Below are 72,089 nucleotides of genomic sequence, written 5' to 3' on the forward strand. Positions count from 1 at the left end.
TTTTGGAATGGACTGGTTGGGCCGAATGGCCTGGTTGCACACGATGGCGATTCTATTCAGGTTATTGTCCAGCCCTGTCAACCATCCCTGTCTCTTAAACCTTGCCTTATCCCCAATATTCTCCTTAACACTGTAATCTCCTCCAGACTCTAAAACACTCCTTGCCGATGTAAGCTTCTCCAGTCCTTTCAAAGATCGATATGTCTGTCACCTCGTCCTGCTTTTCGAACCCTCCCTATAACTATTCCCATTTGGTACAGCACTCCCAATCATTGTTCCCTCTTGAAACTCCCATAAACATTTGTATCTCTGAAAACTCATCTGGACTGTCTCAATTTCCCTTTGACAGTTACATGCTGCGACCTGCTCTATTTCAGTGAAGTAATTAAGTCTTGGTAACACTCACTGTTATAATCTCCCTCCAGCCTTACAGCACCGAGGATCTGTAGAAGGTCTTTTCAACCCGACAGCCATCTCTGTCTCTGTAATCTCCTCCACTCCCCATAATACATTCTCTCTGAGCTCCTCTGTAGTCCATGAAACACTCCCTAACACTGTCTGTATCAGTGTAACCTTCTCCAAACACACAACCTTCCCTATCTGTGTAAATCCCTACACCAGTCCCTGTCCCTCTAAGCTCCGTCTAACAATACAACCCTCCATGTCTGTGTATTCACCTTCAGTCCCTACTCACCTCCCTATCTGTGTAACCTTCTCCATGCATTTTTGCTTCAGTCTCTTCAACTGTCCCTGTCAGTGTAACCTCTTCCAGACGTGAAAACTCTCCTCTTTTTGACTTACTCAGACCCCACACCCCTCACTATCTATAACCTACTCCTGTCTGAGAAACCTACCTCTGCAAATTGCTCCAACTCTTCAACTCTCCATAAGCTCCTGCAGCTCTTACATCCCTCCCTATCTACCAAATCTCTTCCATTCCCTAAACACCAACAGTCTGTGGAGACCCGACCACCATCCCTATCAGTGTAATCCTCTCAGGTCTCTGCAGTATTCCTGATCTGTCGAACTCACTCCGTGCCTGTGCCTCTCCCAATCCAGTCCCTACAAAACCCACTATCTATTGAACACCCTCCTGTCACTATCACCCCCATGTCAATGTAGGCTCCTCCTGTGTCTGCATCATCTACCCATCTCCATAACCTTGTCCAGCTCTTACACCACTATCTGCTTAAACAACACCTTCCTCTACAACTTCCTCCTGTTTGTGCTATGCTCCCTTATCTGTGAAACTGTTTCTGACCAAAATTGTTATCCCAGTCTCTGAAAAGAAATCCAGATTCCACAGCCTCCATAACCCCCAGAACCTAATCCTTCCTATGTCTATAAACATCTCTGTTTGTTCTTCCAGTCGATACAAACATCTTTATCTCCGTAATCTGCTCAGCTCCCTAAAACACTCCCTGTCGGTGATCAAGTCCTGTCCTACAAACATCCTTATCCCTGTAAACTTCTCCATCCCTCCCAACATTCCCAACTCCATGAACCCCTGTCAGTCCTACAGCTCTCCACATTTCTGTAACCTCCTGTGGGTCTATGGTCCTCCCTCCCTGTGAAACCACCTCCAGTCCCCACGTCCCTCCCAATCTGGGTCCTCTGCTCCAGATCAGACCATTGCTGTCTCTGTAAACACCTCCACTCCTGACAACTCTTCCCATTTGTGTAACTTCGTTCAGACCCCATACTCTCCAGCTTCCTGAATCCTCTTCCTGCCATTGCAACCAAAACCACATGTTTATGTAATATCCACCAGTGCTTACACCCTCCCCAACTCAGTAACCACTTACAGCCCTAACAAAGCACCTAAACTGTGAAACCTCTCATTTCCCTACAATCCTCCCTCCCTCCCTCCCTCCTCAAATGCCTTCACCAACATGAAACCTCACAATTACTGTCCCCCCCTCGCTCCTTTTAGCATTGCAACCCTCCTAATGTCTGCAAAATCCTCCAGTCCTGATATTCCTCCCTATCTCTGTAACCCCCGCCACCCTCCAGTGTCCTTCTGGGGAACATGGCAGAGGATGGAAGATTTGTAAAGTCCGAGCCATGTTACGGAGGTAGAATTCTGGGAATTACAGATTTGGTCGAATGTCTGTGGTGTGCAGATTATTGGCGAGGACTCTAAAGACAGGATTTATGACTACTTGGAAAACCATATTTAAATTAGTGACAGTCAGCATGGGTTTGTGAGGGGTCAGGTCATGCCTCATAAACCTTATTGAATTCTTTGAGGATATGGCAGAATAGGTTGATGGCTCATTCAGAAAAGAAGGAAAATTGGGATACAGGGAAATCTGTCTGTCTGGATACAGGATTGGATGGCCCAGAGAAGACAGAGGGTGGCAGCTGATGGACAGTATTGAGCCTAGAGCTCAGTGACCAGTGGGGTTCTGTAACAATCAGCTCTGGGACTCTACTCTTTGTGATTTTTATAAATGACTTGGATGTGGATGTTGGAGAGTGGGTTAGTAAGTTTGCCAATCACATGAAGTTTGGTGGAGTGGTGGGGAATGTGGAGAGCTGTTGTAGGTTGCAATGGGACATTGACAGGACACAGACCTGGGCTGGAAGTGGCAGATGGAGTTCAATCTGGAAAAGTGTGAAGTGATTCATTCTGGAAGGTCGAATTTGAATACAGAATACAGGTGGAAAGGCGGAATACTTGGCTGTGTGGAGGAACAGAGAGATCATGGGGTCCGTGTCCATAGATCCCTCAAAATCACCACGCACGTTGGTAGGGTTGTGAAAAAGGCATATGTTGTTTTGGGTCCCCTTAGAAGGGGATTGACTGTAAGAGCCGTGAGGTTTTACTGCATCTTTATAGCATCCTGGTGAGACCACACTTGGAATATTATGTTCAGTTCTGGTCCCCTGTTTACAGGAAGGCTGTGCAAGTTTTAGAGAGTGTACACAGGAGATTTACCAAGATGCTGACTGTAATGGAGGGCAGTTGTTACGAAGAAAGGTTGAGGGAGCTAAGCCTTTTTCATTGGAGAAGGGGGCGGGGCGACTTTGTGGAGGTTAGCAAGATTATAAGAGGCACAGAGTGAGTGAATAGTCAGAGACTTTTCCTCCTATGGAATAAATGGCTATTACAAGGGGGTGTAATTTTAAGGTGAATGGAGGATAGATAAGAGGATAGAGAATGGGAGGTGGTTGGAATGCACTGATAATGGTGGGAGTAAAATTAGACACATCCGGGACATTTAATAGACTCTTGGACATTCACATGTGTAAGAGTGAAATGAAGGGTATGTAGTTTAATTTGATCTTACAGTTGGATAAAAGGTTGGCATGAAATATGCCAAAGATACAAAGATAGGTGGAGTTGTGGACAGTGAGGAAGGCTGTTGTCGGCTGCAGAGGGACTTAGATATGATGCAGAGCTGGGCTGAGGAGTGGCAGATGGAGTTCAACCCTGCCAAGTGTGAGGTTGTCCATTTTGGAAGAACAAATAAGAATGCGGAATACAGGGTTAATGATAGGGTTCTTGGTCAGGTGGAGGAACAGAGGGATCTTGGGGTCTATGTACATAGATCTTTGAAGGTTGCCACTCAGGTGGATAGAGTTTGTAAGAAGGCCTATGGAGTATTATCGTTCATTAGCAGAGGGATTGAATTCAAGAGTCGTGAAGTGATGTTGCAGCTGTACAGGACTTTGGTTAGGCCACAGTTGGAGTACTGTGTGCAGTTCTGGTCGCCTCACTTTAGGAAAGATGTGGAAGCTTTGGAGAGGGTGCAGAGAAGATTTACCAGGATGTTGCCTGGAATGGAGAGTAGATCGTACAAGGATAGGTTGAGAGTTCTCGGCCTTTTCTCGTTGGAACGGCGAAGGATGAGGGGTGACTTGATAGAGGTTTATAAGATGATCAGAGGAATAGATAGAGTAGACAGTCAGAAACTTTTTCCCCGGGTACAACAGAGTGTTACAAGGGGACATAAATTTAAGGTGAAGGGTGGAAGGTATAGGGGAAATGTCAGGGGTGGGTTCTTCACCCAGAGAGTGGTGGGGGCATGGAATGCGCTGCCCGTGGGAGTGGTAGAGTCAGAATCATTGGCGACCTTTAAGCAGCATTTGGATAGGTACATGGATGGGTGCTTAATCTAGGATAGAAGTTCGGCACAACATCGTGGGCCGAAGGGCCTGTTCTGTGCTGTATTGTTCTATGTTCTATGTTCTATGTTCTATGTTCTATGAAATCATGGCCGAAGGGTCTTGGGCTGAACTGTTCTGTGCTCTGTCTGGTAAACTGGGTAATAAGCTCAGATCAGTGTAAAAGGATATGTCATTCAGGAGGAGCTAGTCACCTGGATACAAAATTGGGCTTGATGGTAGGAGACAGAGGGTGATGGGAGACATGTTGTTTTTCTGACTGGAGACATGTGACCAGCGGTGGAGTGGGTCCCCTGTTGTTTGTCATTTGGACAAATGGTTTGGATGGAAATATTGGTTTCCTGGTAAGTAATTGTTTTGGGTGACACTGAAATTGGTGGTAAACTGGACAGTGGAGAAGGTTATCTATGATACAACAGGATGGACAGTACTGCTGGGATAGTGGGCTGAAGAATAGCAGATGGAGTTTAATTAGATAAAGGTGAGGTGTTCCATTTTGGTGAAACAATCCAGGGTGGGACTTGTACAGTTAATGTTCGGGCCCTGGGTAGTGTTATCAGTCAGAGACCCAGGGATGCAGGTACACAGTTCTTTGAATGTGGTGTCACAGGTAGAAAGGCTGGTGAAGCAAGCATTTGGGATGGTTACCTTCATTGGGGAGAGCATTAAGAGTAAGAGTTGGGATGTCATGTTGTGGCTGTAAAAGACATTGGTGGGGCCACCATAAAAACATTGTTGATCAGTGGGCAGAACTCATCTAGTTCACTAACCTCCTTTAGGGAAGGACATTAAATATTCTAACTTGGTCTGGCCGACATGTGACTCCAGACCCACAACAATATGGCTGACTCTGAGCTACCCTCTCAGTAATTAGCAGTGGGGTCAAAGAACGTTGTTCCAGGCAGTGACACTTACATCCCATGAATGAATATATAAAAATACCTATGTCCCTCCCTATCTCTGCAAACCCCTCCAGCTGCAGCAATCCGTCCTGGCTTTGTCACACCCTGACCACTCTCTGTAACAATCTCACCACCTCCAGCACCTTCACCTCTCCCTGTTCCTATCGTGTCAATGAACCCTGACCGTGGTTCCCCTTCCCCCAGCCCCCCTCCTGCGAGCAGACCCATTGCAATCCATTAACATTTACTCCTAAAGCACACTCTCACTTCAGGATTTTAAGTACTTTTTGGTGATCTTCTCAGCCTCATAATCTCGTATGATCCCTTTTGTCCTGAGTGAGGGATCAGTGGGAATTTCTTGCTGAGGTTTTTACTGTTTCAATGGAATGTCCTTTTGTTGAGTATTTTGCACTGTCCCTTCAAATGTTTTCCACTGTTCATTTACAGGCACATACTTCAGTCTGTTTAGCCTGTTTACCTTGGTCAGTTCTCCTCTCCAACTCATGTCATTGGCTATTTTTGTTTTTAGTTGTAGCTTGTCCTTTCTGTGAGTCACTTTAAAACTTTATATTTCTTTAAACTGCACTTTATCACAATTTCCCAGAGGATCTCTCCAGGTGACATTACTCATTCACTAAGTTTCATTACACGGTCGCTCTGCGATAGTTATGTCCCTTAACAGTTGCACAATGTGTTTTTCAAAGAAACACTGAAAAAAAATTAACCGAACTCCTCTTCCAATATCAATGTTGACCGTGTGATTGTCCCAGATTATACAAATATTGAAGATTTCCAAAATTATCACAATGCCTTTGTTAAAAAATTCCAATGAGTTCCTGTTTAATGCAGTGATGAGCAATGAAATGCTGTTTGGTGGCTAAAACTGTTCTGCTGCTTATGTCCTTGGCAAGGAGTAGCCAGAATGTACATTCAGACTGACTCTACTTCATGATCTGAGGACAAATGCTTTCTCTGTAATGCCTTTGTTATACATTATTGTTAGTGTTGCCCATTTTGCCTGAGTTTGCACAAGATTACGAACCACTGAATATTTTTGTTCACCCTGTATCCATGTCTCCCTGGTGTCTAAATCTCTTTTATCTCTTTATCACAAATCCATCGACCTTATTGCAGCAACGTTGTCCGTTCAAAAAAAAACATAATATACTCTCTTCCACAATTTTCTGTCACAAGTCTATTTTCTGATGTACAATTTTAGTTAAACTCTGTCCCATCCTGTTCCTTTCTGCTTGTTTTCAGCCACATTCCCATGCTGTTCCATTGCTTCACCTTTTCCCTTTGGATTAGGAAAGCTCCTTTCACCTGCATCCTCTCTGTCAGTTTAATGCCCTGTCCATAAACCTACCGACATGATTGGCCAGGACACTGGTCCCAGCACAGTTCCAGGGGGACCATCCTCATAGATTTTTTTTTAAATCAGGTATGGGAAGTGTGAGTCTCTGACTGACCAGCCTTTCTTGCCCAGTCCCAGAAGCCCTTGAACTGAGTAACTTGCTCGGCCATTTCAGAGGGTAATTGAGAGGCAAACCCTTTGCTGTGGGGATGTCGTGCAGACCACGTGAGGATGGGCAGATGTCCTTCTCAAAAGGACAAGGGTTTGGATTTGTCGTACATCAGTAATGGTTTCATATATATTTGTGGACTGTTAATTATTATTTTTAAAATTATTGATTTCACTTGTCTCCTTTTCAGATGGTGGGATTCAATCCTGCCTCCCCTGAACATTAGCTGAGGTTTTGGATGCATTCACTCACAATAATACCACGAGGCCATTACTTCACCTGCTCACTGGGTGCTCATCCCTGAGCACTGATACCAGGGCATCATGAAGCTAAACCCATTCTTCCAACACAATTGTGTGATCCTGACATCTTCCAGCAATCTGGGACTATTACTTAATTTCGCTCCATTTTCCAGATCTCTGTGGAACTCAGTGCCATTCTCCATGTGTAACCCTCACTGCATCTGTTTAATTTCCCATTCTGTCTATTTCTCTGTCTCCTGTGGGTATTCAGGAAAGTCCTGACTCAATAGCCTTCCCAGCTGCTGGGTGGGTCGTCCATCACCTCATTGAACACAGTTGGTCTGCCAGAGAGAGACAAAGGGAAAGGAGATCTGGAGCCTTCAATAAATTCTGTAGTGAGGTAAGGTCACCCACAGTGCACAGAGCAAAGAACAATGAGACGGCTCCAAACATCTGTGAACACAACATGACATAGATACAGTGCTGGAGGGGAGTACAGTACACACACACACCCCAGGCTCAATCCCCACCCCAATGTAAGTTCTGTTATATTAAAACTCACTACTCTGCAACAGTGTATCTATGGCATGTCTTGTGGTCCAGTGTCTTCAATAATTTTTAATTCCTATAACAGATCCTATCGCTGTAACCTCTCCCCTTTCCGATCGTCCCTCCACATATTTTAAATGTACTGCATTCCAGACTACCATCCCTATCCCTGTAACTTGGTTCAGTGTCTCCAACATGCCTTATCTCGGTAGTCTCCTCCTTCAATAATGTAAAAACAAGGACTGCAGATGCTGGAAACCAGAGTCTAGATTAGAGTGGTGATGGAAAAGCACAGCAGGTCAGGCAGCATCCGAGGAGCAGGAAAATCGGTGTTTCGGACAAAAGCCCTTCATCAGGAACAGAGGCCATGAGCCTGCAGAGTGGGGAGATAAATGAGAGGGGGATGGGGAGAAAGTAGCATAGAGTCCAATAGGTGAATGGGGTGGGGATGGGGGTGATAGGTCAGAGAGGAGGATGGGGGAAGGTAGCAAAGAGTACAATAGGTGAATGGGGGTTGGGATGGGGGTGATAGGTCAGAGCCGAGGGTGGAATGGATAGGTGGGAAGGGAGATAGGCCGTTAGGACAGGTCATGAGGGCGGTGCTGAGCTGGAAGGCTGGAGGTGGGGTGAGATGGGGGAAGGGGAAATAAGGAAACTGGTGAAGTCCACATTGATGCCCTGGGGTTGAAGTGTTCTGAGGCGGAAGGTGAGGCGTTCTTCCTCCAGGCGTCGGGTGGTGAGGATGTGGGGGTGGAGGAAGCCCAGGACCTGCATGTCCTTGGCAGAGTGGAAGGGGGAGTTGAAATGTTGGGTCACAGGGCGGTGGGGTTGATTGGTGCGGGTGTACCAGAGATATTCCCTAAAGTGCTCTGCTAGGAAGCGTCCAGTCACCCCAATGTAGAGGGGACCGCATCTGGAGCAACGGATACAATAAATGATATTGGTGGATGTGCAGGTAAAACTTTGGATGTGGAAGGCTCCTTTGGGGCCTTGGATGGTCGTGAGGGGAGAGGTGTGGGCGCAGGTTTTGCAATTCCTGCAGTGGCAGGGGAAGGTGCCAGAAAGGGAGGGTGGGTTGTTGGGGGGCATGGAACTGACCAGGCAGTCATGCAGGGAATGGTCTTTGCGGAAAGTGGAGAGGGGTGGGGAGGGAAATATATCCCTGGTAGTGGGGTCTTTTTGGAGGTGGTGGAAATGGCGGCGGATAATTTGGTTTATGCAAAGGTTGGTAGGGTGGAAGGTGAGCACCAGGGGCGTTCTGTCCTTGTTTCGGTTGGAGGGGTGGGGTTTGAAGGCAGAATTGCGGGATGTGGACGAGATGCTTTGGAGGGCATCTTTTACCATGTGGGAAGGGAAATTCCGATCTCTAAAGAAGGAGGCCATCTGGTGTGTTCTGTGGTGGAACTCGCCCTCCTGGGAGCAGGTACGGCAGAGGATTTGGGAATAGTGGTTAGGAATTTTGTAGGCGGTAGGGTGGGAAGATATGTAATCTCGGTACCTGTGGGAGTCAGTAGGTTTGTAAAAAATGTCAGTATCAAGTCAATTGTCATTAATGGGGATGGAGAGGTCCAGGAAGGGGAGGGAAATATCAGAGATGGTCCAGGTAAATTTAAGGTCAGGGTGGAAAGTGTTTGTGAAGTTGATGAATTGTTCAAACTCCTCGAGGGAGCACGAGGTGGTGCCAATGCAGTCATCAATGTTGCAGAGGAAGACGTGGGGAGTGGTCCTGGTGTAACTACAGAAGATGGTCTGTTCTACATAGCCAACAAAGAGACAGGTATAGCTGGGACACTTACGGTGCCCATGGCTACCCCTTTGGTCTGGAGGAAGTGGGAGGATTTGAAGGAAAAATTGTTAAGGGTGAGGACAAGTTCAGCTAAACGAATGAGAGTGTCGGTGGAAGGGTACTGTTGTGGCTTGGAGGTCCTGGTTATGGTGGATGGAGATGTAGAGGGATTGGATATCCATTGTGAAGATGAGGCATTGGGGGCTGGGGAAACGGAAGTCTTGGAGGAGTGGAGGTTGTGAGTGGTGTCTCGAACGAATGTGGGTAGTTCTTGGATTTTGGGATAGGACAATGTTGAGGTAGGCAGACATGAGTTCGGTGGGGTAGGAGAATGCTGAGAGAATGGGTCGGCCAGGGTGGCCTGGCTTGTGGATCTTGGGAAGGAGGTAGAACCGGGCAGTGGGGGATCCCGGACAATGAGTTTGGAAGCTGTGGCTGGGAGATCTCCTCCTGAGGTGATGAGGTTCTTTATGCTCTGGGAGATGACGGTTTGGTGATTAGAGGTGGGTCATGGTAGAGGGGGTGTTCAGAGGAGGTGTCTTCAAGTTGACATCATGGCTTCAGCAGTATGGAGGTCAGTGCACCAGACTAGCACAGCACCCCCTGCTGGTTTGATGGTGAGGTCGGTATTGGAGCAGAGGAAGTGGAGGGCTGCACATTGTGAGGGTGAGAGGTTGGAGTGGGGGAGGGGGTTGATAGGTTGAGGCGGTTAATGTCTCGGTGGAAGTTGGAAATGAAGAAATCGAAGGCAGGTAATAGGCCAGCGCGGGGTGTCCAGGTGAATAGAGTGTATTGGAGGGCAGCAAAGGGGCCCTCAGAAAATAGGCGGGAGTCTTCATTGTAAAAGTAAGCTCTGAGGCGGAGGTGGTGGAAGAAGCGTTCGATGTCACGGAGTGTATTAAATTCATTCATGTGTGGACGGAGGGGGATAGAGGTGAGGCCTTTGCTGAGGACTGATCATTCGTCCTCAGTGAGGGGGAGGTCAGGGGGAATGGTGAAAACTCGGCAGGACTGCGAGCTGGGACCAGGCGTAGGTGTGGAGCTGGGGGAGGCGACGGAGCCTGTAACTGGAGTGGGTGTGGTGTTAGGGGGAATGGAGATGGAGTCATGAGTAGGGGTGGGGTTCCCCTCAGGGTTCTGGGGGCAGGGATTGTGACGGTGGGACTTGGGGGTGGTGTCAGCAGAATGCAGATGAGTGGTGTTGGTTGGGGCGGAAGTGGTGGCAAACACGGCAGTGGGTGGGCGTGGAAGTCACTGAGTGTGTGACATCAGCGATGATGTGAGGGGCGGAAGTGATGCCACTTGTGGTGTATAAGGAATTGTGAGGGGCGGAACTGGCATTTACTTTATTTTAACCAATAATTTCCTGTCACAAATCTGTTTGACAATGTCGTATTTTAAATAAACTCAGTCCCTGACTGTTTCTTTTGGTCTTCATTCACATCTCCACGGTGTTCCAATATTTCAACCTTTCTCTTTGGACTTGGGAATTTCCATTCACCTCAGACCCTGTCCCCCTCCTCATCTGTGTCCATTTATAGCACACTGCATAATCTCGTAACAGAGGAGCCTATCCCAATAAAATAGCTCAGTCCTCCCTGAGTACTGGTAGTAGTGCTCACTGGTCAGGACCACTTCTGATGATACCATTGTATGATCCTGATACATTCCTGCACTCTGCTGATATCACTGTCTCTCTCCATGTGGTATCTCACACTGTGTGGGTCTAATTGCTGCCTCTGTCAGTGTCTCTCACTCTTGCAGCTACTCCAGATCCTGAGCCAACAGCATTCTCCACTCCAGAGGGAAGCAACTGCACAGGCCATGCATGGAGACTGGGAATTTCCAGATCTCTGTGGGACTCAGTGCCATTCTCCATGTGTAACCTTCATTGCATTAGTCTAATTTCCCATTCTGTCCACTTCTCTGTCTCCTGTAGGTATTCCTGATGTCCCTGACTCAGCAGAATTCCCAATTCCTGTCTCGTCCATCACCACATTGAAGACAGTTGTTCAGCCAGAGAGAGATGGAGAGTGAGATCTGGAGCCTTCAGTAAATCCTGCAGCCGGTAAGATCACTCACAGTAAACAGCACAGGGTGGAGTTAGTGGACTTTAATTCAGATACTGAGGGGATGATGTTGGAACAATGCTGGGCAAGGAACATGAGAAAATTCTCAGGCTTCATTATCACCATCTTGTCTATAAATTCATCTGTTCCACAGAACCCTCCCTATGTCTGTCAGTTTCTCCATTTTCTGTTTCATCGATACCACTTCCCCTATCTCTATCAGCCCCTACAATCCTGCTTATCCCTGTAAGCTCCTCATATCAGTAAAACTCTCCAAGTTTCTGCCTTTGCCTTTAATCCCGGGTTCTGTCACATCTCTCCTTAACTGAAGAAAAACAACTCTTCAGTTCCTTAAGCCATCCTGGTCAGTGTAGTCCTTTCCAGACCTGAAACACCTCCCTGTCTTTGTGACTTTTTTGAACTCCTACTACCTTCATGATCTCTGTGACCTTCCCGTCACAACAACAAAAAAGCTCTGTACCTTAGTAACCTCCTCCAGCTGTTAGACTCCTCCTTGTCTCTGGGCACAAAGCAGAGTGACCCTGCTTCTCTCATAAATTAGTTTCTGCATTTCTAATGATGACTATGAACTCTTCCTGTCTCTAAAATGCACTCAGTCTCTGTAAACTCTGCTGGTCCCGATTGATGTAATTTCCTTCGGTAACTACAAACCTTTATAGCTTTCGTCTCTTCCAGACGCGACCACACAGTTTATTTTTATAACCTCTATGAGCGATAGAGTCGTAGAGATGTACAGCACAGAAACAGACCCTACGGTCCAACCCGTCCATGCCGACCAGATATCCCAACCCAATCTCGTCCCACCTGCCAGCACCCGGCCCATATTCCTCCAAACCCTTCCCATTCATACACCCATCCAAATGCCTCTTAAATGTTGCAATTGTACCATCCTCCACCACATCCTCTGGCAGCTCGTTCCATACACGTACCACCCTCTGCGTGAAAAAGTTGCTCCTTAGGTCTCTTTTATATCTTTCCCCTCTCACCCTAAACCTATGCCCTCTAGTTCTGGACTCCCTGACACAAGAGAAAAGACTTTGTCTATTTATCCTATCCTATCCATGCCCCTCATAATTTTGTAAACCTTTGTAAGGTCACCCCTCAGCCTCCGACGCTCCAGGGAAAACCACCCCAGCCTGTTCAGCCTCTCCCTGTAGCTCAAAACCTCCAACCCTGGCAACATCCTTGTAAATCTTTTCTGAACCCTTTCAAGTTTTACAACATCTTTCCGATAGGAAGGAGACCAGAATTGCATACAATATTCCAACAGTGGCCAAACCAATGTACTGTACAGCCACAACATGACCTCCCATCTCCTGTACTTAATACTCCTACCAATAAAGGAAAGCATACCAAATGCCGCCTTCACTATCCTATCTACCTGTGACTCTACTTTCAAGGAGCTATGGACTTGCATTCCAAGGTCTCTTTGGTCAGCAATACTCCCTAGGACCTTACCATTACGTGGTAAAGTCCTGCTAAGACTTGCTTTCCCAAAATGCCACACATCGCATTTATCTCAAATAAACTCCATCTGCCAGTTAGCACATTGGCCCATCTGGTCCAGATCTTGTTGTCACCCTCTTCACTGTCCACTACACCTCCAATTTTGGTGTCATCTGTAAACTTACTAACTGTACCTCTTATGCTCGCATCCAAATCATTAATGTAAATGAAAAAAGTAGAGGGCCCAGCACTGATTCTTGTGGCACTCCACTGGTCACAGGCCTCCAGTCTGAAAAACAACCCTCCACCACCACTCTCTGTCTTCTACCTTTGAGCCAGTTCTGTATCCAAATGGCTACTTTTCCCTGTATTCCATGAGTTCTAACCTTGCTAATCAGTCTCCCATGGGGAACCTTGTCGAATGCCTCACTGAAGTCCATATAGATCACATCTATCATCTGCTCTCCTCAATATTCTTTGTTACTTCTTCAAAAAACTCAATCAAGTTTATGAGACATGATTTCCCACGCACAAAGCCATGTCGACTATTCCTAATCAGTCCTTGCCTTTCCAAATACATATGCATTTTGTCCCTCAGGATTCCCTCCAACAACTTGCCCCCCACTGAGTTCAGGCTCACCGCTCTATCATTCCCTGGCTTGACCTTATCACCCTTCTTAAACAGTGGCACCACGTTTGCCAACCCCCAGTCTTCTGGCACCTCACCTGTGATTATTGATGATACAAATTTCTCAGCAAGAGGCCCAGTAATGAGTTCTCTAGCTTCCTACAGAGTTCTCGGGTACACTTGATCAGTTCCTGGGGGTTTATTCACCTTTTACCATTTCAAGACATCCAGCACTTCCTTCTCTGTATACCTGGATGTTTTGCAAGATGTCACCATCGATTTCCCTACAGTCTATATCTTCCATATGCATTTCCACAGTAAATACTGATGCAAAATATTCATTTAGTATATCCCCCATTTTCTGCGGCTCCACACAAAGGCCGCCTTACTGATCTTTGTGGGGCCCTATTCTCTCCCTAGTTACCCTTTTATCCTTAATATATTTGTAAAATCCCTTTGCATTCTTCTTAATTCTATTTGTCAGACCTATCTCATGTCCCCTTTTTGCCCTCCTGATTTCCCTCTTAAGTATATTCCTACTTCCTTTATACTCTTCTAAGGATTCACTCGATCTATCCTGTCTATACCTGACATATGCTTCCTGCTTTTTCTGAACCAAACAATCAATTTCTTTAGTCATCCAGAATTCGCAATATTTACCAGCCTTCCCTTTCATCCTGACAGGAATATACGTTCTCTGGATTCTCATTATCTCATTTCTGAAGGCTTCTCATTTTTCAGCTGTCCCTTTCGCTGCGAACATCTGCCTCCAATCAGCTTTCAAAAGACCTTGCCTAATACCGTCAAAATTGGCCTTTCTCCAATTTAGAACATCAACTTTTAGATCTGGTCTATCCTTTTCCATCATGATTTTAAAACAAATAGAATTATGGTCGCTGTCCCCAAAGTGCTCCCCCACTGACACCTCAGTCACCTGCCCTGCCTTATTTCCCAAGAGTAGGTCAAGTTTTGCACCTTCTCTAGTCGGTGCATCCACAAACTGAATCAGAAAATTGTTTTGTACACACTTAAGAAATTCCTCTTCATCTAAACCTTTAACACTATGGCAGTCCCAGTCGATGTTTGGAAAGTGAAATACCCCAACCGTACCTACCCTATTATTCTTACAGATAGCTGAGATCTCCTTACAATTTTGTTTGACAATTTCCTTTTGACTTTTGGGGGGTCTGTAATCCAATCCTAATAAACTGATCATCCCTTTCTTATTTCTCAGTTCCACCCAAATAACTTCCCTGGTTGTATTTCTGGGAATATCCTTCCTCAACACAGCTGTAATGCTATCCCTTATCAAAAATGCCACTCCCCTCCTCTCTTGCCTCCCTTTCTATCCTTCCTGTAGCATTTGTAACGTGGAACATTAAGCTGCCAGTTCTGCCCATCCCTGAGCCATGTTTTTGTAATTGCTATGAGATCCCAGTCCCATGTGCCTAACCATGCCCTGAGTTAATCTGCCTTCCCTGTTAGGCCCCTTGCATTGAAATAAATGCAGCTTGATTTATTAGTCCTACCTTGTCCCTACCTGTCCTGAATGTTTGACTCACTTCTGTTCTCAGCTGTACCCGTCTCAGATCAAACTCCCAAATCCTCCCTGTGATTGTTATCACGTCCCATCCCTGCATTCCTCCAAATCCCTGTAAAGTCCTCCCATTCCTAAAACCCGCCCTGTATATGTCACCTGTCCCAGCTTCCACAACCCTCCCTATCTCTGTAAGACACCCCCCCCCCCACACACCCCCCGTCCCAGTTACTACAGCCCACTGTATCACTAAATGCCAGTAGTCACTATAATATCAGAGTAAGGTGTGAAAGCAGGAATACAGTACTGGGTTAAATGATCAGTCGTGATCATATTGAATGGTGGGACCCACTCTGGTCAAATGGCCGATACCTGGTCTTCTTTCCTGTGCTTCTCTATAAACTTACTATCTATATAACCTCCTTCAGTCCCCACAGCCCTCCCTATCTCCATAAACTCCTTCAGTCCCCACGACTCTTCCTATCTATGTAACCTGAATCATTCCCCACAAACCTCCCTAACTCCATAACCTCCAAAAGGCCCCACGACCCTCCCTATCTCCATAATCTCATTCTGACCCAACGACCCTCCCGTTCAGAGTAACCTCCTTCAATCCCCATGATCCTCCTGATCTGTGCAACCTCCTTCAGACCCAACAGCCCTGCAGATCTCTTTGGCCCCTTTCAGGCCCCACATCACTCCCTATCTCCATAATGTCCTTCAGTCACCACTGCACTCTCTGTGTCCATAATCTCATACAGTCCCTACATCACTCCCTATCTCCATAATGTCCTTCAGGCCCCACGACCCTCCTTATTTCCAAAACATCTATTACCTGTTGAACCTGTAAGCTACCTTTGTCAGATTGATAAACATGAACTCCCATAACCCTTTCTGCTGCCAGTCTGAAACCAAATCGTGTTAACCTGACAGTAGGTCGTGAGCTGAAACATGTTTGAAAGTATATCTCAGTGAACAATAACTGGACCCTTAGAAACACTTTTCATAAAAAGAGAATGTGTTTTTTAACCTGTTGGATTTTATTTTTATTGGTGTGAATATAAATGGCAGAATAGATACGGGTGTAGGAGCGGCTGTACCGAGGATATGGTTTATTTGAATTTTCAGAAACCTTTACACAAGTTTCACTAAAGGCTAAAGAGTAACTTGGTAGAGAATAGGGCACCTTAACTGTCAGGAGGTGCGTGATATATTAGACAAAATAGTGTTGTTAGCATTTACTGTGGAGAAAGACAGGGAAGCTCAGGAACTTGGGGAAATAAATAGTGATGTCTCGAAAAAGATCCTCAACAGAGAAGAAAAAGTGCTGGAATCTTAAAACAAATAAAGGTAGATCAATCCTCAGTAGCTCATTAGGTCTATCCTTGAATATTCATTGGAAGTTAGGGAAGAGATTGCAGTGAGCCCAACAGAGATATTTATATTATCAACAGACACAATGAGTTACCGGAAGACTGGAGGGTGGCTAATGCTGTACCATCACTTAAGGTCTGCAGGGAAAAGCCAGGAAATCATAACCCAGTGAGCCAATGCTGGGTAAGTTGTTGGAGGAGATTCTGAGAGAAAGGAGCTACATATATTTGGAAAGGCAAGGGCTGATTAGAGATAGTCAGCATGGCTTTCTGAGTGGGAAACCGTGTTTCACAAACCGGATTGACTCTTTGATGAGTTGACCAAGCAATAGATGAAGGCAGAGCAGTCAGCGTTGTCTACATGAACTTCAGCAAAGCATTTGACAAGGTTCCAAGGGATGTCGAACATCAAGAGGAAGAAGGAAGCGAACTTAAGTTTGAGGAACCAAGGATCAGAAGCTCTAGAGAGTTATATGGGACAGCACGTTGGCTCAATGGTTAGCACTGCTGCCTCACAGCACTCGGGATGCGATTTCAATTCCAGCCCCATGCAACTGTCTGTGTGGAGTTTGCACATTCTCCCCATGTCTGCGTGAGTTTCCGACAGGTGCGCCGGTTTCCACCCACAGCCCAAAGATGTGCAGGTTAGGTGAATCAGCCATGCGTTGTTCAAGAAAGGGAATAGAGGTAATCCTGGGAATCACAGACCTGTCAGTCTTCTGTCTGTGATGTGCAGATTATTGGAGATGACTCTGAGATACAGGATTTATGATTCCTTGGAAAACCATAGTTTGATTAGAGGAAGTCATCATGATTTTGTAAGGGACAGGTCATGCCTCACAAATCTTATTGAATCCTTTGAGAATGTGACAAAACACATTTATGGCTCATTGAGAAAGTAGAGAGCATGGGATACAGGGAAACCTGCCTGTCTGGATACAGAATTCCTGGCCCATAGAAGACAGAGGGTGATGACAGATGGAAAGCATTCAGCCTGGAACTCAGTGACCAGTGGTTTTCTGCAGGGAGAGGTCAAAAACTCTCTGCTCTTTGTGATTTCATGTACGACTTGGATGTGTGAGTGGAAGAGTGGGTAAGAAAGTTTGATAATGATTTGATAATGACACGAAGGTTGGTGGAGTGGTGAATAGTGTGGATGTCTGCTTGAGGTTGCAATGAGACATTGACAGGATGTAGAGCTGGGCTGAGAAGTGGCAGATGAAGTCAAATCGGGAAAAGTGTGAAGTGATGCATTCTGGAAGGTGAGACTTGAATGCAGAATACAGGGGTAAAGGCAGAATACTGAATAGTGTGGAGGAACAGATGGATCTTGGATTTCATGACCAGAGATCCATCAAATTTGCCACCAAGCTGAGAGTGTTGTTAAGAAAGAATATGTTGTATTGGCTTTCATTAGCTGGGAGATTGAGTTTTAAAGGCATGAGGTTATGCTGCAGCTCTATACAGCCCTGTTTCGATCCCAATTAGAATATTGTGTTCAGTTTTGATCCCTTCATTACAGGAAGGATGTGGAAGCTTTAGAGAGGGTAAAGAGGAGATTTACCAGGATTCTGCCTGGACTGGAGAGCATGTCTGATGAAGAAAGGTTGAGGGAGCTAAGGCTTTTCTCATTGGAGTGAAGAAGAGTGTGGTATGACTTGGTAGAGGTGAACAAGATGGTGTGAGGCAAAGATAGAGTGAGCAGTGAGAGACCTCTTTATCCCATGGCAAACATGGTACAAGGGGGCATAATTGTAAGGTGATTGGAGGATGGGTAAGGGGAGATCTCAGATGGAGGTTCTTTACACAGAGAGTAGTGGGTGATTGGAACGGGACACTTTAACAGACTCCTGGATGGGCAAAATGAAGGTTATCTAAATTAGTTTGAACTTACAGTCGTGTAAAAGTTGGGCATGGCACCATGGACGATGGGTCTTGTGCTGTACTGTTCTGTGTTCTATGTTCTGTACGGTAAACTGGGTAATAAGCTCAGATCAATGTAAAAGGATATGGTATTCGGGAGGAGCTAGTCAACTGGATACAAAATTGGGCTTGATAGTAGGAGACAGAGGGTGATGGTAGACATGTTGCCTTTCTGACTGGAGACTTGTGACCAGCGGTGGAGTGGGCCCACTGTTGTTTGTCATTTGGATAAATGGTTTGGATGGGAACATTGGTTTTGTGTTAAGTGAGTTTTTTGAGTGACACTGGAATTGGTGGGAAAGTGGACAGTGAAGAAAGTTATCTATGATACAACAGGATGTACAGTACTGCTGGGATAGTGGGCTGAAGAATAGCAGATGGAGTTTAATTAGATAAATGTGAGGTGTTCCATTTTGGTGAAACAAACCAGGGCGGGACTTGTACAGTTAATGTTCGGGCCCTGGGTAGTGTTGTCAGTCAGAGACCCAGGGATGCAGGTAGACAGTTCTTTGTAAGTGGTGTCACAGGTAGATAGGCTGTTGAAGCAGGCGTTTGGGATGGTTATCTTCTTTGGGCAGAGCATTGAAAGTAGAAGTTGGGATGTCACGTTGTGGCTGTACAGGACATTAATGAGGCCACCATAAAATCATTGTTGACCAGTAGGAAGTACTCATCTGGTTCACTAACGTCCTTTAGAGAAGACCATCTGACATTCTAACCTGGTCTGACCTGCACATCAGACCAGACCCACAGCAATATGGCTGACTCTGTGCTATACTCTGGGAAATTAGCAGTGGGGCAAAGAATGTTGGTCCAATCAGTGACACCCTCATCCCATGAATGAATAAATAAAAAATACATATGTCCCTTCCTACCTCTGCAAACCCCTCCAGCTGCAGCAATCCGTCCTGGCTTTGTAACACCGTTCAGACCCTGACCCCTCTCTGTAACACTCTCACCACCTCCAGCACCTTCAGCTCTCCCAGTTCCTTTTGTGACATAAAGCCTTGACAATTATTCCCTCTTCCATCTGACCTCCTCCTGCGAGCAGATCCTTTGCAATCCCTTTTAAACTTACTCCTAAAACATTCTCCCACTTCAGGATTTTAAGTACTTTTTGGTGATCCTCCAAGCCCGATAATCTAATATGATCCTTTTTACTTGAGTGAGGGACCGATGGGGATTTCTTGCTGAGGATTTGTCCGTTTCAATGGAATGTCCTTTTGTTGATGTTTTAAATTGCTCCTTCAAAAGTTTTCCACTGTTCATTTGGAGGCACATATTTCAGTCTGTTTAGCCTGTTTACCTTAGTCAGTTCTCCTCTCAAACTCATGTCATTGGCTATTTTTGTTTCTAGTTGTAGCTTGTCCTTTCTGTGATTCACTTTAAAACTTTATATTTCTTTAAACTGCACTTCTTCACAATTTCCATGAGGATCTCTCCAGGTGACATTACTCATTCACTAAGTTTCATCACACAACGGTCGCTCTGAGATAGTTACCTCCCTCGGCAGTTGCACAATTTGTTATTCAAAGAAACACTGGAAAAAAAAATCTCTGAACTCTTCCAATGTCATTGTTGTCAGTGTGACTGTCCCAGATTATGTGAATATTGAAGTTTCCCAAAATTATCACAATGTGTTTGTTAAAAAATTCCAATGAGTTTCTGGTTAATGCAGTGATGAGCAACGGAATGCTGTTCGGTGGCTAAAACTGTTCTGCTGCTTGTGACCTTGGCAAGTAGTAGCCAGGATTTACATTCAGACTGACTCTACTTCATGATCTGAGGCCAAATGCTTTTTCTGTGATGCCTTTTTTACCCATTATTGTTTTTGTTACCCATTTTGCCTGAGTTTCTGCAAGGTTGTGATCCATTGAATAGTTATGTCCAACTTTTGTTCACCCTGTAAACACGTCTCTCTGGTGTCTAAATCTTTTTTATCCCAGTGTCAGACATCCATCTACCTCATTGATAAGACTTCGTCCATTCAAAAAAAATCATAATTTACTCTTTCCCACAATTTCCTGTCACAAATCTATTCACCGATGTACAGTTTTAGTTAAACTCTGTCCCATCGTGTTCCTTTCTGATTGCCTTCAGACACATTCTCATGTTGCTCCCATACTTCACCTTTTCTCTCTGGATTTGGAAAGCTCCTTTCACCTGAACCCTGTCCCTACATCCTCTCTGTCAGTTTAAAGCCCTGTCCATAAACCTACTGACATGATTGGCCAGGACACTGGTCCCAGCATGGTTCCAGTGGGACCATCCTATTGGATTTTTTCATAAATCAGGTATGGGATGTGGGTGTCTCTGGCAGACCAGCCTTTATTGCCCAGCCCTATCTGCCCATGAGCTGAGTAGCTTGCTCGGCCATTTTGGTGGGCAATTGAGAGGCAAACACTTTGCTGTGGGGATGTCGTGCAGACCACGTGAGGATGATCAGGTCTCGTTGTCGAAAGGGCAAGTGGGCGGCTCGGTGGCTCAGTGATTAGCACTCCTGCCTCACAACAGCAGGGTCCCCGGTTCGATTCCAGCAATGGGCGACTGTGTGGAGTTTGCACCTTCTCCCTGTGTCTGCGTGAATTGCCCCCGGATGCTCGGGTTTCCTCCCACATTCCAAAGACGCGCAGGTCGGCGAATTGGCCATGCTACATTGCCCACAGTGTTAGGTGTATTAGGTCGAGGGTGATGGGTCTGAGTGGGTTACTCTTTGGAGGGATGGTGTGGACTAGTTGGGTCGAAAGGCCTGTTTCCACACTGTAGGGAATCTAATCTCAGGGATTGTGATTTTTGTACATCAGCAATGGTTTCATATTTGTTTATCGATTGTTCATTGCTATTTTTAAAATTATTGATTTTTAAATTCCACCATATCTTATGATGGGATTCAAAACTGTCTCCACTGAACATTAGCTGAGGTTTTGGATAAATGCCCTAACAATAATGTTACTAGGCCATCACTTCACCTGCTCACTGGTTGCTCATCCCTGAGCACTGATACGTGAAGCCAAACCCATTCTTCCAACATGATTGTGTGATCCTGAAGTCTTCCAGCACTCTGGTGATATCACTCAGTCTCTCTCCATGTGGTATCCCTCACTGTCTGGGTCTAATTGCTGCCTCTGTCAGTGCCTCCCGCTCTTGCAGCTACTCTACATCCTGAGCTAACAGAATTCTCCACTCCAGAGAGACGCAACAGCACAGGCCAAGGATGGAGTTTGGGATTTTCCAGATATCTGTGGGGCTCATTTCCATTCTCCTTGTGTAACCCTCACTGCATCAGTCTAATTTCCCATTCTGTCTACCGCTATGTCTCCTGTAGGTAGTCAGGAAGTTGCTGACTCAATAGACTTCCCAACTGCTGTGTGTCTCATCCATCACCTCATTGTCTCTCTGGCTGACCAACCATCTTCAAAGGGAAGGGAGATCTGGAGCCTTCAATAACTCCTGCCGTGAGGTAAGATCACTCCCAGTGCACAGAGCAGAGAGCAATGAGAGGGCTCCAAACATCGCTAACAAGACATGATATAGATACAGTGCTGGATGGGGAGCACAGTATAGACACACCCCATGCTCAATCACCATGTCTACTTTAACTTATGTTGCACTGAGACAGCATCCGGAGTTCATAGTTATCAATCCAGTCCTGTGCTGTCTGAGTGAGCATCAGTACAACTGAGGGGAGAGTAGGCCTCCGACAAGAGGTTGGGAATGCTGCCTGGGATCTTTCTGTTCTGTGTTCTCCCTCCAACACTGTACTAAGACTCACTACTCTGCAACACTGTATCTGTGGCATGGCTTGTGCACAAGTGTCTTCAGTCATTTTTAACTCCTACAATAGTCCCTGTCCCTGGATCCTCCTCTCTTCCCGATAGTCCCTCCACATATTTGAAATGTACTGCATTCCAGACTACCATACCCATCACTGTAACTTGCTTCAGTGTCTACAACATGCCTTATTTTGTTACACTAATCCTCTTTAGCTGGATACAGAGTAATACAGCACGGAAACAGAACCTGTGGTCCAACTCCTCAATGCTGCCCATGTTACCTAAACTGAATGAGTCTCATTTGCCTGCCTTTGGCCCTTATCTCTTCAAACCTTCTCCTCTCCATGTACCTGCCCAGATGTCTTTTCCATGCTGTACAATTGTTCTTGTTTCTCCCATGTGCCTGAGGCAGTCTGTTCCGTCTCTGCACCATCCTCTGTGGATAATGTTCCCCCTCAGCTCCCTCTTTAAATCCTTGCACTCTCACCTCCCGTTTATACTCTCTAGTTTTGGACTCACCTACCCTTGGTTATTCAACATTCTTAGGGTCACCCCGTGGCCTCCTCTGCCCAAGGGAAATATTTAGGACAATGTTACAAATATCTCCAATGTATGTAACAAAGTGCTGGCCAATGTCGGCAAATGTGTCAAATGTCGCTTTCCCCACCCTGTCCACCTGTGATGCCATTTCCGAGGAACAATGTAACTTGCACTCCCTGGTCTCTCTATCTCTGTTCAAAAACCCTGGCCAGAGCCCTTCCATTAACTGTGTTCGTCCTCCCTGGTTTGTCTTAACAAAATCCTGAATTAAACTCCATCTTTCCTTCCTTGGTCCACTGGCCCAGTTGGTCAGTATCCCCTTTGATAACCGTATTTACTGCCCACTACACCATTCATTTGATCATCAACAAACTTTCACACAATCATTCCTATATTTTCAACCAAATCGTTTATGTAGATGATGCACATCAGTGGACCCAGCCCTGATCCTTTCTTCAATAATGGAATCAAACCATATTCTTGTCATAGAGTCATACAACATGGAAACTGACCCTTCAGTTGATACCCACCATAATCTAAAACTAAACTCTTCCCAGCTGCCTGTTGCTGGCCCGTATCACTCCAACACTTCCCTATTCACCTGTTTATTCAAATATCTTTTAAATGTTGTCATTGTACCCACATCAACCCCTTTCTCAGGATGTTCATTCCACACTCAAACCACCCTCTGTGTAGCAAATTGCCCCATATCTTTTTTTGAACATCTCTCTCCTCTAACCTTAAAAATGTGCCCCCTCCTCTTGAGACTCCCCCATCCTGAGGAAAAGGCAACTACCATTAAATTGATCTATATACCTCATTTTATTTCATAAACCTTTATAGCATCATGTCTCAACCTCCAGGCTCCAGTGAAAAAAGACACAGCCTATCCAGCCATTTTTCTGAACTCAAGCCTTCCATACCCAGCAATCTCCTGGTAAATCTCTTCTGAACCCCCTGCAGCTTATTATTATCCTCCCTGTTAACTGGGCGACCAGAACTGGACAGAGTATTGCAGGACAGGCCTCGGAAATGTCTGTACAATCTCAACATGACGTCCCAAATCCTCCACTCAATGGACTGAGCAATAGTCAGGCATGCAAAGCACTGTTTTATCCATCCTGTGATGCAAACTTCAAGGATTATGTACTTGAACCCAAAGGTCCCTCTGCTCTAAAACATGAATCGAGGCCCTAACATTAATTGTATAAGCTCTACCCTTGTTTGTTTTACAAAATGCATTCCTTCGTATTTATTCAGATTGAATTCCATCTCTAGTTTTTCAGCCCATTCACTCCCTTCATCAAGATCCCTTTGTAATCTCAGAAAACCTCCTTCACTGTCCATGATGCCACCCTCCAGTCTGCCAGCCCATCACACGTGGCTGTCAGTAGTACACATACCTTTGCTAGGGGGCTCCACAATTTCTACCCCAGCATCCCACAGTGTCCTGTGATACACTTAATCAGGTTCTGGAAATTGCCATACCTTTGTGTTTTAAAACCTCCAGCACCACCTCTTCTATAACATGCACTCTTTTCAAGTCATAGAGATCTACAGCATAGAAACAGACCCCTTTGGTCCCCAACTCGTCCAGGCTTACCAGAAGATCTAACTAAATCCATTCCCTTTTCCAGCATTTGGCCCATATACGTCTATACCCTTACTATTCAGATGCCCATCCAGATACCTTTTAAATGTTGTAATTGTATCAGTCTCCATTATTTTCTCTCTCAGTTCATTCCATACACCCATCACCATGTGTGTGAAGAAGCTGTCCCTTCAGTCCCTCTGTAAACCATTCACCTCTAACCTTAAACTTATGCCCTCTAGTTTTGGACTCCCCAACTTCTGGGAAAAGGCCTTGAATGCTTACCCTATCCATACCGCTGATGTTCATATCAGGACCTCTGTAAGATCATCCCTCAGTCTCCGATTCTCCAGTGACAGTAACCCCAGCTTATTCACCAACAACCCGGGCAATATCTTGTTAATTTTTTCTGAGCCCTTTCAAGTTTCACAACATCCTTCCTGTAGCAGAGAGACTGGAATTGCAGAGTACTCCAATTGTGGTCTAATGTTTTACTCTTGTCCCCGAGTTCCCCAGTCTTTCTCCACAGTAATTTCTGAAGTGAAAAAATTGTTTAGGATCTTAGCAAATATCCTGCAGTTCCACACATCGATGGCCTCATTGATCACGAAAGGACACTATTTTGTCCTGAGTTACTTATACACTCTTAATATACTGATACAATCACTTTTGGATTCCCCTTTCCTTCTCTGCTGAGGCTATTTCATTTAGCCTTTCTCCATTCCTGTTTTCTACTCAAAGTGTATTCCTAAAGTCCCTGTATATCCTCAGGGATTCCCTTGATCCAGCTGGCTATACCTGACATGTCCCCCCTTTTCCTTGACCAGACCCTCAATAGACAGCCAGTGTTTCCGAATGCTGTCAGCATTGACCTGCACACAAACAGGAAAATGCTGGCGCTGATCACTTAATTTATCTCACTTTCAAAATATTCTCACTTGCCAAACTTCACTTTCCCTGTAAATAATTCCGTTCCCAAATCACATTTTGTAAGTTCCTGGCGAAATCGATCAAGTTTGGTCAGGCTCCATTTTATAACTTGCACTTGTGGACCAGGCCTGTCCTTATCCAAAGCTATTTTCAAACTACAAGAACTGTGGTCACTTTGGCAAAATGCTTTCCCACTCACATCTCAGTCCCTTTCCCTACCTTAATTCCCAAGTGGAGGTCAGGTTTTGCCCCTTTCTCTTTTCAGTCCATTTACATATTGATTGGGAGTTTTCTGGAACACAATTACCAAATTCCTCCCTTGCAAACACTGAACACTGGCAGTCCCAGTCTCGGTTTGGAAAGTTGCAAAACCCCAACCATAACAGCCCTATTATTATGCTTGTTATTTAAGATATCCCGACATATTTGTTCCTCAGTCTGCCACAGATTTTCGGGGTCAGCAGTCCGATCTTATCAAAGTGATGACCCATTCTTATTTCTCTGTTCCCCGAACACAGTTTCACTGGGTGATCCCACAGGAATATCCTCCCTAAGTACTGCTGTGATGAATCATGCAATCAGAACCCACTACCACACGTCCTCTCTTGCCTCCCCTTCCTGTAGCATCTCTACCTTGAAACAATGAACTGCCAGTCCTGCCCCTCCCTCAGCTGTGTTTCTGTAATAACTATAATATCCCAGTCCCATGTTCCAATCCATGCCCTGAGTTCATCTTCCTTAGCTGTCTGGCCCCTTGCATTGAAATAAATGCAGTTTACTCATCAGTTTTCCCCCATTCCCTGCTATGTTCTTGCCTGCCTTGTCTGCTGAAATTGCTGTCTTTAACTCGTATACCAGCCTCAATCTTCTTTCTGGCCTTACGTTTATTTAAGGTCCAACACCCTGCCAGACCAGGTTATATCCTCTCAAGCATCTCTCGCAATTCACCCCACCAGGATATGGGTCCCTCTCCCACTCCCAGTTGAGGTGCCTTTCCCACCCTGTCTCCCTGTGCTGACACCTTCAGGGATCTATGGACTTGTCCACCAAGGTCCCTGTATTCCTCAGTTCTCCGCAAGGACCTACCGTTTATTATGTCTGTACTTCTCTTATCGTACCTCCCACAGAGTATTACCTCACTTCAATCAGAACTAAACTCTGCTTAGATTATCATCCGATCGACATCGGACAGCAGACGGAGACCACCCTCCTCACTGTGAACAACACCCTCCCCTTTCATGTCATCTGCAAACCGACTAATGATACCTTTTGCTTTCACATCCGAGTTATTAATGTTCAATGGTTCCTGCACAGTTCCCTGTGGTACACCCGGTGGTGAAAATATTCGATCCACCAATTTTGCATCCAATTTGCCAACTTGCCTTAGAACCCAGTCCTTTTGGACCAGCCTTCCGTGTTGGATCTTGTTTAAGGACTTATTCAAGTCCATGTAAACCACATCATCTGCACTGCCTCATCAATATACTTAAGCACCATTTCAAAAAAACTGAACTGAATTCCTCAGACAGTATCTTCCTCTGCCAAATGCGTGATGACTAAACCGAGTTGATCATTCAGTCACGATGACCCTCCATATCTCTGTTTGTTCTTCCAGTCGATACAAACCTCTTTATCTCTGTAATCTGCTCAGCTCCCTAAAACAGTCCCTGTCTGTGTAATCCAGCCCAGTCCTACAAACATCCTTATCCCTGTAAACTTCTCTATCCCTCCCAATATTCCCAACTCCATGAACCTGTCAGCCCTACAGTGCTCCACATTTCTGTAACCTCCTGTGGGTCTATGATCCTCCCTCCCTGTGAAACCACCTCCAGTCCCCACATCCCTCCCAATCTGGGTCCTCTGCTCCAGATCAGACCATTGCTGTCTCTGTAAACACCTGCACTCCTGACAACTCTTCCCATTTGTGTAACCTCCTTCAGACCCCATACTCTCAAGCTTCCTGCATCGCAACCAAAACCACATGTTTATGTAATATCCACTAGTGCTTAAACCTCCCCGACTCAGTAACCACTTGCAGTCCGAACAAAGCACCTAAACTGTGAAACCTCTCATTTCCCTACAATCCTCCCTCCGTCCTCAAATGCCTTCATCACCATGAAACCTCACAATTACTGAAGCCTCCTTTTGGCATTGAAACCCTCCTAATGTCTGCAAAATCCTCCTGTCCTGATATTTCTCCCTGACTCTGTAATCCCCACCACCCTCCAGTGCCCTTCTGGGGAACAAGGCAGAGTAGAGAAGATTTGTAGCGTCTGGACCATATTACAGTGGTAGAATTCTGGAAATTACAGATTTGGTCTAATGTATGTGGTGTGCAGATTATTGGCGAGGACTCTAAAGAAAGGATTTATGACTACTTGGAAAGCCATAGTTAAATTAGAGACAGCATGGGTTTGTGAGGGGCAGGTCATGCCTCACAAACCTTATTGAATTCTTTGAGGATATGACAGAATATTTTGATAGCTCATTCAGAAAAGAAGGAAAATTGGGATACAGGGAAATTTGTCTGTCTGGATACAGGATTGGATGGCCCAGAGAAGACAGAGGGTAGCAGCTGATGGACAATATTGAGCATGGAGCTCAGTGACCAGTGGGGTTCTGTAACAATCAGCTCTGGGACTCTGCTCTCTGTGATTTTTATAAATGAGTTGGATGTGGATGTTGGAGAGTGGGTTAGTAAGTTTATCAATAACATGAAGGTTGGTGGAGTGGTGGGGAATGTGGAGGGCTGTTGTCGGTTGCAATGGGACATTGACAGGACACAGAGCTGGGCTGGAAGTGACAGATGGAGTCCAATCCGGAAAAGTATGAAGTGATTCATTCTGGAAGGTTGAACCAGAATATAGAATACAGGGTGAAAGGCAGAATACTTGGCATTGTGGAGGAACAGAGAGATCATGGCGTCCATGTCCATAGGTCCCTCAAAGTTGCCACGTACATTGATAGGGTTGATTAAAAAGGCATATGTTGTGTGGGCTTTTCTTAGCAAGGGGATCGATTTCAAGAGTCGTGAGGTTTTCCTGCATCTTTCTAGCGACCTGGTGAGACCACACTTGGAATATTGTGTTCAGTTCTCATCCCATCTTTACAGGAAGGATGTGCAAGTTTTAGAGAGCGTACACAGGAGATTTACTGGGATGCTGCCTGGAATGGAGGACAGTTCTTATGAAGAAAATTTGAGGGAGCTAAGGCTTTTCTCATTGGAGTGAAGAAGGGGGTGGGGTGACTTGGTAGAGGTGAACAAGATGATGAGAGGCACAGAGAGAGTGAATAGTCAGAGACTTTTTCTCCTATGGCATAAATGGCTGTTACATGGCGGCATAATTTTAAGGTCATTGGAGGATGGATAAAAGGATAGAGATGGCAGGTGGTCGGATGGACTGCCAATGGTGGTAGTAAAATTAGACACATTCGGGACATCTAATAGACTCTTGGACAGATACATGGATAGAGTAATATGAAGGGTATGTAGGCTAGTTTGATTTTACAGTCGGATAAAATGTTAGCAGAGCAGCATGGCCGAAGGGTCTTGGGCTGAACTGTTCTGTGTTGTGTGTTCTGTCTGGTAAACTGGGTAATAAGCTCAGATCAGTGTAAAAGGATATGGCATTCAGGAGGAGCTAGTGAACTGGATACAAAAATTTGCTTGATGGTTGTAGACAGAGGGTGATGGGAGACATGTTGTTTTTCTGACTGGAGACATGTGACCAGCGGTGGAGTGGCTCCCCTGTTGTTTGTCATTTGGATAAATGGTTTGGATGGAAATATTGGTTTCCTGGTAAGTAATTATTTTGGGTGACACTGAAATTGGTGGTAAAGTGGACAGTGGAGAAGGTTATCTATGATAAAACAGGATGGACAGTACTGCTGGGATAGTGGGCTGAAGAATAGCAGATGGAATTCAATTTAGATAAAGGTGAGGTGTTCCATTTTGGTGAAACAAACCAGGGTGGGAACTGTATAGTTAATGTTCGGGCCCTGGGTAGTGTTGTCTGTCAGAGACCCAGGGATGCAGGTGGACAGTTCTTTGAATGTGGTGTCCCAGGTAGACAGGCTGGTGAAGCAGGCGTTTGGGACGGTTACCTTCATTGGGGAGAGCATTAAGAGTAAGAGTTGGGATGTCATGTTGTATCTGTATAAGACATTGGTGGGACCATCATTAAAACATTGTTGATCAGTCGGAAGAACTCCTCTGGTTCACTTACGTCCTTTAGAGAAGACCATCTGACATTCTAACCTGGTCTGGCCTGCACGTGACACCAGACCCACAGCAATATGGCTGACTCTGAGCTACCCTCTGGGTAATTAGCAGTTGGGTCAAAGAATGTTAGTCCAGTTAGTGACAACCACATCCCAGGAATGAATAAATAAAAATCCATATGTCCCTCCCTACCTCTGCAAACCCCTCCAGCTACAGCAATCTGTCCTGGCTTTGTAACACCGTTCAGGCCCTGACTACTCCCTGTAACACTCTCACCACCTCCAGCACCTTCACCTCTCCCTGTTCCTATCGTGTCAATAAACCCTGACCATGGTTCCCCTTCCCACTGCCCTCCTCCTGCTAGTATACCTTTTGCAATCTATTTAAAATTTACTCCTAAAACACTCTCTCACTTCAGGATTTTACGTACTTTTGGTGATCCTCTCAGCCTCATAATCTAGTATGATCCCTTTTGTCCTGTGTGCGGGACCAGTGGGGATTTCTTGCTGAGGTTTATACTGTTTCAATGGAATGTCCTTCTGTTGAGTGTTTTACACTGTTCCTTCAAATGTTTTCTGCTGTCTATTTACAGACACATGTCTCAGTCTGTTTAGCCTGTTTACCTTGGTCAATTCTCCTCTCACACACATGTAATTGGCTTTTTTGTTTCTAGTTGTAACTTGTCCTCTGTGAATCCCTTTAAAACTTTATATTTCTTTAAACTGCACTTTATCACAATTTCCCGAAGGATCTCTGCAGGTGACATGACTCATTCACTAAGTTTCATTACACGGTCGCTCTGCGATGGTTATGTCCCTGAACAGTTGCACAATTCGTTTTTCAAAGAAACACTGAAAGAAAATATAACCGAAGTCCTATTCCAATATCAATGTTGACCGTGTGTTGTCCCAGATTATACGAATATTGAAGTTTTCCAAAATTATCACAATGCCTTTTTTAAAAAATTCCAACGAGTCCCTGTGTAATGCAATGATGACCAATGGTATACTGTTCAGTGGCTAAAACTGTTCTGCTGCTTGTGTCCTTGGCAAGTAGTAATTTACATTCAGACTGACTCTACTTCATGATCTGCAGCCAAATGCTTTCTCTGTAATGCCTTTGGTATCCATTATTTTTAGTGTTACCCAATTTTTCCTGAGTTTCCGCAAGATTGGGAACCATTGAAAATTTTTGTTCACCCTGTATCCATGTCTCCCTGGTGTCTAAATCTTTTATCTCTGTGTCACAAATCCATCGACCTTATTACAGTGATGTTGTCCATTTAAAAAAAAATAACTTACTCTTTCCCACAATTTTCTGTCACAAATCTATTCGCTGATGTACAATTTTAGTTAAACTCTGTCCCATCCTGTTCCTTTCTGATTGTTTTCAGCCACATTCCCATGCTGTTCCGTTGCTTCACCATTTCTCTTAGGATTTGGAAAGTTCCTTTCACCTGAACCATGTCCCAGCATCCTCTCTGTCAGTTTAAAGCCCTGTCCATAAACCTACTGACATGATTGGCCAGGACACTGGTCCCAGCACGGTTCCAGTGGGACCATCCTAATGGATTATTTATTAAATCAGGTATGGGATGTTGGTGTCTCTGGCTGACCAGCCTTTCTTGCCCAGTCCTAGCTGCCCTTGAACTGAGTAACTTGCTTGGCCTTTGAAGAGGGTAATTGGGAGGCAAATACTTTGCTGTGGCCAAGTCGTGCAGAAAACGTGACGGTGGACAGATGTCCTTTTCTGAATGACATAGCAGCCTGGGATACATTTCCCTGGGCACTGGGGATTTCTCCACCTTTATGCCAGTGAAAACATTTAATACCTCCTCCTTATTGATCTTAACATATTCTGGAACCTCAGCATCCCAACTGAAATCCCCGGCGACAGTGTCTTTCACCTGTGTGAACACAGATGGGAAGTATTCATTGAAGACCTCACCTGCTTCCCATGGCTCCATGCACAGATTGTCCCTTTGCTTTCTCATAGGCCTCCCTCTTTCGTTGGGAATCCTCTTACTCTCACGATGCTGATAAAATACTTGTGGCTTTTCCGCAATCATATCTGCCAAATATATTTCATGACCATTGCTTGTCCCTCATGTTCCACAATCCCCTTGCACTCTTTATACTTGCGAAGGGCTTCACCTGATTTTATTGCACTGTATTTCCTTTATCAAACTCACGACATCACTTGATTAGTATTCCCTGGACTTGCTGCCTTTACTATTCACTCTTCAAGGAGCACACTGCCCCTGCGTTCTCAATGCATCACTTTAAAATACTCCACTTTCCTAACATGGACCCAACTGCAGGGAGTTCCTCCCAGTCTATGTTTGCCAGATCCTCTGTAATGATCCTGATACTGATAGGAGGCACAGTTGTAAGGGGGCCAGACAGGAGACTGTGTGACTCCAGAAGAGACCCCAGGATGGTGTGCTGCCTCCCAGGTACCAGGGTCAAGGATGTCTCTGAGTCGTTATTGAACATTATGAAGCGGGAGGGTGAACATCCAGAGGTCATTGTGCACATCGGCCCACATGACAGAGGTAGACAAAGGGATGGGGTCCTGAGAAATATGTACAGGGAGTCAGGTGAGAAGTTAAAAAAAACAGGATATTGACCTTAATGATCTCCAGATTACTCCCAGTGCCAAGTGCCAATGAGGATAGAAATAGAAAGGTCGGCCGGATGGATGTGTGGCTGAGGAGCTGGTATAGTGGGCAGGGTTTTCAGTTCATGGGTCATTGGGATCTCTTCTGGGGTAGAGGGGACCTGTACAAAGGGGATAGTTTGCACTTGAAGCAAAGGGGCACAAGTATCCCAGGGAGGAGATTAGCTAGTGTTACCCAGGTGGATTTAAACTAGTTTGGCAGGGAGTTGAGACTCTGAGTGAGAGAGAGACCATCGAAAAGTCAGGGGAAATACATCAGCCATCAAGAGCAAGTTACCTATTCAGGATATCCAGGGGCACAGTCGAGGGACGGAAAGATATCTGGTTTAAAGGGCATTTATTTCAACACACGAGGCCTGACTGGTAAGGCAGACGAGCTCAGGGCATGGATTAGCTCTGGGGACTGGGATATTGTAGCCATAACCGAAACATGGCTGAGAGAAGGGCAGGACTGGCAGCTCAGTGTTCCAGGATACAGAAACTACAGGCGTGACTGAAGGACAAGTAAGTGAGGAGGGGGAGTTGTCCTTTTGATTCGGAAGGAAATAACAACTGTTCATCAAGACAATTCTGATAAGCAGTCATCAAATGAGGCCATAAATTTAAAAGTTAGAAACAAAGAGGGGATGGTCAGTCTGCTGGGATCGTGTTCTAGACCCTCAAATAGCCAGCGGGTCCGAGAGGAGCAAATGTGTCGTGAGTTTGCAGGTACCTATACAAATAATAGAGTAGTATTGGATGGAGATTTTAACTTCCCCTGGATTGACTGGGTCACCCAGAGTGTAAAAGGCCCGCACTGGGTGGAATTTGTAAATGTGTTCAAGAAAGTTTCCTCAATCAAGACGTAGAGGGCTCTATGGTACTCAGGCGGGTGTAACACTGGGCCTCTCCTCAGAAAACCAGGTCAGGCAAGTGACTGAAGTATCAGTCGGAGAGCACATTGCGTCCAGTCACCACAACTGTCTTTGTTTTAACATAGTTGTGGAAAAAGATCAGGCAGGTTAACAGATTTAGGTCTTAAACTGGGACTGGGCCAATATTGGGGCCATTCAGCAGGATCGAGCAGGGGTTGATTGGGTGAAGGTAAAACTCACACAACACTAGGGTATAGTCCAGATGGTTTACAGAGGAACTTCGATTATCTGAACGAGATGGGCGGGCACTATTTCGTTTGGTTAATTGATTATTCAGTTAATCGATTCAATACCTTTCCTCTGGGGCTCGGTGTTTTCAGTCCAGTCTGCTCCCTGTTCAGGTGACAAGGCAGCAGCAAGCCATGAGTGAGCCCCCACACCCTGACAGACCCCCAAAACACACCCCGCTCACCTCCAAACCCATCCAACACCGCCCCCACCCGACTCTCAACGTCACCGACCCAACAGCAAATCCTGCCCCCAAAACCATCTGATCCCACCCTCCACCCGCCACCTGCTCCCACCTCCCAGACACATCCTACATCACCCTCAGCCCGTCCCCAAATCCGTTCAACACCGGCCCCCGCCCATCACATCCATCGTCCAATCCATGTCCACGCCCATGCCCCCGTAAGTGTTACCTAGGTAAGTGGATAGTGAAGAAGGTGTTTGGTATGCTTTCCTTTATTGGTTAGAGCATTGATTATAGGAGTTTGGAGGTCATGTTGCAGCTGTACAGCACACTGGTTTGGGCACTTTTGGGATATTGCATGTAGTTCTGGTCTTTTTCCTATTAGAAGGATGTTGTGAAACTTGAAAGTGTTTAGAAAAGTTTTACAAGGATGTTGCCAGGGTTGGAGGATTTGAGATATCGGGAGAGGCAGAAACGTCTGAGACTGTTTTCTCTGGAGCGTCAGAGGCTAAGGGGTCACATTCCTGAGGTTTATAAAATCAGGAAGGGCATGGATAGGATAAACAGACAAGGTCTTTTCCCTGGGGTGGTGGAGACCAGAAATGGAGGGCGTAGGTTTAGGGTGAGAGATGAAAGATTTAAAAGGGACCTAAGCGGCAACCTTTTCACGCAGAGTGTGGTTATGTAGGGAATGTACTGCCAGAGGAAGTGATGGAGTCTGGTACAATTCCAGCATTCAAAAGGCATCTGAATTGGTATATGAACAAAAAGGGTTTATTGGGATATGGGCCAAGTGCTGGCAGATGGGACGAGATTAGGAAAGGATATCTGGTCGGCGTGGCCGAGTTGGACCGAAGGGTCCGTTTATGTGCTGTACGTCTCTAGGTCTCTCTGGCTCTAAATGTTTTCCACTGTTCATTTACAGCCTGACATTTCAGTCTGTTTCCCCTGTTTACCTTGGTCAGTTCTCTCTCAATATCATATAATGGACTTTGTTACTGATGCTCGGGTGTGATTTATGGTCACTTTAAAATGTCATAATCTCTTTGAATTCCGGTATAATTTCTTGGAGGATCTCGGTGTGATATTACTCATTCACTCAGCTTCATCACCCAATGGTCGATCTGAGATAGTTACATCCCTAGCTATTTGCACAATATGTTATTCAAAGAAACACTGACAAAAACATTCAAGGAGGATCTCGGATAATATCACTCTTGCCAATGTGTCTGTCCCTGATTATACAAAGACTTAAGTCTTCAAAAATTATCACACCACCTTTGATACAATTTCTAATGAATTCCTGTTTAATGCAGGGATGAGCAATGAAATACTGCAAGGCAGCATCTCCGAGCCACCTGCATCAATTAACCAAACCGCCCCGTGGCCCAACCTTTCAACTCCCCCTCCCACTCTGCCGAGGACATGGAGGTCCTGGGCCTCCTTCACCGCCGCTCCCTCACCACCAGACGCCTGGAAGAAGAACGCCTCATCTTCCGCCTCGGAACACTTTAACCCCAGGACATCAATGTGGACTTCAACAGCTTCCTCATTTTCCGTTTCCCCACCTCATCCTAGTTTCAAACTTCCAGCTCAGCACTGTCCCCTTGACTTGTCCGGACTTGTCCGACCTGCCTAGCTCCTTTTCCACCTATCCACTCCACCCTCTCCTCCCTGACCTTCATCCCCTCCCCCACTCACCCATTGTGCTCTATGCTACTCTCTCCCCACCCCTACCCTCCTCTAGCTTATCTCTCCACGCGTCAGGCTCACTGCCTTTATTCCTGATGAAGGGCTTTTGCCCGAAACGTCGATTTCTCTGCTCATTGGATGCTGCCTGAATTGCTGTGCTCTTCCAGCACCACTAATCCAGAATTTGGTTTCCAGCATCTGCAGTCATTGTTTTTACCAGCATAAAAACTGTTCTGCTTGTGTTGTTGACACATAGCACCCAGAATTTGCATTCAGGCTGATTCAGCTGCATAATCTGAAGCCAAATGCTTTCTCTGTAATGCCTTTGTTATCCATTAGTGTCAGGGTTCCCATCTTGCTTTTCCATTCTCCAGAGATCCTGTAAGGTGGTTTACTGTTGAATACTTATGTTCCACCTTTTATTCACCCTGTAATCACGTCTGTCTGGTGACTAAGTCTCATTTATCTCTGTGTCCCAAGTCTATTACCTTATTGTAGATACTTTGTCCATTCCAAATCAAAACAACATTATAATTTCCTCTTCCCCACAATGTCCTGTCACAAACCAATTCATTGATGTACAGTTTTAGTTAAACTCTATCCCTTCCTGTTCCTTTCTGCTTGTCTTCAGCCACATTCCCATGCTGTTCTGAGGCTTCACCTTTTCTCTCTGGATTTGGAAAGCTCCTTTCACCTGAACCCTGTCCCTGCATCCTCTCTGTCAGTTTAAAGCCCTGTCCATAAACCTACCGTCATGATTGGCCAGGACACTGCTCCCAGCAGTGTTGATTTTAAATCACTCATGGGATGTTGCTGTCTCTGGCTGGTCAGCATCGCATGCCCACCCTGACCAGCCTTAGAGCTGAGTGACTTGCCAGATCATGACAGTGGGCATTTGAGCGTCAATCCCATTGCCCTGGGTCTGGATTCATGTGTAGGCCAGACTGACAGCCGAAAACAGATTTGCTTACTGAAAGGGTATTATTAAGCGGTTAGATGTGTATCCCTGACTCTGGCATTAAATTCTGGATGAACGGTCTAGTGAGAGTACTACGAGGCCATTGCCTGGTCCACTGATAGCTCCCTCATCCCTGAGTACTGATCCCAGTTCACCTTCTTCCTGACCGTGATTTGATCCTGATACCTTCCTGCTCTCTGGTGATATCACACAGTCTCTCTCCATGTGGTCTCTGTCACTGTGAGGGTCTAATTGATGCCGGTGACTGCACCTTTTGCAACTATTCCAAATCCTGAGCCAACAGAATTCTCCACTCCAGGGAGATGAGGCAACACAGACCAGGGATGGAGACTGGGATTTTCCAGATCTCAGTGGGACTTGGTGCCATTCTCCATGTGTAACCCTCACTGCATCAGTTTAATTTCCCATTCTGTCTGTTTCTCTATCTCCTGTAGATACTCAGGATGCTCTTGACTCAATAGAATTCCCAATTCCTGTCTCGTCCATCACCACACTGAAGACAGTTGGTCAGCCCGAGAGATGGAGAGTGAGATCTGGAGCCTGCAGTAAATCCTGCAGTGAGGTAAGATCACTCACAGTGAACAGAGCAGAGTGTATTTAAGGGATTGAACTTTGGTCCGGAAGACGTGACACAGATACAGTGTTGAAGGGTAAACACAGAGCATGATGGTCCCAGGCTCAAACCCCACCTCTTGTTAATTTTCATCTCTGCTGTACTGAGCCTTCCTATGTCAATACAGTAAGTTGACCGTTATCAATTCAGGCCTATGCTGTCTTAGTGAGGATCAGTACAACAGAGGGGAAAGCAGGCCTCCCTTAAGGAGATGGTATTGAAACCTGGGATCTCTCTGTTCTATATTCTCCCTCTCACACTCTCTCTTCTCATGTGATAGAGTCAGACAGCAAGGAAACATGCCTTTCGGTCTAACTTGTATGTGCCAATGTCTTGAATGCTTGTAATTCCCAGAAATTTTCCTATTTCTGTAACCTCCACCCCTCCCAAATTCCCGCTGTATATTTGAAATCTCCTCCAATGCTGACAACTCTCCCTGTATGTAAATTGCTCCAATGTCAATAACATGCCCAATCTCAATGATCTCATCCTGCACTCAGTGCAATAATTCCCATTTCTGTAGTTTTTCACAATACTTCCAGTAACGCCGTCTCTGTAAAATCCTCCAGCCTGGAGCAAAATACCCACCTGTGTACTTTCCTCAAGCCCCAAGAAAACATGATATCACTGTAACCTTCTGCAGGTCCGATCACACTCCTGTCTCCTGGCCTATAGCACCACATGACCACAGTAACCTTCTCCCAACCCTACCGACCTCCTTACCGATATGAACACCTCCAGACCCTATTCAAGCCACAGCAGCACTCCACATCTCTGTTTGCTCGTCCACTCCCTACAGTCCTCCCAGCACCTCAAACACTCTCTCTCTTTGTGTAATTCTGCAATTTAGGCAGCACGGTGGCTCAGTTGTGAGCGATGGTGCCTCACACTGCCAGGGACCCAGGTTTGATTCCAGCGTTAGGTGACTGTCTGTCTATGTAGAGTTTTCACCTTCTCCCTGTGTCTGCGTGGGTTTCCTCCGCGTGCTCCAGTTTCCTCCCACAGTCCAAAGATGTGCAGGTCAGGTGAATCGGCCATGCTAAATTGTCCATAGTGTTAGGTGCATTGTCGGAGAGAAGTGGGTCTGGGTGAATTACTCTTTGGTGAGTTGGTGTGGACTTGTTGTGCCGAAGTACCTGTTCTCATGCTGTAGGGAATCTAATCTAAACTCTCCCTCTGCGTTCCATATTACTGCCCCTAAATATATCCATCTATCCATAATCAGCCCCAACCCCTTCAAACCTCCGAGTCTCTGTGAACTCCCACACTCCAACATCCCTCCTTAACTGTGTAACCTTTTCCATTCCTGAAACACTCTGAAAATGTGAACATCCTACAATCCTCCCAGGACACAGTAAAACTACCGATCTGTGAAACCAGCTCCAATGCTTGTGACTCTCCCGATCAGTTTCTATAAGACTTACTATCAATGTAACCTTCTCCCATCGCTATCACCCGCCCTGTCAATGTAAACTCCTTCGGTCCCCCCCCATCAATCTAATCATCTCCATAACCTTCTCCAGCTCTTACACCCCTATCTGTGTAAACGTTACACTCCCCTCCAACCATCCCGAAAGCAAAAACCTCCTCCAGTGTCTGTAATACTCCCTATCTGTGTTTGTGTCTCCAGGATCTATTGCTGTTCCTGTCTCTGTAAGCTCTGACAGATTGTACAGCTTGCCAGTCCATATTCTTTCCAGAATCTCAGCATCTGACATCAACAAAAGTCTTCATTAACTACAGCCTTCCATATCTCTGTTCTTTCCTCAATCCTATACAACTCTCTTATTCTCTGTAAGTAGCACAATTCCATAAAATACCCCATGCCTGCGTAAACTGACCCAATCCAACAGTGAGAAGCCTCCCTGTCCTTTCGATCACCTGTAGTCCCTTCAGATCTCCCTGTATCTTCTCTGACTCCATTGAATACAGCCTATCCCATGTTATAACTCCTCTAACTCATATATTACTCCCCATCTATGTGATATTCTTCAGTTACTGCAATTCTCATTCTTTATCTCCAGAGCTTCCAATCCCCCTGATCAATGTAAGGTTTTGATCCTCTGCAGCATGTTTATCACCTGGAGCAGCCTCCAACTAATCAACGCATCCTGTTGCTGTAACCTCCTCAAATTCTACAGCTCACTGTCTTTGTAATATCTTCCAGTATCTGCAACCCTCTCGATTTTTGTAACCCACTCCAGAACAGCACTCTACATCTCTGTGTAACTGATGGGAATGCTGTAAACCTGCCTTCACAGTCCTCAGTAACTCTCGGAACTTCTGCAGCCCTACAACCCTCAGCATCTCTGGCTCCTCCAATCCCTATGCTTCTCCCTGGCTGTGTGAACTGATCCAGCCCCTTCAAACCTCCCTATCTCACTCCTGCAGCTCCAACCTTTGTCCATGTCACTGTAATTCGAGCACCAACAATCCTCCCAGTCTCTATAAACTCCTGCAGCTCCAACTACAACCCCTACCTGTGTACTCTCCAGTCCCTCCAATCCTCCCTTTCTCTATCAACTCCTGTAGCTCCAATACTACCCCATCTGTCTACACTCCAGTGCCTTTAACACTCCCTTTCTCGAAAAACTTCTGTAGCTCCAACTACTACTGTGTGCAATCTCAAATCCCTATATTCCTCCCAATCTCTGTAAATCCTTCAGAACTGATAATCCTTGACATCTTTCAGCCAGCCAACCATCTGATCTCTAACCACGAACACTGATCTCAAACCACCGAACTCTGTAACATCCTCCAGTCTCTACAGCCCAGCTTTTCTCTATTGGCTTCTCTGGTAACTGTATTCCCCTTCATCTCCGGTTACAGATCCTTGCTCAGTGAAACAATGTCTCAGTACCAAATCTGTAAGAACACAAGAATCTTTGTTGTGTCAATATATTTGTCTCATTTTCTAAATTTTAACGACTGCAAGTTCAACCTTCTTCACCTCTTCTTCTCAATATTCCTCCATTTTGAAGATCAGCCTGGTGAACCTTCTCTGGGCTGCCTCCAATGCAAGGATATTTTCCCTCCAGATAGGGGACCAAACCTGTTCACCGTATTCTCAGTGTGGACCGACTGGAGTCCTCTATATTTATTACAAGCCTTCCCTATTTTTATTCTCCATTCCCTTTGAAATCAATTCCATTTACATTCTCTATGTCCTTCTGTCCCTGTATGCTACCTTTCTGAGATTTATACACCAGGATTCCCAGGTTAGGCCATAGCGTAGCTTTCTGCAGTTGATCTGAAACCAAGAGCTGACAGCAATAATCACGAAAGTACTGGAATGTATGTTAAACGAGATGCCAGAAATACTAACTGCACACTTAGAAACCTATGGAATAAGCGCAGTCCGTAAGACCATCATGTAAAGGGGTACAATTAGACCATTCAATCCATCAGGTGTATTCCACTATTCGATTGTGTATGAATTGTTTCTTAACCCCACTCTCTCACTCCCTGTAACCCTTGATCTCCTTATTCATCTAGAACCTGCTTATCTCTGAGTAAGATACACTGAATCACTTCGCATCCACAGTCCCATGAGGCAGTGAGTTCCACAGATCCATCACCCTCTGGCTGAATAAATTCCTCCACATCTCTATTCTAAAGGCTCCTCCCTTCACTCTGAAGCTGTGCCCTTGGCCCCTCGTCTCTCCTGCTAGTGGAAACATCTTGCCCACGTCCACTCCATCCAGGCCCCTCAGTATTCTGTAAGTTTGAATGAGATTCTGCCGCCGCCTCTGAAACTTCATCAAGTGCAGACCCAGAGACTTTACCTGCTCCTCCTATGACACGAATGTCATCCCTGAAATCTTTCTTGGAAACCCATTTCTCGTACCCCTTCACATCTTTTGTTTAGACTCTTAATGAATAAAGTGTTGAGTGTAGTCCCAACACTGACCCCTGCGGAGCTCCCCTATCACCAGTTCCCATGGTGAAAAAGACTCCTTTCTTCACACTCTCTGCCTTGTGCCAATCAGACAAATCCTCTATCCATGTTCAACATGTTGTTGTGAAACGGAAATGTCATTTCACACCCACTGCTGGATTTATTTTTCTGTCTGGCTGTAAACAGCAGAGTTTCCCCATTACCTTCCCATCTGTAATTCCCTGGAGAAGGTGGTGGGGAGCTGCCTTCCTGACCCATTGCAGCCCTTTGGGTGTAGGGACAGACTCAGTGCTGGGAGGATGGAGCATGGCCTGGAGGGCACCTTGGAAATGCTGTTATTCCCGTGCACCTGGAGCTCCTGTCTTTCCAGGGTATAGTGGTTCCGGGTTTGTAAAGTGCCGTTGAAAGGGCCTTCCTGAGTGACCTCAGTGCTACTTGTAGATCTTTTATTCCTCCATTCATTCATGCACATGTGCTTTGTTGGCTGGGCCAGCATTTATTATTGATTTGGAGTTGTCCCTGAGAAGGTGGTGGTGAGCTGCCTTCCTGAACCACTGCACCAGCCGATAGAACTGTTGTTATCCGTGTAGCCTCCAGCAGGCGCTACAACACTCCTCATGTCTCTAACTACACACAGACAATGCAGCTCTCCCTTTTATATCTGGCATCCTCCCCGATTTATAACTCTTATAGTTCCTCACACTATCTCACCTCTTCCATTCCCATCTGTGCCTGAGATCTCTAAAATTTCTTTATTCTTGTTTAAATTTCTGATCACCTAAAATCTCTCCCTTTTAAAATTTGTAACCCCTTCAGCTTCTGTAACTCTCCATATAACTGTAATCAATGACAGCACAGGTTCCCTTCCTTAAATCTCGATAATTACAATGGTTGCGTGTGGTAAATCGGAACTTTTCATCCTCCTTATCTATCTCGGGACTTCCAGCCCCCACAATCCCACTATTTGGAATGCTCCCATTTTCTGCAAATCCTCATGTCCTGAGGGTCCTTGAACACCACCAGTGCTCCAAAAGTTTATACTCCCTCCAGTTACTGCAAGTCTTCTAACTCTGTAATATCCAACAGTCTCCAGTACCATACAACACTTGCTGGCTCTCAATTTGTATTTGTTGAAGTCTACACATCTCTGTAAGCAGCACAGAAAAAGTACTTTTGACTCTGCATAGCTCCGTCATAAACAAACTACTATCTCTATTTCCTTCGCCTTCTTCAGTGTCTGCAACTCTCACTGTATCTTCCAATAACCTGCTTTCGACACTGCAGGTCTGCCATGCTCCACAGATAACCTGTTCCAGCCCATATAGCTCACTCAATCACTGTAACACCCTCTGCTCTGTCTAATCCTCCTCTTCCCCACTGTCTTCCAGGCACATCAGCGATTCTGTAAGGCAGCAGTGCGGAATGGGATGTTATAAATCTTAGCTGAGGCTTGAAGCCTACCATTACCTGGGAGTCACAAAGGGAGAGAACCTGAGAGAGTGCAGCACAGAGCGGGAGAATATTAATTAGTAGCGAGGATCGAGGCCGACTAGGACTCGGAGTTGGAGAAGCAGCAGAGCAGGAGGCTCGAAATCAGCACCGAGTCACAGAGGGAGTGACCATGTGAGGGAGCAACGTGGAGCAGGAGCATGAGGCTCACTCACACCTGGGAGTTACAGAGGCAGCAAAGTGGGAGGATATAAATCAGCATTGAGGATCATGGCCTAATTGTGCCTGGGAGTCACAGAGACAGTGACCCTGTGAGGGAGCAGAGTGGAGTGGGAGCTGGAGGATTACACGTCCCTGGGAGTCACAGAGACGGTGACCCTGTGAGGGAGCAGAGTGGAGTGGGAGCTGGAGGATTACACGTCCCTGGGAGTCACAGAGACGGTGACCCTGTGAGGGAGCAGAGTGGAGTGGGAGCTGGAGGATTACATGTACCTGGGAGTCACAGAGATAACCTTCTGCTGCTGGGACGGGCCTGCACTGAGTGTGGAAGAAGTACAAGAGCCTTCACAGAAAAGGCTGTAAATTCATTGGCAGATAATACACCGTTATTAGCGCCTGTCAGTGAATTGGTAGAAGTTAGCAAATTTGTTTTTTCAACTTCTGAAATAAGGATTGAACTCAGAAATAAGAGGGAGAAGTGAAATTCTGAGCCAATATATTATATATTACCCTCAGTAAGCCACAGTTGTATAAGGGAGTTAACCAGATTGTTATTTTTTCCCTGATGTTAATTTAATTCTAAGTAATTAATTAAGTTACTCTCGACATGTTTCATTTTAAGACATGACCAGACATGTTTGTTCGATGGAAAATCTGTTCTGTTACGTTGGGAAGTCATAGCCCCTGCTCGTGTCCTAGATGAACACTGGGTCATGGAACTCAGATAGTAACTAGAGACTCTATGGGGCATCTGTGATACTGAGAGTTAGGTGGATAGCTCACACAGAGAGCAGATCACCCTGCAGACATGACAGCCAAGAAGAAGAAAGGGAATAGGGGACTAGACTATCCATCTAACTAGTACAGCCTGGACCGTATGTGACTTCACTTTCTCAATCAGCGTACCATGGGGAACCCTATCAAACGCCTTACTAAAGTCCATGTATATGACATCTAATGACAGTCACTCAACAAGAAACTTTGTCACTTCCTCAAAGAATTCTGTTAAGTTGGCAAGACATGACATTCCCTGCTCAAAACTATGTTGCCCATCACTGATGAGCACATTTTCTTCCAACTGGGAATACATCCTATTCCTCAGTATTTCTCCAGCAGCTTCCATACCACTAACGTCAGGGTCGCCATTCTTAAACAAGGGAACACCATTAGCAATTTCCCAGTACTACGGGATTTCACCCGTGTTCAAAGATGCTGCAAAGATATCTGCTATGGTCCCACCTGTTTCCTCTCTCATCCAAGATCCCATCCGGACCTGGGAACCTGGTACCTTAATGTCTTTTAGAATAACCAACACTTCCTTATTTCAGCTTGACCTAGAGGAATCAAGCATCCATACCTAATCTCAACATTTCTTCTTGGTGAATAGTGATATCACGTGCTCATTAATAATCTCACCCATTTCTTCTGACTCCATGCATAACTTTCCTCCTTTGTCCTTGAGTGGTCCAACCCTTCCTCTAGTTACCCTCTTACTATTGATATATGAATTAAAGTCTTTGGGATTTTCCAAAATCATGTTTGCTAAATATATCTCATGACCCCTTTTAGCCCTCTTAATTCCTTGTTTCATATTGGTCCTACATTCCCGATTTTCTGCCCAAGCTTTGTCTGTCTTCAGTCGTCTAGACCTTATGTACACTTCCTTTTTCCACTAAGCTAGTCTCACAGTTTCACCTGTTATCCATGGTTCCCTAAACTTGCCATTCCTACCCCTCATTTCCACAGAAGCATATCTGACCTCAACTCTAATCAACCTCTCTTTAAAAGCTTCCCACGTATCAAATGTGGATTTACCTTCAAACAACTGCTCCCAATCTATATTCCTCAACTTCTGCTGAATTTTGGTATAGTTGGCCTTCCCCCAATTTAGCACTCTTCCTTTAGGACAACTGTTGTCTTTGTCCTTGCGTATTCTATAACGTATGGACTAGTGATCAATAGTCCCAAAGTTATCCCCAACTGAAACTTCAACCACCTGGCCAGGCTCATTCCCCAGCATCAGGACAAAAATGGCTCTTTCCTGAGTTGGACTGTTTACATACTGCTCAAAAATCCCTCCTGGCTGCTCCTTACAAATTCTGCTCCATCCAGTCCTCTAATATTAAGTGAACCCCAGTCAATGTTGCGAAAATAAAATCGCCTTTCACCACCACCATGTTGCTCCCACATCTTTCCATGATTGTTTCCATATTTGTACTTTCATCTCACGCTCACTGTTGGGAGGCCCCAATATTGTTTCTGTATCCTTCCTATTTCTGAGCTCTACCCTTATTGCCTCACTGTTTGAGTCCTCCATAGTGCCCTCCTTCAGCACAGCTGTGGTATCCTCTTTGACCAGTAATGCAACTCCTATACCCCTTTTACCCCCTTGTTTATCCCACCTGAAGCATTGATATCTTGGGATATTTACTTGCCAATCATGCCCTTCCCGCAACCAAGTATCATTAATAGCAATAATATCAACTCCGAGGTACTAATCCAAGCCCTGTGTTTATCTGCACATACTACACTTCTTGCATTAAAACAAATGCACCTCAGATAACCTGTCCCTTTGTGTTCATCATCTACTCCCTGCCGACTCTTCCACTTACTCACGCTGTCTTCATTATCTATTTCCTTACAGGCTGCAGTTGTTATTTCCTTAATATCGACTCAGCTCCTCATTTGGTTCCCATCCCTCTACAACATTAGTTTGAACCCTCTGAAGCAGCATTAGTGAAAGTACCCCGAACGACATTATTTCCATTCCAGCTCAGGTGTAGGCTGTCCAATTTGTAATAGTCCCTCCTCCCAGATAACCAGTCCCAATGTCCCAAAAATTAGAACTCCTCCCTCCTGCACCATCTCTCATTCCTACTCTGACTAGCACGTGGCATTAGTAGCCATCCTGAGCTTACAACCTCTGAGGTCCTACTTCTTAACTTGACTCCTAACTGCCTAAATTCTGTTTGTAGGACCTCATCCTGATTTTTAAAATCTATATCATTGGTGCCTACATGCACCATGAAAACTGGATATTCACCCTTCCCCTTCAGAATGTTCTGAAGTCGATCCAAGGCATTACTGTCCCTTGCACCTGGAAGGCAACATACCATTCTGGAGTCTTGACTTCGAACAGAAAAATGCTTATCTACTCCTTTTACAATTGAATCCCCTTTGACTTAGCCCTTCCAGTATTTTTCCCGCCCTTCTGAACAGCAGGTCCAACCACGGTGCATTTAACGGGGCTACTGCTGTCTTCTCCTGGTGAGCCATCTCTCCAAACAGTATCCAAAGCAGTATACCTGCTAAGGAGAGAGGTGTCCGCAGGGGACACCTGCAGTGCCTTCCTGCTCTTTCTCTGCTTTTGGTCACCAATTCCCTTTCTCCTTCAGCAATCCTAATCTCTGATGTGATCAGTTCACTGAATGTGCTATCTACAACCTCCTCCGCATTGTATGCGCTCCAAGGTGAGTCCATCGCCGCTCCAGAGCCATCATCGCGTCTATGCGTTCTTCATAAGAAGTGTCTTTGGTGCGAGGATCAGGGATGTCTCCGAGCATGCTCGGGGCATACTGAAGGGGAGGCTGAACAGCCAGTGGCTGTGGTACACATTGGTACCAATGACATTGGCAGGAAACGTGACAAGATCCTGCAAGGAGAGTGCAGGGATATGGACACACATCCTGCACGTGAACAGGGACAGCAGCTGTGTCCCTGAGCTCCCACAATGAGCAAATGGAGCATAACATGGCTCTGAGATCTCCTATCATTTTCACTCTAAAGCATAACTTGGTCTTAAATTAGATAAACGGAAAAGGAAAGGGTTTTCTTTAACTAATCACAGGATTAAAAAAAAAGAAGAGAAGCACCTTATCCACACAGTACAGAGTTCTTTTGCTTTGGTTAGATGAGGAGTTCGGGGTGGGAGACATTACACGTGTAGTGTCTCACGTTCAATCGCTGGCAAAATATGTCAGATCACTTACCCTCCCAGTGCACAATTCGTCCTCTCCCACTCCGCTCCTCGCTCTCACCGCTGCTGCAAATGGAGGCCTGATGCTCCAGGTAAGTCTGTTTTTAGTGGGAAATTAACCTTCCCAGAAACCCCCTGGTCCGAGCCCCTCACCCCCACCCCCCACCTCTCTCTAACTCCTCCCAAAAGATAATGCACAAAACATGCAAACATGTCTTTTATTCATGGATTGGCAAAGTGAACAAATGACAATTATGGACCAAACAAAAATAATTTAATGGATATTTGCTCTGGTCTTGAATTACAAAATATTTGAATTTTTAATGAGAAAATAAATTCAGGTTTTTTTTTCAGATCTGAGTTGGATACGTTTTGATCAGTATGTGATCGTCATTGGTGTCAAAACCAGAAGTTACTGGGAATGCTCAGAAGTACTGGCAGTATCTGTGGTGCGAAAGCAGAATCCATATATGCTAGTAGACTGGCTCTGGCCAGGTTAATACGCTCATAGTGTTCAGGGATGTGTAGGTTAGGTGTATTAGTCAGGGATAAATATAGAGTATGAGAATAGGCTAACGGGTCTGGGTGGGTTAATCTTTGGAGGGTCAGTGTGGGCATATTGGCCCAAATGGCCGTTTTCCACAATATAGGGATTCGACGATTCTACGCATTCTTCATAAAAACTCTCTTTGGTGCGAGGATCAGGGATGTCTCCGAGAATGCTCAGGGCATACTGAAGGGGAGGGTTTACAGCCAGTGGTACACATTGGTATCAATAACATTGGCAGGAAATGTGACAAGATCCTGCAAGGAGAGTGCAGGGAGATTGGCCTGAGTGGAAACGCAGGATATCCAGTGTTGTAATCTTGGGTTACTCCTCGTGCCAGGTGGAAGTGGGATAAGGAAGATGAAGAGAGAAAACATTAATATGTGGTTGAAGAACTGGTTCAGGAAGAGGGTTTCAGATTTATGGATCATTGCGATTTTGTCCAGGGCAGGTGGGACCTGTAAAAAAAAGACAGGGTCCATTTTAACTGGAGGGACACCAACATCCTGGCAGGGAGGTTTGATGATGCATCTTGGGTGGAGTTAAATGAATAATGCAGGAGACTGAAAACCAGAGCAGCAGGACAGCAAGTGAGCTGAAATTAGAGTTTAATAGAATAGACAGGCAGGGCCAGTCTAATGACTATGCTGAGGAAAATAATCATAGCAATTTTAAAAATGTGAGTGGAAATGATAGGTTCAGTATTATCGGAGATCAAAAAATAAGAATGGAATGTGTGGAGTGCACCAAACGTATTCAAGGAGATAAACCAATCCAATAGAACTTACGTAAATACCTTGTACCTGAATGCATGGAATATTTGGAAAAAATGACAGCACAAACAGAGTTATAACGATACGGCCTGGTGGGGCTTACAGAAAGGTGGTTACAGGAAGGTCAGTGTTGGGAAGTGAAATGTCCAAGTGTACTCATTACTCAGACAAGAACGTACAGCAGGTTGAGTTGCTGCATTGATTAAGAATGATATCAAGGCTGCATTGAAATGACATTAGCGCGAGGGACCAAAATGACAAATCAATTTGGATCCAAATAAAGCACATGGAAGCAAACCTGCTTCTAGGAGTAATTTCATGCCACAATACTCCCATCCTCCAAACATACTTTCAAAAACCAGGGAATACCAATGGCTTGTGAGAAGGGCACAAGAGTGAGCAATCTGTGTATGCATATTGGCTTAATTACTCAATTTGGCAAGGGTAGCCTCAAATAACGATGCGCAGAATGTATGAGGGATTATTACTTAGAACAACAAACCAGAAAACTGGCTTTTAGATTTGGTGTGAATAATAAGGAAGGAGTGATAAATCATCTTATAGTAGAGGATCCTCTAGAAAGAGTGATCGTAACATGCTGGAGTTTCACATTCAGATTCAAAGATACAAGGGTTTTAGTATCAGGCAGTGATAATTATGTGGAAGGATTGGCCTGAGTGGACTCGAAAAAATAACATTGAAGGGCAGAACATTTGAAGAACAATGGCAAATACTTAGGAAGATAGTACAAACACATCATTTAAAGTTTATTCCTGAGTGGAAGAGGAATTGTGAAAAAAGATAAAACGTCATTCACACCTTAACAAAGAAGATTATGATAAGATGAAAGTGATGTCCTGGTGGTATTATCGCCAACTGCTGATTCAGCGATCAAGATCAAATTCTAGGAACTCAGATTCAAATGCCACCATTGCAAATGCTGGAATCTAAATTCAACATCAATCTGCAATTAAGCTTTACAGATTAATGGTGAGATCACTTTCACTTCAAAATTATGTCTCCTTTGTATTGAGCACTCGAGTTAGGGGAAGAGCTGCTCTCTGTTCAAACTGTCCATAAACCTCATGCTCTTAAATACCTCAATCAGGAACCCCTTCAACCTCCTCTGCTTCAAAAACATCTAACCCCTCATCATAGTTTGAGTATTCTCTCGTCTTGTTACTTCTGAAATGTATCACCTCACATTTATCAGTCAAATCTCATCAGCCATTGAACTAGCCACCTGAACAAACCATTTATATCATCTTTAAACTAACATGTTCCTCCTCACTGTGAACCACCCACCTAACCTTTGTGTCATCCATAACATTATTTATCATTCCCCCCAAAATCCATCCCTCACATTCTCATCATCATCACTTATGAAGCTCACAGATAAGACTTGTCTTATGTCTTCTGTTCTTCAGATGTTGTTCAAACGAGAAGAATTAAGAATTTCAGTCTCTTGTTCTTCCTATTTTTGGTGAATTTACAGCAGTGGAGGTCCTTTTATGAGAGAGCCACAGATTTGTTTTGGACATGCAGCTGAATTCTCCTTTTATCCTATTCTTCTCTGTATGTTTCATTCATAATGCTTGCATGTGTTTAATATTGGACTAGGTCGGGCTTACTTCATTTGCAACATTTGTATTTTACGTGGACCTGGATAATTTTCTTTGTAATATTCCCTGCAATACTCAGAGCTGAAGGAATTTTTCATCTGCAGGATGGGCTCATATGATTGCTTGAAAGAGCTGGAGAGATGAGGCTAAAGATTAAATTAAATGCTGCACATATACACACGGTAGTAGATCAAATCATATCGCCAAGTCTACCCTGCATTTGAAACAAATTATTAGAACATATGCCCACTCTTCTTTAAATTGTAAAAAAAAGTTTTAATACGTGTTCTTAGAGCAGTATGGATTTTACAGCTGCTCGTGGGATTGCATGCATAGCTAAAGATTAATTATAGTTTTTTATTCAATTTAATATAGTTCATATAGTTTATTAATATAAGATTATTTTTCCAATTTGTTTTATTAAAATTCAAAAACAAACCAAAAAAACAAGCAAAATAATTTTTTTCTCGAACGAACATTGTTTTAACGAGCTTTTCAAGGGGAGGGGGGGATTTACAAAACAAACTAGAAAAGTCTATATATGTTTCAAAAGTCATCGTCTTTAGTTTTAAATGCGAAAGTTTTTTTTTGTTTCAAAAACTATTTTTAAATAGGAAGATGTGCCTTTATTCTGGAGAGTCCGACACGCGTTCAGCTCTGGAGAAGACCTTTTTCTTCGAGAAATTTATTGAAGAGGAATATTTTTTGTTGGGTTAGTTTTCCAAATGGTTGATATTATTTATTTTTTATATGTTTGATAAGTATACGGATGTATTTTCTATTTTAATGTCATGAAAAATTCTGTTTATAGGCATAATAATATTAAGGCCATTTATATAACTTAGAGAGGGAGATATCTGGAAGTTGTTATGCAACAAAATCAGTCAGATAGCTGGGTGACTGTCAGGACAAGTAAGAAGGTAGTTCAACAATCTCCGGTGGCTATTCCTCTATCAAACAGATGTCCAGCTTTTGGAATTGATGAAGGGGTTAGTCTCTCTGAGGAAAATGGAAGAGCCATCGGTTATTGGAATGTTGGAAAAATTCTTATGCCTAGGCAGCGATTGAGAAGATTTTGTATATTTATTGGGACAGGGATCTCTCCTTTCAAGGGCATAAACAGGAGATTCTGTGGCAGTGAGTGAAAATTTAGGATAGTTTATTGGTTTCGCGGTACTAGGATTAAGAACGTCTCCGAAGGTCTCAAGCATATTGTTAAAGGTGTGATTTAGAAGCCAGAAATTATTGTATATATTGGTATGAATGATATTTTTAGGGAAAAGATTAAAACAGTCCGGAGGGAATTACAGAGGTGATGTAGAGGATTAAAAAGAAAACCTTAAAATAGCAATTTCTGGTTTGCTCCCAATGATAAATTCAAGCGGGGAAGGGAAAATAAAGGTTAAAGGAGAAAAATCAATGCATGAAGAGCTGCTGTGTTGTTGACCGATTCAGATTTTTGGGAGATTGGAAAGTCTTTTGGAATAGAAAAGGCCTGTTCCAAAAGGATTGATCTAATCTAAACGGGAAAGCCACCGATATCTTCACAGGGAGATTTGCTCATCCTATAAAGGCAGACTTTATATTGACAGAGGATGCAAGTGGAGGTACTCTAAGTAGCAGTGTAAATTGTTGGATGGCTGGAGAAATCTCTGAATATGATGAGAACATGCCAGTTAGAAAAGAAAGATGAGAGAATCAGATTATATAGTAATTCTGAAGAACTAAAATGCATTTACTTTAGTGCAATGGGATTTACAGAGAAGGCTAATCTCCTCAGCGCATGTTTCAGAAAATGGGATTGGGATATCAAAGCTATTATAGGAACTTGGGTGAAAGATGTTCAAGATCTTTCAATAAGAACAGGCAAGACGGTAAAAGAGGAGGAGGTGTGGTCTTTTTAGCCAAGTATAGTATAATGCTGGCTCTGAGAACTTTTGTTGAGGACTCGTCTACTGATGTAGTGTGGGCTGAGGTTAGAAACAGGAGAGGAGAGGTCACACTGCTTGAAGATTTTTTTTTGTAGCCTCTGCAGAGTTCCAGGGAGGTGGAAGTGAGGATTATCAAAATTATTCTGAGTAGGAGTGAAAGAAACAGTGCGGTCGTTATGGGGGACTTTAACTTTCCTAACATTGTCTGGAAATGCTATAACTCTCGTACATCGGATGGATCAGTTATTGACCAACGTGTACAGGAGAGTTTCCTGACATAGTATGTCGAAGAGCCGACAAGAGGGGAGGCCACAATGGATCTGGTGCTTGGCAGTGAGCCAGGCCAAGTGTTTGATTTAGTTGTAGTTGAACACTTTGGAGAGAGTGACCATAATTCAGTTGTGTTTAGTTTAGCGATGGAAAGGGATAGGTACATGCCACAGGTCAAGAGTTATCGATGGGTAAGGGCAATTATAATGTGATTAGACAAGAATTAGGATGCATAGAATGGGGTAGAAAAATACAGGGGATGCAGACAGTGGAAATGTGGAGCTGGTTTCAGGAACAGTTATTGTGTGTCCTTGATAGGTCTGTCCCTGTCATACAGGGAAGAAGTGATAAGGTAAGGGAACCATGGTTTACAACAGAAATTGCATCTTTTGTTAAGAAGAAGAAGGAGGCTTATGTGTTGATGAGGCAAGATGGTTCAGATGAGGCGATGGATAGTTACAGATCAGCTCGGAAGGATTTAAAGAGAGAGTTAAGAAGAGAATAGAGAGGACACTAGCAGTCTTTAGCAAATAGAATAGAGGAGAACCCTAAAGCTTTCTAGAGGTATGTGAGGAATAAAAGGATGATTAAGGTGGGAATATGGCCAGTCAAAGACAGAAGCGGGAAGTTGAGTGTGGACCTTGTGGCGATCAGAGAGTTGCTAATTGGACATTTCTTATCGGTTTTCACTCAGGAAAAGGAGAAGATTGTCGAGGAGAAGAATGAAGTATGAGATATTAGACTAGAAAGAATCGAGGTTAGTTACGAACAGGTGTTATCAATTCTGGAAGGAGTGAAAATAGAGAAACCCCCTGGACTGAATGGGATTTATCCAAGGATTCTCTGGGAAGCTACGCAGGAGATAGCAGAGCCTTTGGCTTTGATATTTGAGTCATCATTGCCTACAGGTTTGATACCAGAGGACTGGAGGATTGCAAATGTTGTGCCCTTGTTCATGAAGGGTAGTAGAGATGACCCAAGCAATTATAGACCAATGAGCCTTGCTTCTGTTGTAGGAAATGTTTTGGAAAGGATTATAAGTGATAAGATTTAAATCATCTAGTAAGCAACAATTTGATTTCAGATAGTCAATATGGTTTCATCAAAAGCAGGTCATTTCTCACAAATCTTATTGATTTTTGTTTGAGAAGGTGACCAACCATGTAGGTGAGGGTAGGGCAGTTGACGTGGTATACATGGACTTCAGTAAAGCCTTTGATAACGTTCCACATGGTAGGCTGTTGGAGAAATTGCAGAGGCGTGGAATCGACGGTGATTTAGCAGTTTGGATTTGAAACTAGCTTTCTGAAAGAAGGCAGCGAGTGGTGGTTGATAGAAAATATTCAGCCTGGAGTCCGTTTACTAGTGGTGTGCCACAAGGGTCTGATTTGGGACCACTAATGTTTGTCATTTTTATAAATGACTTAGACGCAGGCACAGGTGAATGAATTAGTAAATTTGCAGACAACACTAAAGTCAGTGAAGTTGTGGGCAGTTTGGAAGAATGTTACAGGTTGCAGGGGACTTGGATAAACAGCAGAATTGGTCTGAGAGGTGGCAAATGGAGTTCAATCCAGCTAAATGTGAGGTGATGCACTTTGGGAAGAATAACAGAAAGGCAGAGTACTGGGTTAATGGAAAGATTCTTGGTAGTGTGGATGTGCAGAGTGATCTTGGAGTCCATGTAAATAGATCCCTGAAAGTTGCCACCCAGGTTGATAGTGCTGTGAAGGCGGCATACGGTTTGTTAGGTTTCATTCGTAGTGGGATTGAGTTCCGGAGCCGCAATATCATGCTGCAACTATACAGAACGCTGGTGCGGCGATATTGGAATATTGTGTATAGTTTTGGTAGCCCCATTACAAAAAGGATGTGGATGTCTTGGAAAAGGTGCAGAGGAGATGTACCAGGATGCTGCCAGATCTGGAGGGAAGGTCGCATGAGGAAAGACTGAGAGACTTGGGTCTGTTCTCATTGGAAAAAAGAATGCTAAGAGGGAATTTGTTAGAGACATACAAGATGATCAGAGGATGAGATGGGTAGACAGTTAAAGTCTTTTTGCTAGGATGTTGACGCCAGCATATATGAGGGGACATAGCTACAAATTGAGGGGTGATAGATTTCAGACAGATGTCAGAGACAGGTTTGTTTCACAGAGCGACGTAAGGGCTTGGAATGCCCGACCTGCTAATGTAATCAACTCAGCCACATTCGGGGGATTTAAGCCATCCTTAGATAAGCACAGTGATGATTTTGGGATAGTGTAGGGAACGAGCTGAGAATACTTCAAAGGTCGGCGCATCATAGAGGGCCTAATGGCCGATTCTGCGCTGTATTGTTCTGTGTTCTATGCTTTTTGTTCTAAGAGTGGTAATTCAATCTTCCAGGTGTTAGATGCTATAGAAAGGACAGAAAAGGAGACATGGGGTGGAGGAGCAGTGGGGGGCAAGGCTGTCAGTTTTGATTAAGGAATAAATTATTGCTCTAACTAGGGGAGATATTACTAAAAATGTGTTCAGTTAAAATATATGGGTAGAAATTTAAGATAAGAAAGTAAAGAACACTTTGAAGAGATTGTGCGAAGTGCTCGTTTGTGACAAATCGTCCAGTGCAGATATATTGGTAGAAATTAAAAGTCAGAAAGAAAAGAACATGTTGATGGAATTGTACTCTATGCTCCCCAATAGTAAGGAAGAAATTAAGAACAAATATGTAGGGAGATCTCAGATATATGTAAACTTAATAAGATTGTAATAATGAGGGGATTTTAAATTTCCAAAACTTGACTGTTACTACCTTCGTGTTAAAGGTTTGGACGATGAAGAATTTGTCAAATGTGTTCAAGAAAATTTTCTTTATCAATATGTGGTTGCTCCAAATAGAGAAGGAACAAAATTAGACCTTATTTTGTGCAATATCAGGGCAAGTGACTAAAGTAAAAGTGGAGGAATATGATGGCTGTTGCGAACATAACTCTATTCATTTCAGAATGGTTATGGAAAAGGATAAGCCTTCCATTAATATTATCTTTTTAATTGGAGTACCATAAACTTTAATGGCATGAGACAATGACCTTCCAAGTTTGATTGAAGGAGATTGTTAGCAGGTGAAGAGAACGTGTGACTCGTGGAAGACATTCAAAGGTACGATGATGAGAACTGAGAGGCATTATGTTCTTGTTAGTGTGAAGGGTAACTCTGATAAGAATAAGGAACAATGGATGACTAAAGGTATTGAAGCTCTTCTCAAGAATAAAAGGGAATCTTAATTTAGATATAGACAACTTTAATCAATCGAATCTCTTAAACTATATAAAGCGTGTTGGACATTACTTCGAGAGAAATGAGGAAAGCAAAAAGGGGACATGAGATAGCATGGATAGATAAAGTTCAGAATAAACTAAATATATTGTACAAATATGTTAAGAGCAAGAGGGTAACCAGGGAGAGGGCAAGGCCTCTTAAAGATTAAGGAGGACATCTTTGTGTTGTACCACAGCAGATGGGGAATACAATCATTCCATTCCCAGTGCATCAGACAGCGGCAAACACACACCATTGTCTGCACCTCACAATCATCCAGATTGAACTCTCTCTGCTATTTGTCAGCCTATTGACCCATTTGATCAAGATCCTTTTGTAATCTTAGAAAGGCTTCTTCACTGTCCACTGTGCCACCAGTTTTGGTGTCATCCGCAAACTTACTAACCATGCTCTTTATATTGTCATCCAAATCATTTACATAAATGACCGAACAATGAAATCCCAGAATGAACCTCTGTGGAACACTGCTGGTCACATGCCTCAGTCTGAAAAGCAACCACCCACCATTCCTCTCTGTGGCCTGTTGTGATGCCAATTGAAAGTGTTGGAGATAAACTCAGCAGTTCTGGCAGCATTGGAACAGAGAGAAACAAAATTAACTATCTTGAGACCAGTATGACTTGCTCAGAACAGGTTCGTATCGACCTCAATCCGTTAACATTGTTTCTCTCTCCATATCCTGCCTTATCTGTTGCACTTCTCTACTATTTTGTGCTTGGATGTCTGATTTCCATTATCTCTAATCTGTTACTTTTCTGGATGGGTCTAGATGTTATATTTGAACAATTTGCTCCATTCCTGTTCCCGTGACTTGTGCCGGTGACACTTGTATTAAACTGGATTCTGTTTCTTCTTCAAGATCTAAAAATAACTTTTTTTGCCAAGGTCCACTTAAATGCGTGAATCTCAACACATTTATTTTGATTTGAAAGACATTTTAGAGATAGCTACACTTTATGAAACAAAAAATGTGTTGCTGGAAAAGCGCAGCAGGTCAGACAGAATCAATGGAGCAGGAGAATTGACGTTTCAGGCATAAGCCCTTTTCCAGCAACACACTTTTAAGCTCTGATCTCCAGCATCTGCAGTCCTCACTTCCACACTTTATGAAACAACAGGAATAGATTATTGATGATAACATCATTCATGTCCTTTATTAATAAGCTTGTCCTCACATGCTCTGAAAGCTTTTAAATACATTTCGCAGATTAATTACAGCAAAGGTGGTGGTCACTCAGACTATTATCTCAATACCAGTTCTGAATGAGCAATATACCCACTCTTATTCTGCAGTAACTCCCTGTAACCCCACTCATGTTGTTATGTGTCTGTTTTTTTAATTCTGAATATCCTGTTCAGATAAACAATCTTATCAACCTGTACAGCCTATGATTGAATACTCTTTATGTAAATTATAATTCCATCCATCACGTTTAAAATTGCCTTTTCTATTCACATTGTCGTTCAGCATTCCATCGCCCAAATGTCATCTGTTCTATCACTCTGCATTGCATTTCATTCCATTTGTGAGAAAGAATGAGGGTTGATTGGGAGATGTTACTGTACTCCCCTCATGTCTGCTCAGCCACTGGCTCCAGTCCTTTCTGCCTCCTAGCCAATATCAGATTCGTTCCATCCCTGATGCATTAATCCTTGGTTTTTAATGAACAAGGTTGTTGCACATTGTTAAGGACAAGGCCAGACCCCTCAAATATTTTGAAGCACATAGCCCAGACCGTAACTGTGGTATTTGAAGGTAAGTATACAGTGCATATTCAATGAGGGAATTAGCTGGTCACACTGCCGAGTTTTTAACAAACAGCATTTATTTACGAAATTACGGAATGAAACAAAATGAACCGAAAACAGAATACCGAACAACTCATCCTATCCGAACCCAACAGGCTATCCCCACTAAAGGATGCTGTTCCAAAGTACATGCAACAATCCCAAAAAATCCCCTTAGCATAAAGAGTAAAAGTAACTCAAAACGCTTACATGTTACAAAATCGGAAGGGCAGAAGGGGAGGGATAGCGTCCCGTTTCAACAGTGACCCTTACTCAACTAACCCCTGAACTGAACTGACCTGCACAACCAGAGAGCTGGCCACGCGCCCTTCATTGTGTCAGTTTTACTTGAAAGACTTGAAAGCCTTCTGCCCTAGGAATTATCTGTTCGGTATAAACAAAAGGGCCCCCGGTGAAACATTCAAAATTCAGGAATGTTGGAAACTTGGGTCGTTTATAACGTCTCTGGGAAAAGAAAATCAAGGACAAGAAAACCTTGTAAAGGGACCAGCTTTGTGACAACATGTCACATTTGGCTTTGGACAGAGTTTAAAAAATGTAAGACTTACTGAATGAAGCCAATCAAATGTATTAATGTGTTTGTGAATTTATATAAAACAGTGCAGAAACGCATTGTGTGTTGAAGATACAAAATTGCCTTATTGCAACGAGAGAAATACCCAGGCAAATCCACACTTCTTGTGTAATGGAGTGCAAATATGCCCACTGGAAATCTATTGGTTGATACCTGTTCTAGTGGAGGAGAGATCAGCATCGTAACGTCTTCATTATGTTTTTTTTTTGGTGGGGGCAGGGATGTGGGGTTCAGGTGGTTACAGTATTGCAAACAGACAACACATCAGTGTTTCATTGTGTAATATTCTGAATAAGATTCTTGTCTGTTTAAAAATCTGTAGTCAACCTCGTTAAAGTACTCCGGGTAATTTTCATTGTACACTTACCGACACAAGTTTCAAAGTTATGCTCTGGGATGCCTGCTTAAGAATGCTCTGTGTGGTCTAGCCATAATATCTCGAAGATGGAACATGCCTCCTTGGGACTTGGTACAAACTAATCACTTTCCCTCCTCATGGTCAGCAAACCACGTTAACATAACAAATGTGCACCAATAGCAATGGAGCCAGGAGGGAAAACATGGAGCAGTCTGTCTTTGCAGTCTATACCTCATTGGTTTCACGTGTTGCAGGATCAATGACATCCTCGTATTTCAATGTAACAGTTAGGAGGGACTGAATGGCCTCTTCTGATCATGAGTCAGTGTCTCGAGGGACAAAATGTCTTACTCCTGGCCTGAGGGCAGAGGTTCAAGGACTTCAATGGGCAACCCATGGTTCCTGCCTACCAGCATGTTGTGCTGACTCGACTCTATCTTCCTGAATTATAGGAGACAAACAGGAGGAGGGAAGAACACAGCAACATCATGAGATATGAAAGTCAAAATTTAAGGTAAAACAGTTCTTCAGGACTGGGAGTGGGAGGTAGTGGGAGCTGCAGATAAAGAGGGAAGGGAATGGATGGGATGGGGAGAGCAGCGGGATGGTGAGGTATGGATACGTGGACACAGGTGATGGATGCAACTTGGTTGGGCGATGAGAGGGATGAATCCAGTTGGGAGCAGGAAGGCGGAGTGGTTAGGTGGAATGGAAGGGAGGAGTATGGGCAGAAAATGGAGTAAGGAGATGGGTAGTAAGGTTATTTCAAACTGGAGAACTCAATGTTACATCTTCCAGGTGGTAGGCTTGCCAGGCAGATGAGCTGTTGTTCCTCAAATTTGCGGTCTGCCTCACCAAGGCAACAGAGGAGGCCAGGGGTGATAATGTCGGAAAGGGAGTGGGAAGGGGAATTCAAATGGGCAGTGACTGGGAGGTCAGGTTGGCCCCTGCAGGCCCGGCTGTGATGCTCGGTGAAATGTGCACTTAGTTTATGTTCGGTCTCCCCAGTGTAGAAAAGACCACATCGGGAGCATCTGATGCAGTAAGCTCAGTTGGAAGAAAGGCAGGTGAACCTCTGTCTAACCTGCAAGTACTGTTTGAAACCCTTTAAGGAGGTGGAGGAGGTGGTGTGCCAGCAGGTGATGCATCTTTTGCGGTTGCAGGAGAAGGTACCTGGGGGTTATGGGGGAGATTGGTGTGGAGTGTGGCAGGATAACGAAGGGGACAGTCTTGTGGGAGATGTGCCAGGTGGTGGGATCCAAACCTAGTTTCCTGCATCTGGTGCACCCGATGTGGTCTCACTGCATCAGGAAGACCAAATGTAAATGAAGTGAATGATTTGAGAGTATTGCAGTCAGGCTTCTAAGGGCTGACCTGTCCTCCCAATCACTTCGTATTTCAATTCTCTCCCCCCACCCCCCGCCAATCCCTTTCTGACATGGCCATCCTTGGCCTCCTCCATTGCCACAATGAACCAAACCAAAAACTGGAGGAACAAGACCTCATATGTCACTTGTGCAACCTACACCCCGGGGACTCAACATTGAATTCTCCAATTTCAAATAACCTTCCTTCTAATCCTATGATCGCCTTCCCAGGCCTTCCCCTCCTTGCCTTCATCTGATCAACACTTGATCCAGCTACCAACTGGATTCAGTCCCCCCATCACCAACCGGCTGATACCCTTTATCTGTGTTCACTTATGCCCATCTCGCCACTCTGCCTCCTCCTCCTTCACACGCCCCTTTATCTATAGATCCCTTTACTCCTAACCCCAGTCCTGATGAAGAGTTATATCCTAGGCGTTGACTTCTCAACTTCTTGACGCTGCCTTGATTATTCTGTTCTTCCAGTCTCCTGCGTGTCTATTTTGGATTCAAAGCTGCTGTATTTTTTTAATTGTCTTCTTGTGGAATAGGCAGGAGAGAGGAAATGCGGTCCACATGTTTTTATCCAATAGTTTTGAAGGGCTGAATGGCTTTCTTATATTACTGTGAAACCAGCTAGAGTTGCAGTAAGGGTTCCTTTTTAACCATGGAGATGCTTAGTGCCCAGCAGTACTTTTGATTAATGTTACCTATACATTAACAACACAAGCTTGAATGTTGTCCATATTTGATACTTTAGTACCTTAGGAGGTTACTCATTGTTCTGAACATTATATAATCTTCACAGAACATCCCCACCTCTGATCGTATGACAGAGGGAAAGACATTGATCAAGCATCTGATGATGTTTGTGCCGAAGAAGCTATCCTGCGATTGCCCACAGAGATATCCAGGGACTGAGAGGATTGATGTCCACCAGCCCCATTGTGTTCTGACTGATCCAACCAGTGGGGAGTTGACAACTGATTCCCATCAAGTTCAATTTTGTTCAGTCTCCTTGACACCTTGCTCAGTCAATTACTGCCATGATATCAGGGCCAATCACACTGATGGTGTGTTCATATCTTTTGTTCATATCAATTGACCAAGATATATGTGTGGGGAGCGTTTCCTTCTCTCAGATGGTAGTGAGGGTTGGGACCAGACAGTTAGGGGAGGCTACATCACTGAAATGTTTGGGGGGTGCGAGTGGGTGTCAATGGATTTTGACACATCTGAGAGTCGGGGGCTGCAAAGAATTGGGCATTAAAGAGAAATTGCGTCCAAAATCTTCTCTACTTTGATATTGATTGTCCCTAAGATATCACGGCTAACTTCCTCAAATTCCCAGTATTCATGCATTTCTCCACGGTAACCGTAGAGTAGAAATATTCATTGAGGACTTCACCCATCTCTTATCGTTTCACACGGACTTGTCCACTTTGATCTTTGAGGGGTTTTATTTTCTCTGGAGCTATTGCTTTTTCTTTTAATTTATTTAAAGTACGTTTTTGGATTCATCCTAATCTTCTCGGCCAAGCTCCTTATTGCCCCCTTTTCACCCGACTGATATCCTTCTTTCATAGATTCCTGTATCTCTTATATACATCCAGGGGTTCCCTTGATCCAAGCCGCTTGTACCTGAATCTGTGGACTGGTTTTGTCCCTCTCCATAACTCTTTGAAGATTAATATAACTGTGGTTACTGTCCCAAAGTGCTCCCCCACTATTAACTCAGTCACCTGTCGTGCCCTATTTCCTAAGAAAATTTTGAATTTTGCCCCTTCCCGAGTAGGACACTCTTTATACTGCTTGAGGAAACTTTCCTGACGCATTTACAGATTTTATCTCATCAAATCCCTTAACGCTCAGGCAGTTCCAGTCCATGTTAGAAAAAGAAATCACCAATTAGGATAACCCTATTGCTCCTGCAGGTCTCCCTTCTCTCCCTGCATATTTGTTACTCTCATTCCGGTTGACTATTTGGGGGCAGATAGTACAACCCCAATGACGTCACTATCCCCTTCCTATTTCTTACCTCCACCCACAAAGCCTCACTCGGTGATCCATGAGTTATTTTATCTCTGATTACTGCTGTTGTACTCCCCTTAATCAGAAGTGCAACTCCCCTCCCCTCCTTCCACCATCTCTGTCTTGTTTAAAGCACATGTAACCTGACACATTAAGCTGGCAGTCCTATCCATCACTTAGCCATGTTTGTGTAATAGCTATAATATACCAGTCCCACCTATTTATCCATGCCCTGAGTTCATTGGCCTTACCTGGAGCCTTTTTGCATTGAAATAGATACAATTTAATCCAAAAGGCTGTACTTTCTCTTTGTCGTTTTCCAGTTTAATCTCACTGATTTCGGATTACTGTATCTCCTTTCAGCCTCGCACTTGCTTCCCTGCTCCTGAGCATACCACCTCCTGCCAATCTATTTTAAACAATCCCTTGTAACAACAGCAAAACTGGCCGCCAACATATTGGTGCCCCCTTCAGTGCAAGTCTCAGACGGTAATCTCCCTGTCAGGAGGTTACCACTGTCAAGGTTGTTTTTAAAAAAATGTTTCTCGTAGCGCTCTGCAATCACGCTGCCGGGCCTCGTCCCTATTTCTACGGGTATCATTTGTGCCAACGTGCATAATGATTTCTGGCTGATCAACCTCCCCCTTGAGAATGTTCTGCAGCCACTTGGAGACATCCTGGACCCTAGCACCTGGGAGGTAACCCACCTTCCTGGATTCCCGTTTGTGGCCACATAATCTCCGATCTGTCCCTCTTTAACAATCGACCCTCCTATCTCGAACCTCCTGTTTACCTTTACCCTTTCCCGCTGTGCCCCATAGCCAGTGGTAGTACCACCAACCTGGTTACTGCTGCTTTCCCCTGAGCGGTCATCGCCCCCAACAATCCGAAATGGTCTACTTGTTTTCGAGAAGAATAGCCACAGGGGATTCCTGCACTCCCTGCCTAGAGTCACCCATCTATTCTCGTCACAAATTCTGTTATCTGTATTTGTCAGTGAGAGAAACTATTGTCTTCAGTTCAATTGCAGTCTCCTTTCATTACCCATGAATTGCAGACCACTCCCTCACAAACATCTGCGAACAAGACTGTGCACAACCTCGAGATCCCTTTTTGCACTGAACTGATTTATGTATCGTGTTATCTCTGTTACCAAGCCTGTCCACTACCAGCTCCTAATGTCCCCCATCTTCATCTCTGTGTCAGTGCTGTTGCTGAACAAACCATTGGCTGCACGTTGGTAAAATTCAGACTTAATATTTCAAGCTCTCTGCTGACCACTTTTCCAATTACAAATATTTCAGTCACAGAATTGTTCTTGTCTCGGACATTACTTCATGATTAGGACATTGTATGAATGTAGGAATGTCGCTGGATGCATTTCAGAAGCAAAGCCTATTAAACGAAAGATATTGTTTCAAGTGATTTGTTTCACATCCGACCACAGCTGATGACAGAACTTCAAGACAAAATGATAAGAATTGGAATAAAAGTGATTTTCACGAAAACAACCACAAAACCAACACTTTGTCTGAAAACCTTCCTGTTTTACTGATCACCTTCGATAAAAAAAATCTAATGTTATTACCCGGTGTGGGTTAAGTGAGACTTCGGCCCTGTGACAATGTGCTTGACTTTATATTGGCTTGTGGAATGGCCTCACAATCAGGGCAATTATGATGGTCACCAAATGCTGCCCTTGGCAGAGATGCCAACATCCCACGAAATAACAAAAATGAAGGTGAAACCAAGTAAAGGAAGATACTGAAAATCTGAAATTATAGAAAGAAATGCAAAGAAATGAACAGAAAGTGATGGGAAACTTTCCTGAACAGAAAGCAGCTGGAAAAGAAGGTGATTGATACCATTGACAGGGAAGTCTGCTTTGAAGGGGCGAAGGAATCAATAGAGAAAGAGATATAGAAGAAAAAAGAGCAAACAAAGAGAATGATGATCAGCTGGGCTGGAAATAAAATGTGAGATTCACCTCATTTATTTCTCGCTTATCCCATCTTCCTGAATATCATACCCTTGTAAATACAGGTATACCCCCCGCTTTTCAAAAGTTCGCTTTTCGCCACTTCCCTTTCCGAATGACCTCCATCAGACCCTTGTTTTGCTAACCAAAAGAAATCCGAAGAGGATTTTCACTTTTACGAAGAAAGGCAAATTTTTTCCCATACAAATTAGTGCTACTGCTCTTTACACCATATCGTAGGAACACTTTACTTACAGTTAGCGAGGGAAACCTGTATTAATCTAAGATCATGTTTAAAGCGATTTGGCACCCCTGTCTTCCGTGAGTGTGGTCATCTTCTTATATTCATTAATGGGATATGGGTATCTCTGACTGCCAGCATGAGTCCACTTTCCCAGTTGCTCTTGAGAAGACCGTGAGCCACTGCAGTCCACGTGTTTGATCTGATTTGATTTGATTTAATTTAATCAAATGTACAATGGAAAGGTTCTTTTGCAAAGAGTGCAGGCAGATGATAGTAAATAAGAAAGCAGAGATCATAGGGTACTTAGAGTGAGGCATACAAGGTTACAGCTTCACAGGAAGTGGGCAAAGCAAGATCGATCTTAGCAAGATTAATATTATATGAAAAGTTAGAGATGTTAATTCGTCAGTCTAATACTGGGAGGGAAGGAAGTGTTCCTGAGCATATTGGTCCATGTTTTCAAGCCTCTGTGTCTCCTCCCTGTTGTAAGAGGTTGTAGGAGATCATTACTGTTTTGGAAGAGATCTTTGATGTTGCCAGCCTTTCTGCGACAATGACAAGTATAAATGGATGGAAGGCTATCTTCTGTGATGGTCATGGCTGTTCACACAACCGTCTGTAGTTTCGTATGGTCCTGGGCAGAGTAGTTACCATGTAAGTCCATTATGCACCCGAATATAATGCTTTGAGTTGCCAGTATCGAGAGCACTGGGAGACGGCTGTTCCAAAATAGTTAGATGTAACAATTGGCTGTTAAATGGATACCCACATTCTGGTTGCTGTTTTGACAACAATTTAAATTTAACCAATAAATTTAAATTCTGTCCACGATACCAAATCCTAGTTGAGTTAATTGTATCGCCAACACCGAACCAATGAGCCATCACCTGCTTCAAACGAATAGAGAAGCCATCACTGTCACAACGAAGGAGAAAGAGGCAGAAACAAAGGGAAGGAGAGAGAGAGAGAGAACGCAGCGAGGGATATAGATGGACAGTCAGTGAAAGAGAGAATGGAAACAAAACAAGGAGATAAGCAGTCACATGGGCAGGGAGCAGGGAAGTGAGATACAAAGCACATAGGGAGCTGGGGGTGGGGAATTGGAGGTGCTGGGGGTGAGGACCAGAGAGATCTGGGAGTGAACACTGGTGGGAGCTGGGAAGAGGGAGGTGAGGGTTTATTTTGACCTGTACCAAGATGTCCAGACAGATCATAGTAAGCAATGATGTACAGAACAATGGCTGTAAAACATGTCTGGGAGGCATACAGGTTACGCTGCACAGGGTGTTCGCTAGGCGAGATCAACATGTACAAGATCAGCATTATCTGAGATTAAAGAATCCATTCATCAGTCTAATAACAGCCGGGAAGAAGCTGTTACTGAACCTGCTAATCTGAGTTTTCAAGCTTATGTACCTTTTCGCCTGATGGAAGAGGTTGTGGGAGATCTTCACAGGCATGTGATGGGTCTTTGGTAATGTTAGATCTAAGAAAATTCGAGTACAGGAAAAGGCTATTCGGCGGTCCAAGCCTGCGCTGATCCAGATCCTCTATCTAATTCCATCGCCTATTTTCTAAGGGTCTGTGTCCCTTTGCTCCTGCCCATTCTTGTATCTATCCAGAAACAGCTTAAATGGAGCACCACTGGTCACAGTTCTCCATTTTCAGAAACTCCCTTCCCCTTCTATGCTCTGTCCCCTATTGCCCAGCCAGTTGTTTATCCTTGAAGCCAGCACACCCTGGACACCATGTGACTTCACTTTCTCCATAACACGACCATGGGAAAACTTATCAAACGCCTTCCTGAATTCCATGTCCATGACATCTACTGCCCCTCCCTCATCAATCAACTTTGTCACTTCCTCAAAGAGTTCGATTAAGTTGGTAAGACATGACCTTCCCAGCATTAACCATGTTGCCTCTCATTAATAAGACCATTTTCATTCAAATGAGAATAAATCCTATTCCTCAGTATCTTGTCTAGCAACTTCCCTATCTCTGATGACAAGCTCACTGGTCTATAATTAACTGGATTATTCATGCCACCCTTTTAAAACAAGGGGATTAAAAACTTTCCAGTCCTGAAGAAGGGCTTATGTCCGAAACATCGATTCTCCATCTCATTTGATGCTGCCTTACCTGCTACACTTTTCCAGCAAAGCATTTTTAAGCTACAGGACCTCAGTTGTGTTCAAGGATGCTACAAAGATATCTGTTAATGCCCCAGCTATTTCCTCTCTCCCTTTCCTCAGTAATCTTGGATAGATGTTAGCAGCCTTTCTATGGCAACGAGCCTTGTAAATAGAGTCAATGGTTGGGAGATTGGAGCCCGTCATAGTCTGGGCTGTGAACACAATCTTCTGTAGTTTCCTATGGTCCTGGGCAGAGTGTTACAGTACCAGGCCACTACGCACCCGGACAGTACGTTCACAATAGTGCATCTGTAGAAGTAGTACATGCTAAACATCCTGAGCCAAGTGAGGAAGGAGAGACGTTGTTGAGCCTTCTTGACTGTCACACCTATGTGTGAAATCCAGGGTAGGTTGTCAGTTATCATCACTCCGAGGAACCTGATGCTCTGCGCTTCCTCAACCATTGTTGTAGATGATGGCGTGTTCCTCTCCATTCTTTCTGAAGTCAATGATCAGTTCCTTCCTATTGCCGAATTTGAGAGTTATTATCATTACACCATGCCACCAAGTCCTCGATCTCCTTTCCGTATTCTGACTCATCGTTGTTTGATATCCCTCCTGATTTGGTGATGTCATTGGCGAACTTGTAGCTGGCGTTGTTTAGAATTTGGCAACACAGCTGCATGTGTACAGGGAGTACAGTAGGGGGCTGAGGGCACAGCCGTGGGTGTACAGGGAGTATAGTATGATGCTGAGGGCACAGCCATGGGAATACAGGGAGTACAGTTGGGGGCTGAGGACGCAGCCATGGGAGTACAGGGAGTACAGTAGGGGATGAGGGCACAGGCGTGGGAGACAGGGAGTACAGTAGGGGGCTGAGGGCACAGCCGTGGGTGTACAGGAATTACAGTAGGGGGCTGAGGGCACAGCCATGGGTGTACCGAGAGTACAGTAGAGATCTGTGGGCACAGCCGTGGATGCACAGGGAGTACAGTAGCGGGACTGAGCTCACAGCCGTGGGAATACAGGGAGTACAGTTGGGGGCTTAGGACGCAGCCGTGAGTGTACAGGGAGTATAGTATGAGGCTGAGGACACAGCCATGGGAGTACTGTAGAGGGCTGAGGGCACAGCGGTGGGTGTACAGGGAGTACAGTAGGGGGCTGAGGACACAGCCGTGTGTGTACAGGGAGTACAGTTGGGGGCTGAGGGCACAGCCGTGGGTGTACAGGGAGTACATAGGGGACTGAAGGCACAGCCGTAGGTGTACAGGGAGTACAGTAGAGGGCTGAGGGCACAGCCGTGGATGCACAGGGAGTACCGTAGGGGACTGAGGACACAGCCGTGGGTGTATAGGGAGTACAGTAGAGGGATGAGGGCACAGCCGTGGATGCACAGGGAGTACAGTAGGGGACTGAGGACCCAGCCGTGGGTGTATAGGGAGTACAGTAGGGGGCTGAGGACACAACCGTGGGTGTATAGGGAGTACAGTAGGGGTCTGAGGGACACAGCCGTGGGTGTATAGGGAGTACAGTAGGGGGCTGAGGACACAACCGTGGGTGTACAGGGAGTACAGTAGGGGTCTGAGGACACAGCCGTGGGTGTATAGGGAGTACAGTAGGGGGCTGAGGTCACAACCGTGGGTGTACAGGGAGTACAGTAGGGGTCTGAGGACACAGCCGTGGGTGTATAGGGAGTACAGTAGAGGATTGAGGGCACAGCTGTGGATGCACAGGGAGTACAGTAGGGGACTGAAGACACAGCCATGGATGCACAGGGTGTACAATAGGGGGCTGAGGACACAGACGTGGGTGTACAGGGAGTACAGTAGGGGGTTGAGGGCACAGCCATGAGAGTACAGGGAGTACAGTAGGGGGCTGAAGGCACAGCCGTGGGTGTATAGGGAGTACAGTAGGGGGCTGAAGTCACAGCCATGGGATTACAGGGAGTACAGTAGGGGGCTGAGGGCACAGCCGCGTGTGTACAGGGGGTACAGTAGGGATTTGAGGACACAGCTGTGGGAGTACAAGGAGTACAGTAGCGGGCTGAGTGCATAGACATGGGTGCACAGGGCATACAGTTGAGGCTGAAGGCAAGGCTGTGGTATACAGGGAGTAGAATGAGGGCTGAGGGACACAGCCGTGGGTGTATAGGGAGTACAGTAGAGGGATGAGGGCACAGCCGTGGGTGTACAGGGACTACAGTACCGGGCTGAGGGCACAGCGTGCATGTACAGGGAGTACAGTTGGGGGCTGAGGACGCAGCCATGGGAGTACAGGGAGTACAGTAGGGGCTGAGGACATAGCCACGGGATTACAGGGAGTACAGTATGGGGCTGAGGGCACAGCCGTGGGTATACAGGGAACACAGTTGGGGGCTGAGGACGTAGCCATGGGAGTACAGGGAGTACAGTAGAGGGCTGAGGGCACAGCCGTGGGATTAGAGGGAGTACAGTAGGGGGCTGAGGACACAGACGTGGGTGTACAGGGAGTACAGTAGGGGATTGAGGGCACAGCCGTGGGTGTAGAAGGAGTATAGTAGGGAGCTGACTGCACAGATGTGGGTGTACAGGGCGTACAGTTGGGGATGAAGGCAAAGCTGTGGTATGCAGGGAGTAGAGTGGGGGCTGAGGACACGGCCGTGGGTGTACATGGAGTGCAGTAGGGGGCTGAGGACACTGCTGTGGGTGCTCGGGGAGTACAATAGGGGGTAGAGAACACATCCTCCAGAAGTTCCAGTGTTGTGTTTTATTGTGGAGAATGTGCAGATACCTAGCTTCACAGATTGTCACCTGTGTGTCAGAAACCGGGGATCTTGTTACAGAGGGTGGAGCTGTGATCAAGGTCACGGAGTTTTAAGATCAGCCTGGAGGGGATAATGATGTTGAAGGTAGAGCTGTAGTCAATGACCAGGAGTCTGGTGTAGGCATCCTTGTTGTCCAGATGTTCCATGGATGAAGGCAGGGCAGGTATTTGGCATCCGTTGTGGACCCGTTACATCAGTCGGCAACAATGAATCAGAATCTGAGAACATTAGACTGGAATGTTACAGCAATGGATCACAATCTGTGAACATTAGACTGGAATGTTATAAGAACGGACAGGAGTTTAAACAGTGATGTTTGGTTTCTTTCTACATATTATGATCGAAGGTCATTATCGTGGCAGATCAAATAAGCACTTTACATTATTCAATATTTTTATTAACCAATCCTGGCTTTTGTTAGCGTACCTGTTAAGTCTCACTGTTCAGTCAATAATTCTATAAATCATGTTTGACAGTAATACTGTTCTTTCATTCATTCTACCGTCCTTGCCACTGTTATTGTTTCTGCTAAGACTCTGAATCCAGATATTCACTTGACAAACCACTACTAAATTGTTAAATCACTCTCTCCCTCCTTGCTTCTGGCAGTGTTACTCATGGGTTGCTATGTTGACTTGCTCAGTTACAGCTGTGAACCATGATTCCTTGTATCACTGCACTTGCTATCTAAATATTGAAAGCATTGAGGTCACTATCTTCTGTTCTGGTTACAAACTGCATTTCCTTCCTCTGACTCCATCTCGTCCCCGGCATATATCTGAAGCTGAAATAGACAAATGACAACAATTCCCAGTAATTGCAAAACACTGGGATAGTCTGCTCAGATCCCCATGCTGGGCAGAGAGTCCAGTTTACTGAGTAATACACTGGCATAGTCTGCACAGCTCTCCATGCTGGCCAGATGGTCCAGTGAACTGAGCAAAACACTGGGATAGTCTTCACAGCTCTCCATGCTGGGCAGATAGCCCTAAATACTGAGCAATATACTAGCATAAGCTGCGCTGCTCTCCATGCTGGGTAGTCTACTTGTCGCAGTGTATAGTTTCTGCGTTTGTTCTGTGAGGCAAATTCAGAATTTAGTGGAACAAATCTTTTCAGCTGATCTGGCAATGCCATTATTCAATGTTCTCATTCTTGTGACTTGAGCCGCCAAGGTCTCACTGCTCCAGATAGACCCACTCCCTTGTTTCTTTTTTCTCATATTTCAGCAACATACTCTGTTTCTGTATAAATTGCCCATTTCTAACTTTAATGTGAATATCTCTGTCCATTTCTATCTATCTCTGGCCTTGGGTTTTGGTTGTGTATCAAATACTGGAATTATCATGTTCAGAAATAATGTGATGGTGTGTGTCAGGCGATTGTTCACTTCCCGCTGTGTCCCATGTGTTACTCCATGGACAGGGGAGTGTGTGATGGGCTGTTGTTCACTTCTTGGTGTGCCCCTTGAGGTGCTTCATGAAGAGGTGTGCGTGTGTTTGTGCAGGGCAGTTGTTCACTTCCCAGTGTGTCCCACGTCGTCCTCCATGTTGGAGAGCGGTATGTGTATTGGACTGTTGCTGGTGCATCCCATGTGCTGGTCCATGGACAGGGGGTTGTGTTTCGGGTTGCTATTCACTTCCCGGTGTGTCCCAAGTGGTGCTCCATGTTGGACAGGGAGTTTCAGCATCTTTGACTCATGCCTTTTAAACTTGGTCTGTGCCTGTCCACCGAACACCTGTGTTTGTCCCTCACAGCTGATCGCTTGGTCAGAAACACGAGGAGGGCCCTGCAGTATAATTATAAAGGAGTAGATATCTCACTTTTAGTGGAGTGAAGTCTGATTGTCCCCTGTTATTGAAAAGTTAGTGGAGTGGAGCGGCTGGGGATGGTTTGCTGGAGGTTGTGCTGTGAGCAACCTCATCCATTCAGGGAGCCCAGAAGATTTGGTGACCCAACTCTGGATGGAGAATGGGGACTGCAGTCACAGCATCAGTGTCTGTAACATGAACAACAAATGGAGCAGAGGCTGCAGAGCGTGGACGCTCTGAATCCACGGACTGGGTGTGTGTGGGGAAAGGGATCTGCCAAATCTGTCTGTGTCTTAATGTGAGCACAGGCTCTCACTCTCATCCTTAAACATACACTCTCGCACGTGCACACTCTCACACACACACACACACACATACACACACACACACACATACACACACACACACACACACACACACACACACACTCCGCATCTCTCGCACAGACAGACCTATCAATCTGGGAGGCTAATTTGCATTTGCAGATTTATATTTGTGGATAGATTTTATTTTGTTCAAAACAACATTCAATTTGTACGCAGTCAATCATTGTGGCATTTTATTGTATCCCTTGACGTGCTTCATGAAGCGGTGTGTGTTTGTGGGTGCAGGGCAGTTGTTCCCTTCCCAGTGTGTCCCACGTCGTGCTCCATGTTGGACAGCGGTGTGTGTATTGGACTGTTGCTGGTGCATCCCATGTGGTGCTCCATGGACAGGGGGTTGTGTTTCGGGTTGTTGTTCCCCTCCCGGTGTGCCCCAAGTGATGCTCCACGTTGGACAGGGAGTTTCAGCATCTTTGACTTATACCTTTAAAACTTGGTCTGTGCCTGTCCACTGAACACTTGTGTTTGTCCCTCTCAGCTGATCGCGTGGTCAGAAACACGAGGAGGACCCTGAAGTATAATTTCCTGCTTTGGAAATAAAACCGTTATGACTCAGGGTAAAACACGTCGACTCTACACAAGACCTTCCATGATTTGTGCATGGAAGGTCACATCTTAGCAAACATCATAGAATTCTTTGAGGAATGACAAAGTTGATAGTGGAGAAAGGGCTGTAGATGTCATATACATGGACTTCAGTAAGGCGTTTAATGACATAGACTGATGGAGAAAACGACGTCGCAGGGTTCCATGGTGTACTAACTAGGTGGATTGGCTGGGCAACAGAAGACAGAGAGTAGTAATCGAAGGGAGTTTCTCAAAATGGACAACTGTTCTTTGTGGTGTTTCACAGGGATCCGTGCTGGGACCAATGTTTGTTGTGATGTACTTACATGATCTGAAGGAAGGTATAGGTGGTCTGATTAGCAAGTTTGCAGATGACACAAAGATTGGTAGAGTAGCAGAAAGTTGAGGGGACTGTCAGAGAACACAGCTGAATGTAGATAGATTGGAGAGTTGGGTGGAGAAAGGGCAGATGTGAGGTGATGGAATTTGGAAGATCCAATTCGAGAGGGAATTATACAGTAACTGGAAAAAGCCCTAAGGAAAATTGATATACAGAGAGATCTGGGTGTTCAGGTTCATTGTTTGCTGAAAGTGGCATGTCGATAGAATGATCAAGAAGGCATACAGCATACTTTCCTTCCTGCATTCCAACAATTTATGAAGTGGAGAACCACAGACCAGTTAACTCGTCACCCACAGGAGGGAATCGGTTGGAATCTATTGCGTACAAGAGTAGGCAGGCCATATTACAGTTGTATAGGTCTTTGGTTCGGCCACATTCAGAATACTGCAGACAGTTCTGGTTGCCACATTACTGAAAGGATCTGGATGCTTTGGAAAGAGGGAAGAGGATTTTCACCAGAGTGTTACCAAGGATGGAGAGAACAATCTATAAAGAGAGATTTGATAGATTAGGATTATTTTCATTCGAAAGACGGAGGTTGAGCGAGGACTTGATTGAGGCTTACAAAATCATGAGAGATGTAAACAGGGTGGGTAGCAAGAAGCTTATTCCGAGAGTGGGGGAGTCAGTTACTAGGGGTCAAGAATTCACGATGAAAGGGGAACAGCTTACTGGGGATATGCTGCAAAAGTTCTTTGCACAGAGGGTTATTGGTGCTGGGATGCGTTGCCAGCGGAGGTGGTAGAGGCGGGGACGAAAGCGTCATTTAATACGTATCAAGACAAATACGTGAATGGGCAGGGAGCAGAGAGATACAGAACCTTAGAAAATAGGCAACAGATAAAGATAGAGGCTCTAGATTGACAGTCTTAGCAGTCTGACGGGCCTGTTCCTGTGCTGTGATTTTCTTTGTTATTTCTAAATACTAGCGAAAAGCGTCTGTTCATCCTTGAAAGGAAAATGAAACCAAGATCAAATGTGGCACAGCGAATGTGTGGATATGAGAATTTATTGTAGAGAACATAAAAATGACAAGGAGACAAAACAGTGACATTGCGTCTGTCTTCAAAGAGGAAGATCCAGAAAATCTCCGAGAAATACCAAGTCGCCATGGGACCTTTGTAACTAAAGAGTAAAATCATCATA

At 44.8% G+C, this 72,089-nt stretch overlaps 1 long non-coding RNA gene across 1 annotated transcript; it reads left to right on the forward strand.

Annotated features, from left to right (window-relative positions):
• Positions 1-21,454: 21,454 nt before the first annotated feature.
• LOC140472195 (uncharacterized) lies at positions 21,455-49,731 on the forward strand. The gene is made up of 3 exons (XR_011957464.1): positions 21,455-21,590; positions 36,297-36,424; positions 49,574-49,731. It is a non-coding gene; the product is annotated as an uncharacterized lncRNA (long non-coding RNA).
• The last annotated feature ends 22,358 nt before the right edge of the window (positions 49,732-72,089 follow it).

The sequence above is a fragment of the Chiloscyllium punctatum genome, unplaced genomic scaffold, assembly GCF_047496795.1.
Source record: "Chiloscyllium punctatum isolate Juve2018m unplaced genomic scaffold, sChiPun1.3 scaffold_264, whole genome shotgun sequence".
NCBI classification, from domain to species: domain Eukaryota; kingdom Metazoa; phylum Chordata; class Chondrichthyes; order Orectolobiformes; family Hemiscylliidae; genus Chiloscyllium; species Chiloscyllium punctatum.